The 72089-nt window shown below is 35.2% G+C and overlaps 1 protein-coding gene across 1 annotated transcript; it reads right to left on the bottom strand.

The window, feature by feature from the left end:
- Nucleotides 1–42433: 42433 nt before the first annotated feature.
- On the bottom strand, nucleotides 42434–48651 carry LOC143864021 (uncharacterized). Its single transcript, XM_077374839.1, has 2 exons — nucleotides 47710–48651; nucleotides 42434–44293 (listed from the first exon to the last, which is right to left on the bottom strand). Exons 1-2 carry the CDS (start codon nucleotides 48040–48042, stop codon nucleotides 42626–42628), a joined length of 2001 nt encoding a protein of 666 aa, XP_077230954.1. The 5' UTR covers nucleotides 48043–48651; the 3' UTR covers nucleotides 42434–42625.
- Between the last annotated feature and the right edge of the window lie 23438 nt (nucleotides 48652–72089).

The following is a 72089-nucleotide window of genomic DNA, read 5'->3' as shown; positions in this document are numbered from 1 at the left end:
ATTCCTTCGAAATGAAACTAATTTCAATGAATAACGAGTTAAATTGAGTGATTTATTGTCAATCAATCGGAGGTAGATCAGTAAATTGCTAAACCAAAGCGCGAGTCTAACTATTTCCATAATAACTCTCAAAATACTTGTAGTTTTTCATCTCCGTTTCTTTCGTTTTAAACTACACTTCGATTCCTTCGAAATGAAACTAATTTCAATGAATTAAGAGTTAAATTGAGAGAGTTATGATCAATAAATCGGAGGTAAGTCAGTAAATTGCTAAACCAAAGCGCGAGTCTAACTATTTCCATCATAACTCTCAAAATACTTGGAGTTTTTCATCTCCGTTTCTTTCGTTTTAAACTACACTTCGATTCCTTCGAAATGAAACTAATTTCAATGAATTACGAGTTAAATTTAGTGATTTATGGTCAATTAATCGGAGGGAGGTCAGTAAATTGCTAAACCAAAGCGCGAGTCTAACTATTTCCATCATAACTCTCAAAATACTTGGAGTTTTTCATCTCCGTTTCTTTCGTTTTAAACTACACTTCGATTCCTTCGAAATGAAACTAATTTCAATGAGTTAAGAGTTAAATTGAGAGAGTTATGGTCAATCAATCGGAGGTAAGTCACTAAATTGCTAAACCAAAGCGCGAGTCTAACTATTTCCATCATAACTCTCAAAATACTTGGAGTTTTTCACCTCCGTTTCTTTCGTTTTAAACTACACGTCGATTCCTTCGAAATGAAACTAATTTCAATGAATTACGAGTTAAATTGAGTGAGTTATGGTCAATCAATCGGAGGGAGGTCAGTAAATTGCTAAACCAAACCGTGAGTCTAACTATTTCCATCATAACTCTCAAAATACTTGGAGTTTTTCATCTCCGTTTCTTTCGTTTTAAACTACACTTTGATTCCTTCGAAATGAAACTAATTTAAATGAATTACGAGTTAAATTGAGAGAGTTATGGTCAATCAATCGGAGGTAGGTAAGTAAATTGCTAAACCAAAGCGCGAGTCTAACTATTTCCATCATAACTCTCAAAATACTTGGAGTTTTTCATCTCCGTTTCTTTCGTTTTAAACTACACTTTGATTCCTTCGAAATGAAACTAATTTTTAAATGACTTAAGAGTTAAATTGAGAGAGTTATGGTCAATCAATCGGAGGTAGGTCAGTAAATTGCTAAACCAAAGCGCGAGTCTAACTATTTCCATTAACTCTCAAAATACTTGGAGTTTTTCATCTCCGTTTCTTTCGTTTTAAACTACACTTCGATTCCTTCGAAATGAAACTAATTTCAATGAATTACGAGTTAAATTGAGTGATTTATGGTCAATCAATCGGAGGGAGGTCAGTAAATTGCTAAACCAAAGCGCGAGTCTAACTATTTCCATCATAACTCTCAAAATACTTGGAGTTTTTCATCTCCGTTTCTTTCGTTTTAAACTACACTTCGATTCCTTCGAAATGAAACTAATTTCAATGAGTTAAGAGTTAAATTGAGAGAGTTATGGTCAATCAATCGTATGTAGGTCAGTAAATTGCTAAACCAAAGCGCGAGTCTAACTATTTCCATCATAACTCTCAAAATACTTGGAGTTTTTCATCTCCGTTTCTTTCGTTTTAAACTACACTTCGATTCCTTCGAAATGAAACTAATTTCAAAGAGTTAAGAGTTAAATTGAGAGAGTTATGGTCAATCAAGCGGAGGTAGGTCAGTAAATTGCTAAACCAAAGCGCGAGTCTAACTATTTCCATCATAACTCTCAAAATACTTGGAGTTTTTCATCTCCGTTTCTTTCGTTTTAAACCACACTTCGATTCCTTCGAAATGAAACTAATTTCAATGAATTACGAGTTAAATTGAGTGAGTTATGGTCAATCAATCGGAGGGAGGTCAGTAAATTGCTAAACCAAAGCGTGAGTCTAACTATTTCCATCATAACTCTCAAAATACTTGGAGTTTTTCATCTCCGTTTCTTTCGTTTTAAACTACACTTTGATTCCTTCGAAATGAAACTAATTTAAATGAATTACGAGTTAAATTAAGAGAGTTATGGTCAATCAATCGGAGGTAGGTAAGTAAATTGCTAAACCAAAGCGCGAGTCTAACTATTTCCATCATAACTCTCAAAATACTTGGAGTTTTTCATCTCCGTTTCTTTCGTTTTAAACCACACTTCGATTCCTTCGAAATGAAACTAATTTCAATGAATTACGAGTTAAATTGAGTGAGTTATGGTCAATCAATCGGAGGGAGGTCAGTAAATTGCTAAACTAAAGCGCGAGTCTAACTTTTCCATCATAACTCTCAAAATACTTGGAGTTTTTCATCTCCGTTTCTTTCGTTTTAAACTACACTTCGATTCCTTCGAAATGAAACTAATTTCAATTAATTACGAGTTAAATTGCGAGAGTTATGGTCAATCAATCGGAGGTAGGTCAGTAAATTGCTAAACCAAAGCGCGAGTCTAACTATTTCCATCATAACTCTCAAAATACTTGGAGTTTTTCATCTCCGTTTCTTTCGTTTTAAACTACACTTCGATTCCTTCGAAATGAAACTAATTTCAAAGAGTTAAGAGTTAAATTGAGAGAGTTATGGTCAATCAAGCGGAGGTAGGTCAGTAAATTGCTAAACCAAAGCGCGAGTCTAACTATTTCCATCATAACTCTCAAAATACTTGGAGTTTTTCATCTCCGTTTCTTTCGTTTTAAACTACACTTCGATTCATTCGAAATGAAACTAATTTCAATGAATTACGAGTTAAATTGAGTGATTTATGGTCAATCAATCGGAGGGAGGTCAGTAAATTGCTAAACCAAAGCGCGAGTCTAACTATTTCCATCATAACTCTCAAAATACTTGGAGTTTTTCATCTCCGTTTCTTTCGTTTTAAACTACACTTCGATTCCTTCGAAATGAAACTAATTTCAATGAGTTAAGAGTTAAATTGAGAGAGTTATGGTCAATCAATCGGAGGTAGGTCAGTAAATTGCTAAACCAAAGCGCGAGTCTAACTATTTCCATCATAACTCTCAAAATACTTGGAGTTTTTCATCTCCGTTTCTTTCGTTATAAACTACACTTCGATTCCTTCGAAATAAAACTAATTTCAATGAATTAAGAGTTAAATTGAGAGAGTTATGGTCAATCAATCGGAGGTAGGTCAGTAAATTGCTAAACCAAAGCGCGAGTCTAACTATTTTCATCATAACTCTCAAAATACTTGTAGTTTTTCATCTCCGTTTCTTTCGTTTTAAACTACACTTCGATTCCTTCGAAATGAAACTAATTTCAATGAATTACGAGTTAAATTGAGTGATTTATGGTCAATCAATCGGAGGTAGATCAGTAAATTGCTAAACCAAAGCGCGAGTCTAACTATTTCCATAATAACTCTCAAAATACTTGTAGTTTTTCATCTCCGTTTCTTTCGTTTTAAACTACACTTCGATTCCTTCGAAATGAAACTAATTTCAATGAATTAAGAGTTAAATTGAGAGAGTTATGATCAATCAATCGGAGGTAGGTCAGTAAATTGCTAAACCAAAGCGCGAGTCTAACAATTTCCATCATAACTCTCAAAATACTTGGAGTTTTTCATCTCCGTTTCTTTCGTTTTAAACTACACTTCGATTCCTTCGAAATGAAACTAATTTCAATGAATTACGAGTTAAATTGAGTGATTTATGGTCAATTAATCGGAGGGAAGTCAGTAAATCGCTAAACCAAAGCGCGAGTCTAACTATTTCCATCATAACTCTCAAAATACTTAGAGTTTTTCATCTCCGTTTCTTTCGTTTTAAACTACACTTCGATTCCTTCGAAATGAAACTAATTTCAATGAGTTAAGAGTTAAATTGACAGAGTTATGGTCAATCAATCGGAGGTAGGTCAGTAAATTGCTAAACCAAAGCGCGAGTCTAACTATTTCCATCATAACTCTCAAAATACTTGGAGTTTTTCATCTCCGTTTCTTTCGTTTTAAACTACACTTCGATTCCTTCGAAATGAAACTAATTTCAATGAATTACGAGTTAAATTGAGTGATTTATGGTCAATCAATCGGAGGGAGGTCAGTAAATTGCTAAACCAAAGCGCGAGTCTAACTATTTCCATCATAACTCTCAAAATACTTGGAGTTTTTCATCTCCGTTTCTTTCGTTTTAAACTACACTTCGATTCCTTCGAAATGAAACTAATTTCAATGAGTTAAGAGTTAAATTGAGAGAGTTATGGTCAATCAATCGTATGTAGGTCAGTAAATTGCTAAACCAAAGCGCGAGTCTAACTATTTCCATCATAACTCTCAAAATACTTGGAGTTTTTCATCTCCGTTTCTTTCGTTTTAAACTACACTTCGATTCCTTCGAAATGAAACTAATTTCAAAGAGTTAAGAGTTAAATTGAGAGAGTTATGGTCAATCAAGCGGAGGTAGGTCAGTAAATTGCTAAACCAAAGCGCGAGTCTAACTATTTCCATCATAACTCTCAAAATACTTGGAGTTTTTCATCTCCGTTTCTTTCGTTTTAAACCACACTTCGATTCCTTCGAAATGAAACTAATTTCAATGAATTACGAGTTAAATTGAGTGAGTTATGGTCAATCAATCGGAGGGAGGTCAGTAAATTGCTAAACCAAAGCGTGAGTCTAACTATTTCCATCATAACTCTCAAAATACTTGGAGTTTTTCATCTCCGTTTCTTTCGTTTTAAACTACACTTTGATTCCTTCGAAATGAAACTAATTTAAATGAATTACGAGTTAAATTAAGAGAGTTATGGTCAATCAATCGGAGGTAGGTAAGTAAATTGCTAAACCAAAGCGCGAGTCTAACTATTTCCATCATAACTCTCAAAATACTTGGAGTTTTTCATCTCCGTTTCTTTCGTTTTAAACCACACTTCGATTCCTTCGAAATGAAACTAATTTCAATGAATTACGAGTTAAATTGAGTGAGTTATGGTCAATCAATCGGAGGGAGGTCAGTAAATTGCTAAACTAAAGCGCGAGTCTAACTTTTCCATCATAACTCTCAAAATACTTGGAGTTTTTCATCTCCGTTTCTTTCGTTTTAAACTACACTTCGATTCCTTCGAAATGAAACTAATTTCAATTAATTACGAGTTAAATTGCGAGAGTTATGGTCAATCAATCGGAGGTAGGTCAGTAAATTGCTAAACCAAAGCGCGAGTCTAACTATTTCCATCATAACTCTCAAAATACTTGGAGTTTTTCATCTCCGTTTCTTTCGTTTTAAACTACACTTCGATTCCTTCGAAATGAAACTAATTTCAAAGAGTTAAGAGTTAAATTGAGAGAGTTATGGTCAATCAAGCGGAGGTAGGTCAGTAAATTGCTAAACCAAAGCGCGAGTCTAACTATTTCCATCATAACTCTCAAAATACTTGGAGTTTTTCATCTCCGTTTCTTTCGTTTTAAACTACACTTCGATTCATTCGAAATGAAACTAATTTCAATGAATTACGAGTTAAATTGAGTGATTTATGGTCAATCAATCGGAGGGAGGTCAGTAAATTGCTAAACCAAAGCGCGAGTCTAACTATTTCCATCATAACTCTCAAAATACTTGGAGTTTTTCATCTCCGTTTCTTTCGTTTTAAACTACACTTCGATTCCTTCGAAATGAAACTAATTTCAATGAGTTAAGAGTTAAATTGAGAGAGTTATGGTCAATCAATCGGAGGTAGGTCAGTAAATTGCTAAACCAAAGCGCGAGTCTAACTATTTCCATCATAACTCTCAAAATACTTGGAGTTTTTCATCTCCGTTTCTTTCGTTATAAACTACACTTCGATTCCTTCGAAATAAAACTAATTTCAATGAATTAAGAGTTAAATTGAGAGAGTTATGGTCAATCAATCGGAGGTAGGTCAGTAAATTGCTAAACCAAAGCGCGAGTCTAACTATTTTCATCATAACTCTCAAAATACTTGTAGTTTTTCATCTCCGTTTCTTTCGTTTTAAACTACACTTCGATTCCTTCGAAATGAAACTAATTTCAATGAATTACGAGTTAAATTGAGTGATTTATGGTCAATCAATCGGAGGTAGATCAGTAAATTGCTAAACCAAAGCGCGAGTCTAACTATTTCCATAATAACTCTCAAAATACTTGTAGTTTTTCATCTCCGTTTCTTTCGTTTTAAACTACACTTCGATTCCTTCGAAATGAAACTAATTTCAATGAATTAAGAGTTAAATTGAGAGAGTTATGATCAATCAATCGGAGGTAGGTCAGTAAATTGCTAAACCAAAGCGCGAGTCTAACAATTTCCATCATAACTCTCAAAATACTTGGAGTTTTTCATCTCCGTTTCTTTCGTTTTAAACTACACTTCGATTCCTTCGAAATGAAACTAATTTCAATGAATTACGAGTTAAATTGAGTGATTTATGGTCAATTAATCGGAGGGAAGTCAGTAAATCGCTAAACCAAAGCGCGAGTCTAACTATTTCCATCATAACTCTCAAAATACTTAGAGTTTTTCATCTCCGTTTCTTTCGTTTTAAACTACACTTCGATTCCTTCGAAATGAAACTAATTTCAATGAGTTAAGAGTTAAATTGACAGAGTTATGGTCAATCAATCGGAGGTAGGTCAGTAAATTGCTAAACCAAAGCGCGAGTCTAACTATTTCCATCATAACTCTCAAAATACTTGGAGTTTTTCATCTCCGTTTCTTTCGTTTTAAACTACACTTCGATTCCTTCGAAATGAAACTAATTTCAATGAATTACGAGTTAAATTGAGTGAGTTATGGTCAATCAATCGGAGGGAGGTCAGTAAATTGCTAAACTAAAGCGCGAGTCTAACTATTTCCATCATAACTCTCAAAATACTTGGAGTTTTTCATCTCCGTTTCTTTCGTTTTAAACTACACTTCGATTCCTTCGAAATGAAACTAATTTAAATGAATTACGAGTTAAATTGAGAGAGTTATGGTCAATCAATCGGAGGTAGGTCAGTAAATTGCTAAACCAAAGCGCGAGTCTAACTATTTCCATCATAACTCTCAAAATACTTGGAGTTTTTCATCTCCGTTTCTTTCGTTTTAAACTACACTTCGATTCCTTCGAAATGAAACTAATTTCAAAGAGTTAAGAGTTAAATTGAGAGAGTTATGGTCAATCAAGCGGAGGTAGGTCAGTAAATTGCTAAACCAAAGCGCGAGTCTAACTTTTCAATCATAACTCTCAAAATACTTGGAGTTTTTCATCTCCGTTTCTTTCGTTTTAAACCACACTTCGATTCCTTCGAAATGAAACTAATTTCAATGAATTACGAGTTAAATTGAGTGAGTTATGGTCAATCAATCGGAGGGAGGTCAGTAAATTGCTAAACCAAAGCGTGAGTCTAACTATTTCCATCACAACTCTCAAAATACTTGGAGTTTTTCATCTCCGTTTCTTTCGTTTTAAACTACACTTTGATTCCTTCGAAATGAAACTAATTTTTAAATGACTTAAGAGTTAAATTGAGAGAGTTATGGTCAATCAATCGGAGGTAGGTCAGTAAATTGCTAAACCAAAGCGCGAGTCTAACTATTTCCATTAACTCTCAAAATACTTGGAGTTTTTCATCTCCGTTTCTTTCGTTTTAAACTACACTTCGATTCCTTCGAAATGAAACTAATTTCAATGAATTACGAGTTAAATTGAGTGATTTATGGTCAATCAATCGGAGGGAGGTCAGTAAATTGCTAAACCAAAGCGCGAGTCTAACTATTTCCATCATAACTCTCAAAATACTTGGAGTTTTTCATCTCCGTTTCTTTCGTTTTAAACTACACTTCGATTCCTTCGAAATGAAACTAATTTAAATGAATTACGAGTTAAATTGCGAGAGTTATGGTCAATCAATCGGAGGTAGGTCAGTAAATTGCTAAACCAAAGCGCGAGTCTAACTATTTCCATCATAACTCTCAAAATACTTGGAGTTTTTCATCTCCGTTTCTTTCGTTTTAAACTACACTTCGATTCCTTCGAAATGAAACTAATTTCAACGAGTTAAGAGTTAAATTGAGAGAGTTATGGTCAATCAAGCGGAGGTAGGTCAGTAAATTGCTAAACCAAAGCGCGAGTCTAACTATTTCCATCATAACTCTCAAAATACTTGGAGTTTTTCATCTCCGTTTCTTTCGTTTTAAACCACACTTCGATTCCTTCGAAATGAAACTAATTTCAATGAATTACGAGTTAAATTGAGTGATTTATGGTCAATCAATCGGAGGGAGGTCAGTAAATTGCTAAACCAAAGCGCGAGTCTAACTATTTCCATCATAACTCTCAAAATACTTGGAGTTTTTCATCTCCGTTTCTTTCGTTTTAAACTACACTTCGATTCCTTCGAAATGAAACTAATTTCAATGAGTTAAGAGTTAAATTGAGAGAGTTATGGTCAATCAATCGGAGGTAGGTCAGTAAATTGCTAAACCAAAGCGCGAGTCTAACTATTTCCATCATAACTCTCAAAATACTTGGAGTTTTTCATCTCCGTTTCTTTCGTTATAAACTACACTTCGATTCTTTCGAAATAAAACTAATTTCAATGAATTAAGAGTTAAATTGAGAGAGTTATGGTCAATCAATCGGAGGTAGGTCAGTAAATTGCTAAACCAAAGCGCGAGTCTAACTATTTTCATCATAACTCTCAAAATACTTGTAGTTTTTCATCTCCGTTTCTTTCATTTTAAACTACACTTCGATTCCTTCGAAATGAAACTAATTTCAATTAATTACGAGTTAAATTGAGTGATTTATGGTCAATCAATCGGAGGTAGATCAGTAAATTGCTAAACCAAAGCGCGAGTCTAACTATTTCCATAATAACTCTCAAAATACTTGTAGTTTTTCATCTCCGTTTCTTTCGTTTTAAACTACACTTCGATTCCTCCGAAATGAAACTAATTTCAATGAATTAAGAGTTAAATTGAGAGAGTTATGATCAATCAATCGGAGGTAGGTCAGTAAATTGCTAAACCAAAGCGCGAGTCTAACAATTTCCATCATAACTCTCAAAATACTTGGAGTTTTTCATCTCCGTTTCTTTCGTTTTAAACTACACTTCGATTCCTTCGAAATGAAACTAATTTCAATGAATTACGAGTTAAATTGAGTGATTTATGGTCAATTAATCGGAGGGAAGTCAGTAAATCGCTAAACCAAAGCGCGAGTCTAACTATTTCCATCATAACTCTCAAAATACTTAGAGTTTTTCATCTCCGTTTCTTTCGTTTTAAACTACACTTCGATTCCTTCGAAATGAAACTAATTTCAATGAATTACGAGTTAAATTGAGTGATTTATGGTCAATTAATCGGAGGGAAGTCAGTAAATCGCTAAACCAAAGCGCGAGTCTAACTATTTCCATCATAACTCTCAAAATACTTAGAGTTTTTCATCTCCGTTTCTTTCGTTTTAAACTATACTTCGATTCCTTCGAAATGAAACTAATTTCAACGAGTTAAGAGTTAAATTGAGAGAGTTATGGTCAATCAAGCGGAGGTAGGTCAGTAAATTGCTAAACCAAAGCGCGAGTCTAACTATTTCCATCATAACTCTCAAAATACTTGGAGTTTTTCATCTCCGTTTCTTTCGTTTTAAACCACACTTCGATTCCTTCGAAATGAAACTAATTTCAATGAATTACGAGTTAAATTGAGTGATTTATGGTCAATCAATCGGAGGGAGGTCAGTAAATTGCTAAACCAAAGCGCGAGTCTAACTATTTCCATCATAACTCTCAAAATACTTGGAGTTTTTCATCTCCGTTTCTTTCGTTTTAAACTACACTTCGATTCCTTCGAAATGAAACTAATTTCAATGAGTTAAGAGTTAAATTGAGAGAGTTATGGTCAATCAATCGGAGGTAGGTCAGTAAATTGCTAAACCAAAGCGCGAGTCTAACTATTTCCATCATAACTCTCAAAATACTTGGAGTTTTTCATCTCCGTTTCTTTCGTTATAAACTACACTTCGATTCTTTCGAAATAAAACTAATTTCAATGAATTAAGAGTTAAATTGAGAGAGTTATGGTCAATCAATCGGAGGTAGGTCAGTAAATTGCTAAACCAAAGCGCGAGTCTAACTATTTTCATCATAACTCTCAAAATACTTGTAGTTTTTCATCTACGTTTCTTTCGTTTTAAGCTACACTTCGATTCCTTCGAAATGAAACTAATTTCAATTAATTACGAGTTAAATTGAGTGATTTATGGTCAATCAATCGGAGGTAGATCAGTAAATTGCTAAACCAAAGCGCGAGTCTAACTATTTCCATAATAACTCTCAAAATACTTGTAGTTTTTCATCTCCGTTTCTTTCGTTTTAAACTACACTTCGATTCCTTCGAAATGAAACTAATTTCAATGAATTAAGAGTTAAATTGAGAGAGTTATGATCAATCAATCGGAGGTAGGTCAGTAAATTGCTAAACCAAAGCGCGAGTCTAACAATTTCCATCATAACTCTCAAAATACTTGGAGTTTTTCATCTCCGTTTCTTTCGTTTTAAACTACACTTCGATTCCTTCGAAATGAAACTAATTTCAATGAATTACGAGTTAAATTGAGTGATTTATGGTCAATTAATCGGAGGGAAGTCAGTAAATCGCTAAACCAAAGCGCGAGTCTAACTATTTCCATCATAACTCTCAAAATACTTAGAGTTTTTCATCTCCGTTTCTTTCGTTTTAAACTACACTTCGATTCCTTCGAAATGAAACTAATTTCAATGAGTTAAGAGTTAAATTGACAGAGTTATGGTCAATCAATCGGAGGTAGGTCAGTAAATTGCTAAACCAAAGCGCGAGTCTAACTATTTCCATCATAACTCTCAAAATACTTGGAGTTTTTCATCTCCGTTTCTTTCGTTTTAAACTACACTTCGATTCCTTCGAAATGAAACTAATTTCAATGAATTACGAGTTAAATTGAGTGAGTTATGGTCAATCAATCGGAGGGAGGTCAGTAAATTGCTAAACTAAAGCGCGAGTCTAACTATTTCCATCATAACTCTCAAAATACTTGGAGTTTTTCATCTCCGTTTCTTTCGTTTTAAACTACACTTCGATTCCTTCGAAATGAAACTAATTTAAATGAATTACGAGTTAAATTGAGAGAGTTATGGTCAATCAATCGGAGGTAGGTCAGTAAATTGCTAAACTAAAGCGCGAGTCTAACTATTTCCATCATAACTCTCAAAATACTTGGAGTTTTTCATCTCCGTTTCTTTCGTTTTAAACTACACTTCGATTCCTTCGAAATGAAACTAATTTAAATGAATTACGAGTTAAATTTAGAGAGTTATGTTCAATCAATCGGAGGTAGGTCAGTAAATTGCTAAACTAAAGCGCGAGTCTAACTATTTCCATCATAACTCTCAAAATACTTGGAGTTTTTCATCTCCGTTTCTTTCGTTTTAAACTACACTTCGATTCCTTCGAAATGAAACTAATTTCAATGAATTACGAGTTAAATTGAGTGAGTTATGGTCAATCAATCGGAGGGAGGTCAGTAAATTGCTAAACCAAAGCGTGAGTCTAACTATTTCCATCACAACTCTCAAAATACTTGGAGTTTTTCATCTCCGTTTCTTTCGTTTTAAACTACACTTTGATTCCTTCGAAATTAAACTAATTTAAATGAATTACGAGTTAAATTGAGAGAGTTATGGTCAATCAATCGGAGGTAGGTAAGTAAATTGCTAAACCAAAGCGCGAGTCTAACTATTTCCATCATAACTCTCAAAATACTTGGAGTTTTTCATCTCCGTTTCTTTCGTTTTAAACTACACTTCGATTCCTTCGAAATGAAACTAATTTTTAAATGACTTAAGAGTTAAATTGAGAGAGTTATGGTCAATCAATCGGAGGTAGGTCAGTAAATTGCTAAACCAAAGCGCGAGTCTAACTATTTCCATTAACTCTCAAAATACTTGGAGTTTTTCATCTCCGTTTCTTTCGTTTTAAACTACACTTCGATTCCTTCGAAATGAAACTAATTTAAATGAATTACGAGTTAAATTGAGAGAGTTATGGTCAATCAATCGGAGGTAGGTCAGTAAATTGCTAAACTAAAGCGCGAGTCTAACTATTTCCATCATAACTCTCAAAATACTTGGAGTTTTTCATCTCCGTTTCTTTCGTTTTAAACTACACTTCGATTCCTTCGAAATGAAACTAATTTAAATGAATTACGAGTTAAATTTAGAGAGTTATGTTCAATCAATCGGAGGTAGGTCAGTAAATTGCTAAACTAAAGCGCGAGTCTAACTATTTCCATCATAACTCTCAAAATAGTTGGAGTTTTTCATCTCCGTTTCTTTCGTTTTAAACTACACTTCGATTCCTTCGAAATGAAACTAATTTCAATGAATTACGAGTTAAATTGAGTGAGTTATGGTCAATCAATCGGAGGGAGGTCAGTAAATTGCTAAACCAAAGCGTGAGTCTAACTATTTCCATCACAACTCTCAAAATACTTGGAGTTTTTCATCTCCGTTTCTTTCGTTTTAAACTACACTTTGATTCCTTCGAAATTAAACTAATTTAAATGAATTACGAGTTAAATTGAGAGAGTTATGGTCAATCAATCGGAGGTAGGTAAGTAAATTGCTAAACCAAAGCGCGAGTCTAACTATTTCCATCATAACTCTCAAAATACTTGGAGTTTTTCATCTCCGTTTCTTTCGTTTTAAACTACACTTCGATTCCTTCGAAATGAAACTAATTTTTAAATGACTTAAGAGTTAAATTGAGAGAGTTATGGTCAATCAATCGGAGGTAGGTCAGTAAATTGCTAAACCAAAGCGCGAGTCTAACTATTTCCATTAACTCTCAAAATACTTGGAGTTTTTCATCTCCGTTTCTTTCGTTTTAAACTACACTTCGATTCCTTCGAAATGAAACTAATTTCAATGAATTACGAGTTAAATTGAGTGATTTATGGTCAATCAATCGGAGGGAGGTCAGTAAATTGCTAAACCAAAGCGCGAGTCTAACTATTTCCATCATAACTCTCAAAATACTTGGAGTTTTTCATCTCCGTTTCTTTCGTTTTAAACTACACTTCGATTCCTTCGAAATGAAACTAATTTCAGTGAGTTAAGAGTTAAATTGAGAGAGTTATGGTCAATCAATCGGAGGTAGGTCAGTAAATTGCTAAACCAAAGCGCGAGTCTAACTATTTCCATCATAACTCTCAAAATACTTGGAGTTTTTCATCTCCGTTTCTTTCGTTATAAACTACACTTCGATTCCTTCGAAATAAAACTAATTTCAATGAATTAAGAGTTAAATTGAGAGAGTTATGGTCAATCAATCGGAGGTAGGTCAGTAAATTGCTAAACCAAAGCGCGAGTCTAACTATTTTCATCATAACTCTCAAAATACTTGTAGTTTTTCATCTCCGTTTCTTTCGTTTTAAACTACACTTCGATTCCTTCGAAATGAAACTAATTTCAATTAATTACGAGTTAAATTGAGTGATTTATGGTCAATCAATCGGAGGTAGATCAGTAAATTGCTAAACCAAAGCGCGAGTCTAACTATTTCCATAATAACTCTCAAAATACTTGTAGTTTTTCATCTCCGTTTCTTTCGTTTTAAACTACACTTCGATTCCTTCGAAATGAAACTAATTTCAATGAATTAAGAGTTAAATTGAGAGAGTTATGATCAATCAATCGGAGGTAGGTCAGTAAATTGCTAAACCAAAGCGCGAGTCTAACAATTTCCATCATAACTCTCAAAATACTTGGAGTTTTTCATCTCCGTTTCTTTCGTTTTAAACTACACTTCGATTCCTTCGAAATGAAACTAATTTCAATGAATTACGAGTTAAATTGAGTGATTTATGGTCAATTAATCGGAGGGAAGTCAGTAAATCGCTAAACCAAAGCGCGAGTCTAACTATTTCCATCATAACTCTCAAAATACTTAGAGTTTTTCATCTCCGTTTCTTTCGTTTTAAACTACACTTCGATTCCTTCGAAATGAAACTAATTTCAATGAGTTAAGAGTTAAATTGACAGAGTTATGGTCAATCAATCGGAGGTAGGTCAGTAAATTGCTAAACCAAAGCGCGAGTCTAACTATTTCCATCATAACTCTCAAAATACTTGGAGTTTTTCATCTCCGTTTCTTTCGTTTTAAACTACACTTCGATTCCTTCGAAATGAAACTAATTTCAATGAATTACGAGTTAAATTGAGTGAGTTATGGTCAATCAATCGGAGGGAGGTCAGTAAATTGCTAAACTAAAGCGCGAGTCTAACTATTTCCATCATAACTCTCAAAATACTTGGACTTTTTCATCTCCGTTTCTTTCGTTTTAAACTACACTTCGATTCCTTCGAAATGAAACTAATTTAAATGAATTACGAGTTAAATTGAGAGAGTTATGGTCAATCAATCGGAGGTAGGTCAGTAAATTGCTAAACCAAAGCGCGAGTCTAACTATTTCCATCATAACTCTCAAAATACTTGGAGTTTTTCATCTCCGTTTCTTTCGTTTTAAACTACACTTCGATTCCTTCGAAATGAATCTAATTTCAAAGAGTTAAGAGTTAAATTGAGAGAGTTATGGTCAATCAAGCGGAGGTAGGTCAGTAAATTGCTAAACCAAAGCGCGAGTCTAACTTTTCCATCATAACTCTCAAAATACTTGGAGTTTTTCATCTCCGTTTCTTTCGTTTTAAACCACACTTCGATTCCTTCGAAATGAAACTAATTTCAATGAATTACGAGTTAAATTGAGTGAGTTATGGTCAATCAATCGGAGGGAGGTCAGTAAATTGCTAAACCAAAGCGTGAGTCTAATTATTTCCATCACAACTCTCAAAATACTTGGAGTTTTTCATCTCCGTTTCTTTCGTTTTAAACTACACTTTGATTCCTTCGAAATTAAACTAATTTAAATGAATTACGAGTTAAATTGAGAGAGTTATGGTCAATCAATCGGAGGTAGGTAAGTAAATTGCTAAACCAAAGCGCGAGTCTAACTATTTCCATCATAACTCTCAAAATACTTGGAGTTTTTCATCTCCGTTTCTTTCGTTTTAAACTACACTTCGATTCCTTCGAAATGAAACTAATTTTTAAATGACTTAAGAGTTAAATTGAGAGAGTTATGGTCAATCAATCGGAGGTAGGTCAGTAAATTGCTAAACCAAAGCGCGAGTCTAACTATTTCCATTAACTCTCAAAATACTTGGAGTTTTTCATCTCCGTTTCTTTCGTTTTAAACTACACTTCGATTCCTTCGAAATGAAACTAATTTCAATGAATTACGAGTTAAATTGAGTGATTTATGGTCAATCAATCGGAGGGAGGTCAGTAAATTGCTAAACCAAAGCGCGAGTCTAACTATTTTCATCATAACTCTCAAAATACTTGGAGTTTTTCATCTCCGTTTCTTTCGTTTTAAACTACACTTCGATTCCTTCGAAATGAAACTAATTTCAATGAGTTAAGAGTTAAATTTAGAGAGTTATGGTCAATCAATAGGAGGTAGGTCAGTAAATTGGTAAACCAAAGCGCGAGTCTAACTATTTTCATCATAACTCTCAAAATACTTGGAGTTTTTCATCTCCGTTTCTTTCGTTTTAAACTACACTTCGATTCCTTCGAAATGAAACTAATTTCAAAGAGTTAAGAGTTAAATTGAGAGAGTTATGGTCAATCAAGCGGAGGTAGGTCAGTAAATTGCTAAACCAAAGCGCGAGTCTAACTATTTCCATCATAACTCTCAAAATACTTAGAGTTTTTCATCTCCGTTTCTTTCGTTTTAAACCACACTTCGATTCCTTCGAAATGAAACTAATTTCAATGAATTACGAGTTAAATTGAGTGATTTATGGTCAATCAATCGGAGGGAGGTCAGTAAATTGCTAAACCAAAGCGCGAGTCTAACTATTTCCATCATAACTCTCAAAATACTTGGAGTTTTTCATCTTCGTTTCTTTCGTTTTAAACTACACTTCGATTCCTTCGAAATGAAACTAATTTCAATGAGTTAAGAGTTAAATTGAGAGAGTTATGGTCAATCAATCGGAGGTAGGTCAGTAAATTCCTAAACCAAAGCGCGAGTCTAACTATTTCCATCATAACTCTCAAAATACTTGGAGTTTTTCATCTCCGTTTCTTTCGTTTTAAACTACACTTCGATTCCTTCGAAATAAAACTAATTTCAATGAATTAAGAGTTAAATTGAGAGAGTTATGGTCAATCAATCGGAGGTAGGTCAGTAAATTACTAAACCAAAGCGCGAGTCTAACTATTTCCATCATAACTCTCAAAATACTTGGAGTTTTTCATCTCCGTTTCTTTCGTTTTAAACTACACTTCGATTCCTTCGAAATGAAACTAATTTCAATGACTTAAGAGTTAAATTGAGAGAGTTATGGTCAATTAATCGGATGTAGGTCAGTAAATTACTAAACCAAAGCGCGAGTCTAACTATTTCCATCATAACTCTCAAAATACTTGGAGTTTTTCATCTCCGTTTCTTTCGTTTTAAACTACACTTCGATTCCTTCGAAATGAAACTAATTTCAATGAATTACGAGTTAAATTTATTGAGTTATGGTCAATCAATCGGAGGGAGGTCAGTAAATTGCAAAACCAAAGCGCGAGTCTAACTATTTCCATCATAACTCTCAAAATCCTTGGAGTTTTTCATCTCCGTTTCTTTCGTTTTAAACTACACTTCGATTCCTTCGAAATGAAACTAATTTAAATGAATTACGACTTAAATTGAGAGAGTTATGGTCAATCAATCGGAGGTAGTTCAGTAAATTGCTAAACCAAAGCGCGAGTCTAACTATTTACATTATAACTCTCAAAATACTTGGAGTTTTTCATCTCCGTTTCTTTCGTTTAAAACCACACTTCGATTCCTTCGAAATGAAACTAATTTCAATGAATTACGAGTTAAATTAAGTGAGTTATGGTCAATCAATCGGAGGGAGGTCAGTAAATTGCTAAACCAAAGCGCGAGTCTAACTATTTCCATCATAACTCTCAAAATACTTGGAGTTTTTCATCTCCGTTTCTTTCGTTTTAAACTACACTTCGATTCCTTCGAAATGAAACTAATTTAAATGAATTACGAGTTAAATTGAGAGAGTTATGGTCAATCAATCGGAGGTAGGTAAGTAAATTGCTAAACCAAAGCGCGAGTCTAACTATTTCCATCATAACTCTCAAAATACTTGGAGTTTTTCATCTCCGTTTCTTTCGTTTTAAACTACACTTCGATTCATTCGAAATGAAACTAATTTCAATGACTTAAGAGTTAAATTGAGAGAGTTATGGTCAATCAATCGGAGGTAGGTCAGTAAATTGCTAAACCAAAGCGCGAGTCTAACTATTTCCATTAACTCTCAAAATACTTGGAGTTTTTCATCTCCGTTTCTTTCGTTTTAAACTACACTTCGATTCCTTCGAAATGAAACTAATTTCAATGAATTACGAGTTAAATTGAGTGAGTTATGGTCAATCAATCGGAGGGAGGTCAGTAAATTGCTAAACTAAAGCGCGAGTCTAACTATTTCCATCATAACTCTCAAAATACTTGGAGTTTTTCATCTCCGTTTCTTTCGTTTTAAACTACACTTCGATTCCTTCGAAATGAAACTAATTTAAATGAATTACGAGTTAAATTGAGAGAGTTATGGTCAATCAATCGGAGGTAGGCCAGTAAATTGCTAAACCAAAGCGCGAGTCTAACTATTTCCATCATAACTCTCAAAATACTTTGAGTTTTTCATCTCCGTTTCTTTCGTTTTAAACTACACTTCGATTCCTTCGAAATGAAACTAATTTCAAAGAGTTAAGAGTTAAATTGAGAGAGTTATGGTCAATCAAGCGGAGGTAGGTCAGTAAATTGCTAAACCAAAGCGCGAGTCTAACTTTTCCATCATAACTCTCAAAATACTTGGAGTTTTTCATCTCCGTTTCTTTCGTTTTAAACCACACTTCGATTCCTTCGAAATGAAACTAATTTCAATGAATTACGAGGTAAATTGAGTGAGTTATGGTCAATCAATCGGAGAGAGGTCAGTAAATTGCTAAACCAAAGCGTGAGTCTAACTATTTCCATCACAACTCTCAAAATACTTGGAGTTTTTCATCTCCGTTTCTTTCGTTTTAAACTACACTTCGATTCCTTCGAAATGAAACTAATTTCAATGAGTTAAGAGTTAAATTGACAGAGTTATGGTCAATCAATCGGAGGTAGGTCAGTAAATTGCTAAACCAAAGCGCGAGTCTAACTATTTCCATCATAACTCTCAAAATACTTGGAGTTTTTCATCTCTGTTTCTTTCGTTTTAAACTACACTTCGATTCCTTCGAAATGAAACTAATTTCAATGAATTAAGAGTTAAATTGAGAGAGTTATGGTCAATCAATCGGAGGTAGGTCAGTAAATTGCTAAACCAAAGCGCGAGTCTAACTATTTCCATCATAACTCTCAAAATACTTGGAGTTTTTCATCTCCGTTTCTTTCGTTTTAAACTACACTTCGATTCCTTCGAAATGAAACTAATTTCAATGAATTACGAGTTAAATTGAGTGAGTTATGGTCAATCAATCGGAGGGAGGTCAGTAAATTGCTAAACTAAAGCGCGTGTCTAACTTTTCCATCATAACTCTCAAAATACTTGGAGTTTTTCATCTCCGTTTCTTTCGTTTTAAACTACACTTCGATTCCTTCGAAATGAAACTAATTTAAATGAATTACGAGTTTAATTGCGAGAGTTATGGTCAATCAATCGGAGGTAGGTCAGTAAATTGCTAAACCAAAGCGCGAGTCTAACTATTTCCATCATAACTCTCAAAATACTTGGAGTTTTTCATCTCCGTTTCTTTCGTTTTAAACTACACTTCGATTCCTTCGAAATGAAACTAATTTCAAAGAGTTAAGAGTTAAATTGAGAGAGTTATGGTCAATCAAGCGGAGGTAGGTCAGTAAATTGCTAAACCAAAGCGCGAGTCTAACTATTTCCATCATAACTCTCAAAATACTTAGAGTTTTTCATCTCCGTTTCTTTCGTTTTAAACCACACTTCGATTCCTTCGAAATGAAACTAATTTCAATGAATTACGAGTTAAATTGAGTGATTTATGGTCAATCAATCGGAGGGAGGTCAGTAAATTGCTAAACCAAAGCGCGAGTCTAACTATTTCCATCATAACTCTCAAAATACTTGGAGTTTTTCATCTCCGTTTCTTTCGTTTTAAACTACACTTCGATTCCTTCGAAATGAAACTAATTTCAATGAGTTAAGAGTTAAATTGAGAGAGTTATGGTCAATCAATCGGAGGTAAGGCAGAAAATTCCTAAACCAAAGCGCGAGTCTAACTATTTCCATAATAACTCTCAAAATACTTGGAGTTTTTCATCTCCGTTTCTTTCGTTTTAAACTACACTTCGATTCCTTCGAAATAAAACTAATTTCAATGAATTAAGAGTTAAATTGAGAGAGTTATGGTCAATCAATCGGAGGTATGTCAGTAAATTGCTAAACCAAAGCGCGAGTCTAACTATTTTCATCATAACTCTCAAAATACTTGTAGTTTTTCATCTCCGTTTCTTTCGTTTTAAACTACACTTCGATTCCTTCGAAATGAAACTAATTTCAATGAATTACGAGTTAAATTGAGTGATTTATTGTCAATCAATCGGAGGTAGATCAGTAAATTGCTAAACCAAAGCGCGAGTCTAACTATTTCCATAATAACTCTCAAAATACTTGTAGTTTTTCATCTCCGTTTCTTTCGTTTTAAACTACACTTCGATTCCTTCGAAATGAAACTAATTTCAATGAATTAAGAGTTAAATTAAGAGAGTTATGATCAATCAATCGGAGGTAGGTCAGTAAATTGCTAAACCAAAGCGCGAGTCTAACTATTTCCATCATAACTCTCAAAATACTTGGAGTTTTTCATCTCCGTTTCTTTCGTTTTAAACTACACTTCGATTCCTTCGAAATGAAACTAATTTCAATGAATTACGAGTTAAATTGAGTGATTTATGGTCAATTAATCGGAGGGAAGTCAGTAAATTGCTAAACCAAAGCGCGAGTCTAACTATTTCCATCATAACTCTCAAAATACTTGGAGTTTTTCATCTCCGTTCTTTCGTTTTAAACTTCACTTCGATTCCTTCGAAATGAAACTAATTTAAATGAATTACGAGTTAAATTGAGAGAGTTATGGTCAATCAATCGGAGGTAGGTCAGTAAATTGCTAAACCAAAGCGCGAGTCTAACTATTTCCATCATAACTCTCAAAATACTTTGAGTTTTTCATCTCCGTTTCTTTCGTTTTAAACTACACTTCGATTCCTTCGAAATGAAACTAATTTCAAAGAGTTAAGAGTTAAATTGAGAGAGTTATGGTCAATCAAGCGGAGGTAGGTCAGTAAATTGCTAAACCAAAGCGCGAGTCTAACTTTTCCATCATAACTCTCAAAATACTTGGAGTTTTTCATCTCCGTTTCTTTCGTTTTAAACCACACTTCGATTCCTTCGAAATGAAACTAATTTCAATGAATTACGAGGTAAATTGAGTGAGTTATGGTCAATCAATCGGAGAGAGGTCAGTAAATTGCTAAACCAAAGCGTGAGTCTAACTATTTCCATCACAACTCTCAAAATACTTGGAGTTTTTCATCTCCGTTTCTTTCGTTTTAAACTACACTTCGATTCCTTCGAAATGAAACTAATTTAAATGAGTTAAGAGTTAAATTGACAGAGTTATGGTCAATCAATCGGAGGTAGGTCAGTAAATTGCTAAACCAAAGCGCGAGTCTAACTATTTCCATCATAACTCTCAAAATACTTGGAGTTTTTCATCTCTGTTTCTTTCGTTTTAAACTACACTTCGATTCCTTCGAAATGAAACTAATTTCAATGAATTAAGAGTTAAATTGAGAGAGTTATGGTCAATCAATCGGAGGTAGGTCAGTAAATTGCTAAACCAAAGCGCGAGTCTAACTATTTCCATCATAACTCTCAAAATACTTGGAGTTTTTCATCTCCGTTTCTTTCGTTTTAAACTACACTTCGATTCCTTCGAAATGAAACTAATTTCAATGAATTACGAGTTAAATTGAGTGAGTTATGGTCAATCAATCGGAGGGAGGTCAGTAAATTGCTAAACTAAAGCGCGTGTCTAACTTTTCCATCATAACTCTCAAAATACTTGGAGTTTTTCATCTCCGTTTCTTTCGTTTTAAACTACACTTCGATTCCTTCGAAATGAAACTAATTTAAATGAATTACGAGTTTAATTGCGAGAGTTATGGTCAATCAATCGGAGGTAGGTCAGTAAATTGCTAAACCAAAGCGCGAGTCTAACTATTTCCATAATAACTCTCAAAATACTTGGAGTTTTTCATCTCCGTTTCTTTCGTTTTAAACTACACTTCGATTCCTTCGAAATAAAACTAATTTCAATGAATTAAGAGTTAAATTGAGAGAGTTATGGTCAATCAATCGGAGGTATGTCAGTAAATTGCTAAACCAAAGCGCGAGTCTAACTATTTTCATCATAACTCTCAAAATACTTGGAGTTTTTCATCTCCGTTTCTTTCGTTTTAAACTACACTTCGATTCCTTCGAAATGAAACTAATTTCAAAGAGTTAAGAGTTAAATTGAGAGAGTTATGGTCAATCAAGCGGAGGTAGGTCAGTAAATTGCTAAACCAAAGCGCGAGTCTAACTATTTCCATCATAACTCTCAAAATACTTAGAGTTTTTCATCTCCGTTTCTTTCGTTTTAAACCACACTTCGATTCCTTCGAAATGAAACTAATTTCAATGAATTACGAGTTAAATTGAGTGATTTATGGTCAATCAATCGGAGGGAGGTCAGTAAATTGCTAAACCAAAGCGCGAGTCTAACTATTTCCATCATAACTCTCAAAATACTTGGAGTTTTTCATCTTCGTTTCTTTCGTTTTAAACTACACTTCGATTCCTTCGAAATGAAACTAATTTCAATGAGTTAAGAGTTAAATTGAGAGAGTTATGGTCAATCAATCGGAGGTAGGTCAGTAAATTCCTAAACCAAAGCGCGAGTCTAACTATTTCCATCATAACTCTCAAAATACTTGGAGTTTTTCATCTCCGTTTCTTTCGTTTTAAACTACACTTCGATTCCTTCGAAATAAAACTAATTTCAATGAATTAAGAGTTAAATTGAGAGAGTTATGGTCAATCAATCGGAGGTAGGTCAGTAAATTACTAAACCAAAGCGCGAGTCTAACTATTTCCATCATAACTCTCAAAATACTTGGAGTTTTTCATCTCCGTTTCTTTCGTTTTAAACTACACTTCGATTCCTTCGAAATGAAACTAATTTCAATGACTTAAGAGTTAAATTGAGAGAGTTATGGTCAATTAATCGGATGTAGGTCAGTAAATTACTAAACCAAAGCGCGAGTCTAACTATTTCCATCATAACTCTCAAAATACTTGGAGTTTTTCATCTCCGTTTCTTTCGTTTTAAACTACACTTCGATTCCTTCGAAATGAAACTAATTTCAATGAATTACGAGTTAAATTTATTGAGTTATGGTCAATCAATCGGAGGGAGGTCAGTAAATTGCAAAACCAAAGCGCGAGTCTAACTATTTCCATCATAACTCTCAAAATCCTTGGAGTTTTTCATCTCCGTTTCTTTCGTTTTAAACTACACTTCGATTCCTTCGAAATGAAACTAATTTAAATGAATTACGACTTAAATTGAGAGAGTTATGGTCAATCAATCGGAGGTAGTTCAGTAAATTGCTAAACCAAAGCGCGAGTCTAACTATTTACATTATAACTCTCAAAATACTTGGAGTTTTTCATCTCCGTTTCTTTCGTTTAAAACCACACTTCGATTCCTTCGAAATGAAACTAATTTCAATGAATTACGAGTTAAATTAAGTGAGTTATGGTCAATCAATCGGAGGGAGGTCAGTAAATTGCTAAACCAAAGCGCGAGTCTAACTATTTCCATCATAACTCTCAAAATACTTGGAGTTTTTCATCTCCGTTTCTTTCGTTTTAAACTACACTTCGATTCCTTCGAAATGAAACTAATTTAAATGAATTACGAGTTAAATTGAGAGAGTTATGGTCAATCAATCGGAGGTAGGTAAGTAAATTGCTAAACCAAAGCGCGAGTCTAACTATTTCCATCATAACTCTCAAAATACTTGGAGTTTTTCATCTCCGTTTCTTTCGTTTTAAACTACACTTCGATTCATTCGAAATGAAACTAATTTCAATGACTTAAGAGTTAAATTGAGAGAGTTATGGTCAATCAATCGGAGGTAGGTCAGTAAATTGCTAAACCAAAGCGCGAGTCTAACTATTTCCATTAACTCTCAAAATACTTGGAGTTTTTCATCTCCGTTTCTTTCGTTTTAAACTACACTTCGATTCCTTCGAAATGAAACTAATTTAAATGAATTACGAGTTAAATTGAGAGAGTTATGGTCAATCAATCGGAGGTAGGCCAGTAAATTGCTAAACCAAAGCGCGAGTCTAACTATTTCCATCATAACTCTCAAAATACTTTGAGTTTTTCATCTCCGTTTCTTTCGTTTTAAACTACACTTCGATTCCTTCGAAATGAAACTAATTTCAAAGAGTTAAGAGTTAAATTGAGAGAGTTATGGTCAATCAAGCGGAGGTAGGTCAGTAAATTGCTAAACCAAAGCGCGAGTCTAACTTTTCCATCATAACTCTCAAAATACTTGGAGTTTTTCATCTCCGTTTCTTTCGTTTTAAACCACACTTCGATTCCTTCGAAATGAAACTAATTTCAATGAATTACGAGGTAAATTGAGTGAGTTATGGTCAATCAATCGGAGAGAGGTCAGTAAATTGCTAAACCAAAGCGTGAGTCTAACTATTTCCATCACAACTCTCAAAATACTTGGAGTTTTTCATCTCCGTTTCTTTCGTTTTAAACTACACTTCGATTCCTTCGAAATGAAACTAATTTCAATGAGTTAAGAGTTAAATTGACAGAGTTATGGTCAATCAATCGGAGGTAGGTCAGTAAATTGCTAAACCAAAGCGCGAGTCTAACTATTTCCATCATAACTCTCAAAATACTTGGAGTTTTTCATCTCTGTTTCTTTCGTTTTAAACTACACTTCGATTCCTTCGAAATGAAACTAATTTCAATGAATTAAGAGTTAAATTGAGAGAGTTATGGTCAATCAATCGGAGGTAGGTCAGTAAATTGCTAAACCAAAGCGCGAGTCTAACTATTTCCATCATAACTCTCAAAATACTTGGAGTTTTTCATCTCCGTTTCTTTCGTTTTAAACTACACTTCGATTCCTTCGAAATGAAACTAATTTCAATGAATTACGAGTTAAATTGAGTGAGTTATGGTCAATCAATCGGAGGGAGGTCAGTAAATTGCTAAACTAAAGCGCGTGTCTAACTTTTCCATCATAACTCTCAAAATACTTGGAGTTTTTCATCTCCGTTTCTTTCGTTTTAAACTACACTTCGATTCCTTCGAAATGAAACTAATTTAAATGAATTACGAGTTTAATTGCGAGAGTTATGGTCAATCAATCGGAGGTAGGTCAGTAAATTGCTAAACCAAAGCGCGAGTCTAACTATTTCCATCATAACTCTCAAAATACTTGGAGTTTTTCATCTCCGTTTCTTTCGTTTTAAACTACACTTCGATTCCTTCGAAATGAAACTAATTTCAAAGAGTTAAGAGTTAAATTGAGAGAGTTATGGTCAATCAAGCGGAGGTAGGTCAGTAAATTGCTAAACCAAAGCGCGAGTCTAACTATTTCCATCATAACTCTCAAAATACTTAGAGTTTTTCATCTCCGTTTCTTTCGTTTTAAACCACACTTCGATTCCTTCGAAATGAAACTAATTTCAATGAATTACGAGTTAAATTGAGTGATTTATGGTCAATCAATCGGAGGGAGGTCAGTAAATTGCTAAACCAAAGCGCGAGTCTAACTATTTCCATCATAACTCTCAAAATACTTGGAGTTTTTCATCTCCGTTTCTTTCGTTTTAAACTACACTTCGATTCCTTCGAAATGAAACTAATTTCAATGAGTTAAGAGTTAAATTGAGAGAGTTATGGTCAATCAATCGGAGGTAAGGCAGAAAATTCCTAAACCAAAGCGCGAGTCTAACTATTTCCATAATAACTCTCAAAATACTTGGAGTTTTTCATCTCCGTTTCTTTCGTTTTAAACTACACTTCGATTCCTTCGAAATAAAACTAATTTCAATGAATTAAGAGTTAAATTGAGAGAGTTATGGTCAATCAATCGGAGGTATGTCAGTAAATTGCTAAACCAAAGCGCGAGTCTAACTATTTTCATCATAACTCTCAAAATACTTGTAGTTTTTCATCTCCGTTTCTTTCGTTTTAAACTACACTTCGATTCCTTCGAAATGAAACTAATTTCAATGAATTACGAGTTAAATTGAGTGATTTATTGTCAATCAATCGGAGGTAGATCAGTAAATTGCTAAACCAAAGCGCGAGTCTAACTATTTCCATAATAACTCTCAAAATACTTGTAGTTTTTCATCTCCGTTTCTTTCGTTTTAAACTACACTTCGATTCCTTCGAAATGAAACTAATTTCAATGAATTAAGAGTTAAATTAAGAGAGTTATGATCAATCAATCGGAGGTAGGTCAGTAAATTGCTAAACCAAAGCGCGAGTCTAACTATTTCCATCATAACTCTCAAAATACTTAGAGTTTTTCATCTCCGTTTCTTTCGTTTTAAACTACACTTCGATTCCTTCGAAATGAAACTAATTTCAATGAATTACGAGTTAAATTGAGTGATTTATGGTCAATTAATCGGAGGGAAGTCAGTAAATTGCTAAACCAAAGCGCGAGTCTAACTATTTCCATCATAACTCTCAAAATACTTGGAGTTTTTCATCTCCGTTTCTTTCGTTTTAAACTTCACTTCGATTCCTTCGAAATGAAACTAATTTAAATGAATTACGAGTTAAATTGAGAGAGTTATGGTCAATCAATCGGAGGTAGGTCAGTAAATTGCTAAACCAAAGCGCGAGTCTAACTATTTCCATCATAACTCTCAAAATACTTTGAGTTTTTCATCTCCGTTTCTTTCGTTTTAAACTACACTTCGATTCCTTCGAAATGAAACTAATTTCAAAGAGTTAAGAGTTAAATTGAGAGAGTTATGGTCAATCAAGCGGAGGTAGGTCAGTAAATTGCTAAACCAAAGCGCGAGTCTAACTTTTCCATCATAACTCTCAAAATACTTGGAGTTTTTCATCTCCGTTTCTTTCGTTTTAAACCACACTTCGATTCCTTCGAAATGAAACTAATTTCAATGAATTACGAGGTAAATTGAGTGAGTTATGGTCAATCAATCGGAGAGAGGTCAGTAAATTGCTAAACCAAAGCGTGAGTCTAACTATTTCCATCACAACTCTCAAAATACTTGGAGTTTTTCATCTCCGTTTCTTTCGTTTTAAACTACACTTCGATTCCTTCGAAATGAAACTAATTTCAATGAATTAAGAGTTAAATTGAGAGAGTTATGGTCAATCAATCGGAGGTAGGTCAGTAAATTGCTAAACCAAAGCGCGAGTCTAACTATTTCCATCATAACTCTCAAAATACTTGGAGTTTTTCATCTCCGTTTCTTTCGTTTTAAACTACACTTCGATTCCTTCGAAATGAAACTAATTTCAATGAATTACGAGTTAAATTGAGTGATTTATGGTCAATTAATCGGAGGGAAGTCAGTAAATTGCTAAACCAAAGCGCGAGTCTAACTATTTCCATCATAACTCTCAAAATACTTGGAGTTTTTCATCTCCGTTTCTTTCGTTTTAAACTTCACTTCGATTCCTTCGAAATGAAACTAATTTAAATGAATTACGAGTTAAATTGAGAGAGTTATGGTCAATCAATCGGAGGTAGGTCAGTAAATTGCTAAACCAAAGCGCGAGTCTAACTATTTCCATCATAACTCTCAAAATACTTTGAGTTTTTCATCTCCGTTTCTTTCGTTTTAAACTACACTTCGATTCCTTCGAAATGAAACTAATTTCAAAGAGTTAAGAGTTAAATTGAGAGAGTTATGGTCAATCAAGCGGAGGTAGGTCAGTAAATTGCTAAACCAAAGCGCGAGTCTAACTTTTCCATCATAACTCTCAAAATACTTGGAGTTTTTCATCTCCGTTTCTTTCGTTTTAAACCACACTTCGATTCCTTCGAAATGAAACTAATTTCAATGAATTACGAGGTAAATTGAGTGAGTTATGGTCAATCAATCGGAGAGAGGTCAGTAAATTGCTAAACCAAAGCGTGAGTCTAACTATTTCCATCACAACTCTCAAAATACTTGGAGTTTTTCATCTCCGTTTCTTTCGTTTTAAACTACACTTCGATTCCTTCGAAATGAAACTAATTTAAATGAGTTAAGAGTTAAATTGACAGAGTTATGGTCAATCAATCGGAGGTAGGTCAGTAAATTGCTAAACCAAAGCGCGAGTCTAACTATTTCCATCATAACTCTCAAAATACTTGAAGTTTTTCATCTCTGTTTCTTTCGTTTTAAACTACACTTCGATTCCTTCGAAATGAAACTAATTTCAATGAATTAAGAGTTAAATTGAGAGAGTTATGGTCAATCAATCGGAGGTAGGTCAGTAAATTGCTAAACCAAAGCGCGAGTCTAACTATTTCCATCATAACTCTCAAAATACTTGGAGTTTTTCATCTCCGTTTCTTTCGTTTTAAACTACACTTCGATTCCTTCGAAATGAAACTAATTTCAATGAATTACGAGTTAAATTGAGTGAGTTATGGTCAATCAATCGGAGGGAGGTCAGTAAATTGCTAAACTAAAGCGCGTGTCTAACTTTTCCATCATAACTCTCAAAATACTTGGAGTTTTTCATCTCCGTTTCTTTCGTTTTAAACTACACTTCGATTCCTTCGAAATGAAACTAATTTAAATGAATTACGAGTTTAATTGCGAGAGTTATGGTCAATCAATCGGAGGTAGGTCAGTAAATTGCTAAACCAAAGCGCGAGTCTAACTATTTCCATAATAACTCTCAAAATACTTGGAGTTTTTCATCTCCGTTTCTTTCGTTTTAAACTACACTTCGATTCCTTCGAAATAAAACTAATTTCAATGAATTAAGAGTTAAATTGAGAGAGTTATGGTCAATCAATCGGAGGTATGTCAGTAAATTGCTAAACCAAAGCGCGAGTCTAACTATTTTCATCATAACTCTCAAAATACTTGGAGTTTTTCATCTCCGTTTCTTTCGTTTTAAACTACACTTCGATTCCTTCGAAATGAAACTAATTTCAAAGAGTTAAGAGTTAAATTGAGAGAGTTATGGTCAATCAAGCGGAGGTAGGTCAGTAAATTGCTAAACCAAAGCGCGAGTCTAACTATTTCCATCATAACTCTCAAAATACTTAGAGTTTTTCATCTCCGTTTCTTTCGTTTTAAACCACACTTCGATTCCTTCGAAATGAAACTAATTTCAATGAATTACGAGTTAAATTGAGTGATTTATGGTCAATCAATCGGAGGGAGGTCAGTAAATTGCTAAACCAAAGCGCGAGTCTAACTATTTCCATCATAACTCTCAAAATACTTGGAGTTTTTCATCTTCGTTTCTTTCGTTTTAAACTACACTTCGATTCCTTCGAAATGAAACTAATTTCAATGAGTTAAGAGTTAAATTGAGAGAGTTATGGTCAATCAATCGGAGGTAGGTCAGTAAATTCCTAAACCAAAGCGCGAGTCTAACTATTTCCATCATAACTCTCAAAATACTTGGAGTTTTTCATCTCCGTTTCTTTCGTTTTAAACTACACTTCGATTCCTTCGAAATAAAACTAATTTCAATGAATTAAGAGTTAAATTGAGAGAGTTATGGTCAATCAATCGGAGGTAGGTCAGTAAATTACTAAACCAAAGCGCGAGTCTAACTATTTCCATCATAACTCTCAAAATACTTGGAGTTTTTCATCTCCGTTTCTTTCGTTTTAAACTACACTTCGATTCCTTCGAAATGAAACTAATTTCAATGACTTAAGAGTTAAATTGAGAGAGTTATGGTCAATTAATCGGATGTAGGTCAGTAAATTACTAAACCAAAGCGCGAGTCTAACTATTTCCATCATAACTCTCAAAATACTTGGAGTTTTTCATCTCCGTTTCTTTCGTTTTAAACTACACTTCGATTCCTTCGAAATGAAACTAATTTCAATGAATTACGAGTTAAATTTATTGAGTTATGGTCAATCAATCGGAGGGAGGTCAGTAAATTGCAAAACCAAAGCGCGAGTCTAACTATTTCCATCATAACTCTCAAAATCCTTGGAGTTTTTCATCTCCGTTTCTTTCGTTTTAAACTACACTTCGATTCCTTCGAAATGAAACTAATTTAAATGAATTACGACTTAAATTGAGAGAGTTATGGTCAATCAATCGGAGGTAGTTCAGTAAATTGCTAAACCAAAGCGCGAGTCTAACTATTTACATTATAACTCTCAAAATACTTGGAGTTTTTCATCTCCGTTTCTTTCGTTTAAAACCACACTTCGATTCCTTCGAAATGAAACTAATTTCAATGAATTACGAGTTAAATTAAGTGAGTTATGGTCAATCAATCGGAGGGAGGTCAGTAAATTGCTAAACCAAAGCGCGAGTCTAACTATTTCCATCATAACTCTCAAAATACTTGGAGTTTTTCATCTCCGTTTCTTTCGTTTTAAACTACACTTCGATTCCTTCGAAATGAAACTAATTTAAATGAATTACGAGTTAAATTGAGAGAGTTATGGTCAATCAATCGGAGGTAGGTAAGTAAATTGCTAAACCAAAGCGCGAGTCTAACTATTTCCATCATAACTCTCAAAATACTTGGAGTTTTTCATCTCCGTTTCTTTCGTTTTAAACTACACTTCGATTCATTCGAAATGAAACTAATTTCAATGACTTAAGAGTTAAATTGAGAGAGTTATGGTCAATCAATCGGAGGTAGGTCAGTAAATTGCTAAACCAAAGCGCGAGTCTAACTATTTCCATTAACTCTCAAAATACTTGGAGTTTTTCATCTCCGTTTCTTTCGTTTTAAACTACACTTCGATTCCTTCGAAATGAAACTAATTTAAATGAATTACGAGTTAAATTGAGAGAGTTATGGTCAATCAATCGGAGGTAGGCCAGTAAATTGCTAAACCAAAGCGCGAGTCTAACTATTTCCATCATAACTCTCAAAATACTTTGAGTTTTTCATCTCCGTTTCTTTCGTTTTAAACTACACTTCGATTCCTTCGAAATGAAACTAATTTCAAAGAGTTAAGAGTTAAATTGAGAGAGTTATGGTCAATCAAGCGGAGGTAGGTCAGTAAATTGCTAAACCAAAGCGCGAGTCTAACTTTTCCATCATAACTCTCAAAATACTTGGAGTTTTTCATCTCCGTTTCTTTCGTTTTAAACCACACTTCGATTCCTTCGAAATGAAACTAATTTCAATGAATTACGAGGTAAATTGAGTGAGTTATGGTCAATCAATCGGAGAGAGGTCAGTAAATTGCTAAACCAAAGCGTGAGTCTAACTATTTCCATCACAACTCTCAAAATACTTGGAGTTTTTCATCTCCGTTTCTTTCGTTTTAAACTACACTTCGATTCCTTCGAAATGAAACTAATTTCAATGAGTTAAGAGTTAAATTGACAGAGTTATGGTCAATCAATCGGAGGTAGGTCAGTAAATTGCTAAACCAAAGCGCGAGTCTAACTATTTCCATCATAACTCTCAAAATACTTGGAGTTTTTCATCTCTGTTTCTTTCGTTTTAAACTACACTTCGATTCCTTCGAAATGAAACTAATTTCAATGAATTAAGAGTTAAATTGAGAGAGTTATGGTCAATCAATCGGAGGTAGGTCAGTAAATTGCTAAACCAAAGCGCGAGTCTAACTATTTCCATCATAACTCTCAAAATACTTGGAGTTTTTCATCTCCGTTTCTTTCGTTTTAAACTACACTTCGATTCCTTCGAAATGAAACTAATTTCAATGAATTACGAGTTAAATTGAGTGAGTTATGGTCAATCAATCGGAGGGAGGTCAGTAAATTGCTAAACTAAAGCGCGTGTCTAACTTTTCCATCATAACTCTCAAAATACTTGGAGTTTTTCATCTCCGTTTCTTTCGTTTTAAACTACACTTCGATTCCTTCGAAATGAAACTAATTTAAATGAATTACGAGTTTAATTGCGAGAGTTATGGTCAATCAATCGGAGGTAGGTCAGTAAATTGCTAAACCAAAGCGCGAGTCTAACTATTTCCATCATAACTCTCAAAATACTTGGAGTTTTTCATCTCCGTTTCTTTCGTTTTAAACTACACTTCGATTCCTTCGAAATGAAACTAATTTCAAAGAGTTAAGAGTTAAATTGAGAGAGTTATGGTCAATCAAGCGGAGGTAGGTCAGTAAATTGCTAAACCAAAGCGCGAGTCTAACTATTTCCATCATAACTCTCAAAATACTTAGAGTTTTTCATCTCCGTTTCTTTCGTTTTAAACCACACTTCGATTCCTTCGAAATGAAACTAATTTCAATGAATTACGAGTTAAATTGAGTGATTTATGGTCAATCAATCGGAGGGAGGTCAGTAAATTGCTAAACCAAAGCGCGAGTCTAACTATTTCCATCATAACTCTCAAAATACTTGGAGTTTTTCATCTCCGTTTCTTTCGTTTTAAACTACACTTCGATTCCTTCGAAATGAAACTAATTTCAATGAGTTAAGAGTTAAATTGAGAGAGTTATGGTCAATCAATCGGAGGTAAGGCAGAAAATTCCTAAACCAAAGCGCGAGTCTAACTATTTCCATAATAACTCTCAAAATACTTGGAGTTTTTCATCTCCGTTTCTTTCGTTTTAAACTACACTTCGATTCCTTCGAAATAAAACTAATTTCAATGAATTAAGAGTTAAATTGAGAGAGTTATGGTCAATCAATCGGAGGTATGTCAGTAAATTGCTAAACCAAAGCGCGAGTCTAACTATTTTCATCATAACTCTCAAAATACTTGTAGTTTTTCATCTCCGTTTCTTTCGTTTTAAACTACACTTCGATTCCTTCGAAATGAAACTAATTTCAATGAATTACGAGTTAAATTGAGTGATTTATTGTCAATCAATCGGAGGTAGATCAGTAAATTGCTAAACCAAAGCGCGAGTCTAACTATTTCCATAATAACTCTCAAAATACTTGTAGTTTTTCATCTCCGTTTCTTTCGTTTTAAACTACACTTCGATTCCTTCGAAATGAAACTAATTTCAATGAATTAAGAGTTAAATTAAGAGAGTTATGATCAATCAATCGGAGGTAGGTCAGTAAATTGCTAAACCAAAGCGCGAGTCTAACTATTTCCATCATAACTCTCAAAATACTTAGAGTTTTTCATCTCCGTTTCTTTCGTTTTAAACTACACTTCGATTCCTTCGAAATGAAACTAATTTCAATGAATTACGAGTTAAATTGAGTGATTTATGGTCAATTAATCGGAGGGAAGTCAGTAAATTGCTAAACCAAAGCGCGAGTCTAACTATTTCCATCATAACTCTCAAAATACTTGGAGTTTTTCATCTCCGTTTCTTTCGTTTTAAACTTCACTTCGATTCCTTCGAAATGAAACTAATTTAAATGAATTACGAGTTAAATTGAGAGAGTTATGGTCAATCAATCGGAGGTAGGTCAGTAAATTGCTAAACCAAAGCGCGAGTCTAACTATTTCCATCATAACTCTCAAAATACTTAGAGTTTTTCATCTCCGTTTCTTTCGTTTTAAACTACACTTCGATTCCTTCGAAATGAAACTAATTTCAATGAATTACGAGTTAAATTGAGTGAGTTATGGTCAATCAATCGGAGGGAGGTCAGTAAATTGCTAAACTAAAGCGCGTGTCTAACTTTTCCATCATAACTCTCAAAATACTTGGAGTTTTTCATCTCCGTTTCTTTCGTTTTAAACTACACTTCGATTCCTTCGAAATGAAACTAATTTAAATGAATTACGAGTTTAATTGCGAGAGTTATGGTCAATCAATCGGAGGTAGGTCAGTAAATTGCTAAACCAAAGCGCGAGTCTAACTATTTCCATAATAACTCTCAAAATACTTGGAGTTTTTCATCTCCGTTTCTTTCGTTTTAAACTACACTTCGATTCCTTCGAAATGAAACTAATTTAAATGAATTACGAGTTTAATTGCGAGAGTTATGGTCAATCAATCGGAGGTAGGTCAGTAAATTGCTAAACCAAAGCGCGAGTCTAACTATTTCCATCATAACTCTCAAAATACTTGGAGTTTTTCATCTCCGTTTCTTTCGTTTTAAACTACACTTCGATTCCTTCGAAATGAAACTAATTTCAAAGAGTTAAGAGTTAAATTGAGAGAGTTATGGTCAATCAAGCGGAGGTAGGTCAGTAAATTGCTAAACCAAAGCGCGAGTCTAACTATTTCCATCATAACTCTCAAAATACTTAGAGTTTTTCATCTCCGTTTCTTTCGTTTTAAACCACACTTCGATTCCTTCGAAATGAAACTAATTTCAATGAATTACGAGTTAAATTGAGTGATTTATGGTCAATCAATCGGAGGGAGGTCAGTAAATTGCTAAACCAAAGCGCGAGTCTAACTATTTCCATCATAACTCTCAAAATACTTGGAGTTTTTCATCTCCGTTTCTTTCGTTTTAAACTACACTTCGATTCCTTCGAAATGAAACTAATTTCAATGAGTTAAGAGTTAAATTGAGAGAGTTATGGTCAATCAATCGGAGGTAAGGCAGAAAATTCCTAAACCAAAGCGCGAGTCTAACTATTTCCATAATAACTCTCAAAATACTTGGAGTTTTTCATCTCCGTTTCTTTCGTTTTAAACTACTGTGGTACCCGGATCCCGCGAGAGGGGTGGGGCGCGAGCCGCCGCGCCTCCTCTCTTGGTCTCTCGTATCCACGCGATTGGCGTGTGCATTTTAATATTGATTTGAATTCATCTTTCATGTGAACTTGGGATCACTAAGGCAATCCGAACTCCACACGAAAGAGAATGACAGAGTCGCCACCTAGATGTGGGATCTAGGACCCGAAATTAACCAGAAATCTAGACTCGCTACCTGGTTACGAGAATGGAAGGTATGGGGAGTTATCCACCACATGCACCATTCCTGCCCGATAATCGGTCTTCGATTCCAAAAGCTAACTCTTTTAAATTTATTTTAAATGGCTCATTCAACTCTATGTTAAAGTGCGAACTAAGTGACATGCATCCTAACATCTAATTTCAATGTGAATCCTAAATGTGTATCTTGATTTATTAATTTGTCTGGATTCAATCTAAGTGAAAGTTCTCCTAAAATTCTAATTTCATGGAAAGTCCTAAGTGATTTGATTAAGCATTTACAAGAAAATTAATATACAAAACACCACAATTTGTTGTGGTGCCGACTCGCGGGTGGTATGCCATCAGACATCCAAGCTGCCTACGTACCCAAGCCTCACTGGGATCAGAGTCGACGTAGTTCGGTGCACCTAAGCTAGTTACATATGCCTAACTCAACTAAGACACCGACCTAGACGGGATTGACTGTTTCAACAGTTTTAGGAGAAGTTATTTAATTCAAGTTGAGGATTTTATTATCTTAGGATTTCATCGAAGATGCTATATGATTCTTATCTAAATACAAGTTGTCCCTTAGACTAATGCAGGTTAGCCTACATCCTAGTTAACTAGGCTTGTCCTAGGGAAAGATCGGGTGACTAGTGTAACTAGACCTATGGCACGGTTGCTATACATAGCAAACGTCTGTGATGAGGCTGGACTCCTAACTCTAAGACTCCCTAAAACTTAGGACACGACACGACACCAGTGTTCCTAAAGTGGGCTCTAATGGTTCTTAAGACGGAAACCATAATCCAATGGTTCCGAGAGACACAAGACAAATCGATTTAAATTCTCGAGGTTAATGAATTTTAGATTTCAAGGATTTTCAGTTTTTGGACATTCAAGGATTACCAATGGTTCTAGGGTTCACCAGTTTCGGCCCAGAATAGCATCCAAGGAAGGGAATCGTGCGTTCTTTCCTTGCGCAATTTAATAATTAGGTTATAACATCTTATTGCCTGGCATATCTAAGGATTTTCGTGGACAGTGAACCTCGGAGCCAACAACGTGCTATAGCTTAAGTATTCAAATTGTCAAAGATCGGTTGCAATTGGGATACGATTATGGATGCATTGGCCATTTTTCCAGGGAAATCTAAAGATCCTAAGATTTCTGTTTCAATGGATTAATGATTTAATATATGACAGAGATTTAAGGTTCTTTAGAGATTTTCAGGTGATTTTCAATTAATTTCGGATTTTCAATGGATTTTATCAATTTTAAGCATATGAGTGATTTTACAAGTAAAATTATTGCAAACGAATTCGAAATGAGTTGAAACTTATACAGAAGCAAGATATGATGAGATGTAGCTTTCTGGAAGATTTTTACAGATTTTTACATTAAGCTCAAATTTAATTTTGATTTAACAATTAATTGACCAGATTGCAAAAATAACACAGAAACTACTAGAAATAGAAATCTAAATTCCATGAAATTTCTACATTAGTAAGATATAAGTAAAAGTAGCATGCTGTGAGATTTTCATGAATTTAGAAAACTATTTACTATCAGTTTCGGATTTTTCAATTGTTAGGCCAGATTATGAATTAACACTACATCCCATGTAAAACAAGATCCAAAGTAATTGAAACGTTTACAGAAGCAAGAAATATGAAATATAAGACTACTGTAAAAATTTTAAGAATTTTCTTTGTGATCTGATGTCAGTAAAAATTCCCCCAAAATCTGCTGATTTTCAAAGAAAGCATAAAATTATATACCAAACAAAATCCAAAAATTCTCACAAATTCATGGTAGAATGTATCATTATCATATTATTTTCCCACGAAATTTCATTATTTTTAGAATCTGTTTAGTATATCGTTTAGTTTTCTTTGTTAAAAATCATGCAAAAATCCGAAAATATACCAAATAATTCTAAAAAAATTCCGAAAACGGTGTACCTACCTGTGATCGAAATCCTCGCCGAATCCGAGAGCCGAAAAACTCGAAAATCCCGCCTCCGTGCGATTGCTTCCGCTTTCTTTCTCTTTTTCCTTCTTTTTTTGTTTCTTTTTCTTCTTTTCTTGTTTCTTTTTCTTCTTTTTTTTTCTTTTCAACCCCACATAGCAACTTTGTTAGAACACATGATAGAAGAGAAATGAGTTGTCTTCCCTTACTCCCCCTCATTGAACCATTTATAGCAAAGGAATGGGAGGGTGGTGGCCACCATTGTGGACTTATTCCATGGTAGGTGGCCACCATTGTGGACATTGAATTTTGACATGTGTGTGGCCCCATGCATGTTTTTTAAAGTCCTTTTGAGTAGGTAAAAGATAACCCAAGTGGGTCCCATATGTGACCAAATTCCCAATTGTGCATAAAATCATATGCCCCACTCCAAAGTATGATCGGAACCGTTCATTTGATGGGCGACATTGTGATTTAATTTGTGCTCCGCTAATCAATCCTATGGGCTGATCCAAGCCATCCAATAGATCAAAATGTGAATATGTTACCCTATTTTTAAATCACTCCCATTTGATGATCCGAACTGTCCATTTGATGGGCGACAATTGATGATCTTGACCGTTCAAATAGTGGGCTGCGATGTGATTTAATTTGTGCTCCACTAATCAATCCTATGGGCTGATCCAAACCATCCAATAGATCAAAATGTGAATATGTTACCCCATTTTTAAATCACTCCCATTTGATGATCCGAACCGTCCATTTGATGGGCGACAATTGATGATCTTGACCGTTCAAATGGTGGGTCGCAATGTAAATTGGTTGTGCCCCCTTAAATCATTCCTCTATGACGATCCAGACCATCCAATTGATGGGTCCCCTACCTAAGTAGGTTGTGTCCTCCTAAATCATTTCAATGGGCTGACCCGAGTAACTCAACCTGATGATAATTTCAAAATTGGTTGTTAAAACGACTTCTCTGAGATCTTGACCGTTCTCTTGATGATCATCTTTAGGTGTTGGATCGAAGAAGGTTTAACACTTATTTTCATTGAAACAATATGCGGGCCCCTTGATTGATCCAAATTTAAACAAATATCCGATACGGGCCCACCGACGGTCCAAGCTCCAATAAATGTCCAATGCGGGCCCACCGAATGGGTCTGAATTCTCCCCTAGCTTGGATTCTCCTGAATAACCATCCTCAACACTAGCGAAAAGAAAAATGCGGAACATTGCAGAATAGATCGGAAAGATTGAGAAAGCATAAGGGACGAACACGGGAATGGAAAACACTAGAATTCGACAACATCACACTAACTTCTTTGTTGATTAAAACGAATCAAAATGGGGTGTCTACAGATGCCCCTCTTTGGTAGAGATGATGTAGTTATTGAATACCAAAGCAAAAAATGACAAAACCATTTTGCGTAGCTTTAATCGACAAAGGACTCTCTAAACACAACGTACCTTAACATAATGCAAGACCCTAGATGAAATCCTGGAATTTGGAATGCACAAAATCCCGCTGCGGTGCCGCTCACAAACGGGCAACGAGAGAAGATGAGACCATTCACAAATGGACTCAGAAAATGAGATACCGTTCAGAAACGGGCTCAAACAGGATAGGAGGCCATTCACAAATGGATTCGGACAATGAGGTATCGTTCACAAACGGTCTCAAGGAGGATAAGAGACCATTCACAAATGGACTCGAGAAATGAGGCACCGTTCACAAACGGGCTCAAGGAGGACATGAGACCATTCCCAAATGGACTCAGAAAACGAGACACCGTTCACAAACGGGTTCAAGGAGAAGACGAGACCATTCACAAATGAACTCGAGAAATGAGGCGTCGTTTACAAACGGGCTCAAGGAGAACACGAGACCATTCACAAATGAACTCAGAAAATGAGGCACCGTTCACAAACGGGCTCAAGGAGAAGATGAGACCATTCACAAATGGACTCAGAGAATGAGACACCTGTTCACAAACGGGTTCGAAGAGAAGACGAGACCATTCACAAATGGACTCGAGAAATGAGGCACCATTCACAAACGGGCTCAAGGAGGACATGAGACCATTCACAAATGGACTCAGAAAATGAGATACCGTTCACAAACGGGTTCAAGGAGAAGACGAGACCATTCACAAATGGACTCGAGAAATGAAGCACCTTTCACAAAAGGGCTCAAAGAGGACATGAGACCATTCACAAATGGACTCAGAGAATGAGACACCGTTCACAAACGGGTTCAAGGAGAAGACGAGACCATTCACAAATGGACTCGAGAAATGAGGCACCTTTCACAAAAGGGCTGAAAGAGGATATGAGACCATTCACAAATGGACTCAAAGAATGAGACACCGTTCACAAACGGGTTCAAGGAGAAGACGAGACCATTCACAAATGGACTCGAGAAATGAGGCATCGTTCACAAACGGGCTCAAGGAGGAAGATACCATTCACAAATGGATTCGAGAAAAGAGGCACCGTTCACAAACGGGCTCAAGGAGAAGACAAGACCATTCACAAATGGACTCGAGAAATGAGGCACCGTTCACAAACGGGCTCAAGGAGGACGATACCATTCACAAATGGATTCGAGAAAAGAGGCACCATTCACAAACGGGCTCAAGGATAAGACAAGACCATTCACAAATGGACTCGAGAAATGAGGCACCATTCACAAACAGGCTCAAGGAGAAGACGAGACCATTCATAAATGGACTCGAGAAATGAGGCACCGTTCACAAACGGGCTCAAGGAGAAGACGAGACCATTCACAAATGGATTCGAGAAATGAGGCACCGTTCACAAACGGGCTCAAGGAGAAGACAAGACCATTCACAAATGGATTCGAGAAATGAGGCACCGTTCACAAACGGGCTCAAGGAGAAGACAAGACCATTCACAAATGGACTCGAGAAATGAGGCACCGTTCACAAACGGGCTCAAAGAGGACACGAGACCATTCACAAATGGACTCAGAAAATGAGGCACCGTTCACAAACGGGCTCAAGGAGAAGATGAGACCATTCACAAATGGACTCAGAGAATGAGACACCTGTTCACAAACGGGTTCGAAGAGAAGACGAGACCATTCACAAATGGACTCGAGAAATGAGGCACCGTTCACAAACGGGCTCGAAGAATTTAGGGATTTTTTTATGAACTTGAATTTGACGTAGGAATGGATTTTTATTTTTATTTTTTAATTAAGGATTTGGATTTGATAAATTTTTTTTTATTTTTGGAAAATGAGGTACCGTCCGCAAACGGGCTCAAGGAGAAGATGAGACCATTCACAAATGGCCTCGAGAAAAGAGGCACCGTTCACAAACGGGCTCAAAGAGGACATGAGACCATTCACAAATGGACTCAGAGAATGAGAAACCTGTTCACAAACGGGTTCAAGGAGAAGACGAGACCATCCCCAAATGGCCTCGAGAAAAGAGGCACCGTTCACAAACGGGCTCAAAGAGGGCATGAGATTTTTCATGAACTTGAATTTGACGTAAGATTGGATTTGTTTGAATCGGGGATTGGTTTTGATGAATTTTTTATTTTTGGGAAATGAGGTACCGTCCGCAAACGGGCTCAAGGAGAAGACGAGACCATTCACAAATGGCATCGAGAAAAAAGGCATCGTTCACAAACGGGCTCGAAGAATTTAGAGATTTTCCATGAATTTGAATTTGACGTAGGATTGGATTTTTTTTTTTTTTGAATTGGGATTTGATTTGATGAATTTTTTATTTTTTTATTTTTTTTAATTTTTGAACTTAATGAAATCGGGGACATTATAGATCGTGCCTGACAAAGATATTGGAAACTAAGATTTTGCCGAAAGATGAAACAGCAAACCTTAGGAACGAAGAATCATTACGAACAAGAATGGATCAGGAATACCTTTATGAAACTTCAACGAGATTTTTCTCAAAGAGACTGCTAGTCTTGTCTTCTGGGGATTTTGATAACTGAAACTTTGAACAAGACATTTGAGATTGGTAATTTAGAACAACGGCTCTCTTGGATATAATCATGGAAAAGTGGGATTTGCCTCTTGACAGGTGTTTAGATAAACATTTTTTGACCAGGATAGTATTTAACTAACTGGAAGGAAATCCTGAATTTTAATGGTTCATCTTTCTGAGAAATTTGCTCAACCACCATTACATCTGGGTCTCTTCTAAGCTTAAGGTGCCTTCCTGGGGTATGATCTTTTTACGGAAGTTGGGCTTTCTGATGTTTCTACTTCTGAACTCTTCTGAGTTGATCTTATTTGAAATGTAGCTGTTTGACTAGATTCTCGAACCCTTTCAGGTATAATTGCAGGGAGCTGCCTAGGCCGGGCCTCCTTCACCAAGACAGTTACATCATTTGGACATAAGAACGACGATTGACTCTTTCTAAAGAGAAAACTTAGATGAAAGGCACTACTCAAAGGATTGAGCAGCCCTGAAGGAGTGAACTTAGAATAACAAAGATTGACTGACTATACTGACAAACACAGTGATGCTTCTGACTTAGTTAATATTTTGTTTGGTAAGTCTATCCTTTCGAGGAATAGTTTTTCAATTGGTAAACACTGGACTTTTTCCTTAAAACAGTAATGCCTCAAGGATTTAATTACGCCCCCTAAGATTGCTTAGCTTCAATGCCCCCAGTTTTGAGGATATCACTTGGATTTGCTTGAATTTCAGTTGATCTTCAGTCTTGATACCGGCTGTAGCCTTCTTATACTGATTCTCTTACCGTGACCAAGTTACCTCTTCAGGGTTTTTAACTTGGCGGACCGCGCTAGCCTTAACTTTTGCCTGAACCATCTTTCTAGGTTTTTGATCCAGCAGGCTATCCCCTTAGCTTTTGCCTAAGCCGCCCTTTCGGGTTTTCAACTTAGCAGGGGAATGATCTTAAATTTTGCCTAGACCGCCCTTTCAGGTTTTCAGTCTAGCAGATCTTCAAACTCCGTTATTTTTCTTATTCATCATCATTTCATTTTTTTTATTGTATCTCCGGACCTAGCTCATTAGTTCTGAACACCAGAAGGACTTTTATAGGTAGGATAGGGCTTTTCAAAGAATGGCTTAAGGCTCAACAAAGATTTCGACCGAACCTGTGAACAGGTCGCCTACATATCCCAAGGTAGGAATCAGGTCGTGTGTAGTTCAGGGCGAATGCCCCTAGTTTGAAGATAAATTGTTTGAAGGTTAATTGATTTTTTTTCCTTTTTTCTTTTCTTTCTGGAACAATTAACTTCTCTTCTTTTGGAACTTGTCCCTCTTTTTTTTTTTTTTGAAAGGATTGAATTTCTTTTCCTTTTTGAATCGACCGAACTCGGTTCAACCGAGTTGCCTACGTACCCCAGTATAGGGATCAGGTCTCGCGTAGTTCGGGGAAATGCCCCTGCTTTGATGGGTTTTCAAGAAAATTTTATTCAGGCTCGAAGGGTTTGCAAACCGGTATTCTTTTGACATTGGGTTCTGATTTTGGGATTTAATCGGCCAAATGAGGCCTTTCGATGTTCAGATTGGGAATCGATCTGGGTTACTAGAGTCCGTCTGGTAGTGATTATTTTTTTCTTTTTTTCTTTTTCTTTTTTTGTTGTTTTTTTTTCACGGAGTTTGACGGCATTTCCAGGTAAGAGATAATGGATCTTCTTTTTCCAAGATTCTAAAGCGTGCTTTAGACTTTCATAGAGCGAAACTTGTTCTTTGACATCCTCCATCTATGGATTCGTACTCTTGATATCTGATGATCACTTTTCAATGCTTGCTCTTGAACTTCTTATCTTGAATTTGTTGGCTTTATGTTATGAATTTGAGAACCAAGGTCATTGATTGAAAATATGAAAGTTGTTTCCACTCTATGCCCCTTGTATAGCATATATCTTCTCACTTTCTTCATTTTCTTTGAGCTTTCCATCCATGTCTTGCCCCTGGTATTGGTTGTAGCTTTTCTAGACAATCTTCTTATTCTTGAAATAATTCTTCACACTCTTCAGAGGGTAATGTATTTTCAATCGGTATTCACTGAATCAAAGTTTCAGTGCCAATGTTTATCATTTCAATTTCATCTTTGAAAGGTTGGGATTGGCGCTCCTCCTCTTGTTCAAGTAATTGCTGACTCAAGTGGAGTTTCGTCAATTTTGTTCTCATTTGAGGAGGGAGTCTTACTTTAAGATCAGAAGCATACTTAAGAAACAGACACAAGTGAATTACATTAAGGATTTGGAACTGAAATTTTTATTTAAAGAAAAGCTATTACATTTGACGACCTATCCTGAACATGCTCAGGATTCACAACTCTAAAGAGAAACAGAAGATAACTTGCCTGGACTAGGCATTGACCTTGAACTGTAAGACCGGACTCAACAATTATACTGACCATGATGACTGACTCAACATAAAATAGTAAGTGACTAAAACTTTAACTGCTGCAACCGTTTGGCGTTGAAGGCTCGGCGAAGGCTGGCTCGTATCGGGATAGCAGCTACTAGAACATCTCCACTGTCTGCATCTTCCTCTTCTTCAAAAGGTTCCGACCCAGACGTTTCAAAGGTAGGTTCTAAGGCACAGATAAGAGTGAGAGGATCAAATTTTGGGTCCCCTATGGTTATAGCATTAACAGCATCAGCAGGGTTTGCATGACCAGGTAATGAGTTATCGGGTTTTGGCTCGAACACAAGATCTTTGTTGTCGAGCAACCTCTGGATCCTGAATTTTAGGGCGATGCAATTATCAGTGAGATGGCCGGAATTTCTATGGTATTCGCAGTGTTGATCTGTTCGCCAATTTGCTGGTAAAGGATTGGGAAGAGCCCTAATGTCGGGCAGGATTATGCGACCTGAGGCTAGACACTCCTTGAGTATCTCAGATGGTGGAAGAGGGAGAGGGGTAAATTTTGTTTGGGCCTGTGGTCGAGGTGCGACAGCAGGTTGGGTATAGTCCATCACCATGGGGTTCTGAGATTTGGAAGGCTGAGGATTGGAGCGGGAAAGGTTATTAATTTCAGCTGATGGAGACTTCCTGAATTCTCTGGTATTCGGGTTACTTCGGTTGAATACACCTTGAGCCATAGCCTCCTCTATTTGGGTGCCTGCCACGATAAAGTGTTTGAAGTCCGGATAATACTGCAACGACATGTGATATTGGAGTTGGGGGGAAATATTTTTCATGATTATCTGGACCTGCTCTTCCTCAGACGGGCGCTCCATCATCTGAGCTGCTACTCTCCTCCATCTTTTCACAAAAATCAGAAAGGATTCCCTCGAGTCTTGCTTTGTTCTCTCTAAATCCTTTCTGGTGATTTCTGTCCCATCATCATATTTGAACTGCCTGATGAATTGCTCGCCGATATCCTTCCATGTCCTGTAACGAGTCTTGTCCAAGACCATGAACCATCTCCTAGCAACCTTGGTTAAGGAAACTGGGAACAATTGAGCCATTTGCTCAGGAGATAAGCCTTGAGGCTGACACATAATGGTGAACATTTGCAAATGTGTGATTGGACAACCCACACCATCATATTTGTCGAAATCGGGCATTTGAAAATTGGCAGGAAGGCGGATTTCGGGAAATAGAGTAAGATCACTGGGATTGAAACCACCCTGGTCTTGAAACTGAATGTCTTGAACTTTCCTGGTAAGAGTCTCTAATTTCTCCATAACAGAATTATCAACCATGAACTGAGAAGGCCTACTGCGATTCTCGCTATATTGCTCTTTTTCCAAATCTTCTTCGGTTTTATCATGGATATTGATGAACACTGGATGGGCAGGTGCTGTTGAAGTAGCTGCTTGGTGCATAGGCCCTTTATCCTTGGACAACGATGGTCCCAACTTTTCAGAAAGCTGAGCCTTGATAACTTGGTTTTCTTCTTTGAGTTCTTGAAGCTGCTGGAGAATCAAGGTAAGAGTATCGGTAATTGCAGCAGGTGGAAGGCCATCTTGGTTATCTGCCATTGGTGAGGATGAGAAAGAAGGAGACGCTGGGGTTCTCAGAGAGGATGGTAGAGAGACAGAATTCCTCTCCAATCGTGAAGAGACCCGAACCCAAGGAGCAGTGGGGTTAGCTATTGTGTCAACTTCCTGTGATGGAAATAATGAACACGAGGTATATGAGCTTGACATTCATGGAGTGTTCATTCTCAATGACTAAAACAAAGATTACTCATTTAAGCAAGTAATTGGGACAATAGAGTGAATCCCAAAAGACCAAGATATGACAATGATAATAAAATCGTATAAGGAAATGCCCCTAGTTCATGGATCATGAGAGTGAACTCTGAAGGACTTAGCAAAATATTCTCGAAGAAGGTTGTCCTTAGAGTAAGAAAGACTAAGAGTACAAGCAAGATTGGATCATCTGGACCAGGCATGATCAGATCATGAGATTGCATAATCGAAAGATTGTGAGATTGTGCTCCTGCCAGTTAGGGGATGGCATGAAGATACGATCGAATCGTATGGCAGAAGAATGAAAGACGCACGATCAAGAGATTAGATGAGATAGCATAAGATTGCTTTCAACGGATAGATCATGAATGACTAATCCTATGAGATCTTTGGAAATGATGGGATTTATATCCTAACCCCAAAGGGAAAGTTTTTTAATCTTCACACATTTTATCAGTGTTACCTGAAGGTATCAACCCTAATCCTAATCTAGCGGAGTGGAGAGAGGATCTCAACTCATGACTTTGTTCGTGTATCTAAGGACCGATCGTAGCCATTGGAAGATGGACTACGGCCTAATCTAGACACAAATAGGTAGGATATCCTAAACTAGGCTCACACACGTGATGCACATGTGTTCGTATACTACATGCATGTGTGGGTTAATCTAGGGGTAAGGCCAAGAGTTCCCTTAGCGCGAATCCCTGTTCGATATACTGTACCAGTGTCCGGCGTATCAGTACGTGAACAAGAGATCCGTTTACGTACCATAAAGGTACTAGGCTAAGGGTGGAATGCTTCTCTAGCACAGAGGCACCAGGTGATGAAATCCCAGTCAACCATGCTAGATAACACTCCGGGTTCCTAAAATAGGACGTGTGTGCACGTGAGATGCAAGGGTTTAGATGCAAGTGATGTAAGTGTGTGCAATATGTTTGCGCAATCTATGATGCCTTCAGGTTTTGTTAGATTAAGTTCAAGTAAAAGGTGATGAGAAAATAAAACAAGACAAACTAATCTAACAAGTATAGAGTTTTTATGAGCCAGTTAAATTAAATTCAAATGAATTATCTTTTGAAATTTTAATGAAGTTAGGTGATCCCCAGCAGAGTCGCCAAACTGTGGTACCCTGATCCCGCGAGAGGGGTGGGGCGCGAGCCGCCGCTCTCTCTCTCTTGGTCTCTCGTATCCACGCGATTGGCGTGTGCATTTTATTATTGATTTGAATTAATCTTTCCTGTGAACTTGGGATCACTAAGGCAATCCGAATTCCACACGAAAGAGACTGACAGAGTCGCCACCTAGATGTGGGATCTAGGACCCGTAATTAACCAGAAATCTAGACTCGCTACCTGGTTACGAGAATGGAAGGTATGGGGAGTTATCCACCACATGCACCATTCTTGCCCGATAATCGGTCTTCGATTCCAAAAGCTAACTCTTTTAAATTTATTTTAAATGGCTCATTCAACTCTATGTTAATGTGCGAACTAAGTGACATGCATCCTATGATCTAATTTCAATGTGAATCCTAAATGTGTATCTTGATTTATTAATTTGTCTGGATTCAATCTAAGTGAAAGTTCTCCTAAAATTCTAATTTCATGGAAAGTCCTAAGTGATTTGATTAAGCATTTACAAGAAAATTAATATACAAAACACCACAATTTGTTTGTGGTGCCGACTCGCGGGTGGTATGCCATCAGACATCCAAGCTGCCTACGTACCCAAGCCTCACTGGGATCAGAGTCGACGTAGTTCGGTGCACCTAAGCTAAGTTACATATGCCTAACTCAACTAAGACACCGACCTAGACGGGATTGACTGTTTCAACAGTTTTAAGAGAAGTTATTTAATTCAAGTTGAGGATTTTATTATCTTAGGATTTCATCGAAGATGCTATATGATTCTTATCTAAATGCAAGTTGTCCCTTAGACTAATGCAGGTTAGCCTACATCCTAGTTTACTAGGCTTGTCCTATGGAAAGATCGGGTGACTAGTGTAACTAGACCTATGGCACGGTTGCTATACATAGCAAACGTCCGTGATGAGGCTTGACTCCTAACTCTAGGACTCCCTAAAACCTAAGACTCCCTAAAACTTAGGACACGACACGACACCGGTGTTCCTAAATTGGGCTCTAAGGGTCCTTACGACGGAAACCGTGATCCAACGGTTCCGAAAGACACAAGACAAATCGATTTAAATTCTCGAGGTTAATGAATTTTAGATTTCAAGGATTTTCAGTTTTTGGACATTCAAGGATTACCAATGGTTCTAGGGTTCACCAGTTTCGGCCCAGGATAGCATCCAAGGAAGGGAATCGTGCGCTCTTTCCTTGCGCAATTTAATACTTAGGTTATAACATCTTATTGCCTGGCATATCTAAGGATTTTCGTGGACAGTGAACCTCGGAGCCAACAACGTGCTATAGCTTAAGTATTCAAATTGTCAAAGATCGGTTGCAATTGGGATACGATTATGGATGCATTGGCCATTTTTCCAGGGAAATCTAAAGATCCTAAGATTTCTGTTTCAATGGATTAATGATTTAATATATGACAGAGATTTAAGGTTCTTTAGAGATTTTCAGGTGATTTTCAATTAATTTCGGATTTTCAATGGATTTTATCAATTTTAAGCATATGAGTGATTTTACAAGTAAAATTATTGCAAACGAATTCGAAATGAGTTGAAACTTATACAGAAGCAAGATATGATGAGATGTAGCTTTCTGGAAGATTTTTACAGATTTTTACATTAAGCTCAAATTTAATTTTGATTTAACAATTAATTGACCAGATTGCAAAAATAACACAGAAACTACTAGAAATAGAAATCTAAATTCCATGAAATTTCTACATTAGTAAGATATAAGTAAAAGTAGCATGCTGTGAGATTTTCATGAATTTAGAAAACTATTTACTATCAGTTTCGGATTTTTCAATTGTTAGGCCAGATTATGAATTAACACTACATCCCATGTAAAACAAGATCCAAAGTAATTGAAACGTTTACAGAAGCAAGAAATATGAAATATAAGACTACTGTAAAAATTTTAAGAATTTTCTTTGTGATCTGATGTCAGTAAAAATTCCCCCAAAATCTGCTGATTTTCAAAGAAAGCATAAAATTATATACCAAACAAAATCCAAAAATTCTCACAAATTCATGGTAGAATGTATCATTATCATATTATTTTCCCACGAAATTTCATTATTTTTAGAATCTGTTTAGTATATCGTTTAGTTTTCTTTGTTAAAAATCATGCAAAAATCCGAAAATATACCAAATAATTCTAAAAAAATTCCGAAAACGGTGTACCTACCTGTGATCGAAATCCTCGCCGAATCCGAGAGCCGAAAAACTCGAAAATCCCGCCTCCGTGCGATTGCTTCCGCTTTCTTTCTCTTTTTCCTTCTTTTTTTGTTTCTTTTTCTTCTTTTCTTGTTTCTTTTTCTTCTTTTTTTTTCTTTTCAACCCCACATAGCAACTTTGTTAGAACACATGATAGAAGAGAAATGAGTTGTCTTCCCTTACTCCCCCTCATTGAACCATTTATAGCAAAGGAATGGGAGGGTGGTGGCCACCATTGTGGACTTATTCCATGGTAGGTGGCCACCATTGTGGACATTGAATTTTGACATGTGTGTGGCCCCATGCATGTTTTTTAAAGTCCTTTTGAGTAGGTAAAAGATAACCCAAGTGGGTCCCATATGTGACCAAATTCCCAATTGTGCATAAAATCATATGCCCCACTCCAAAGTATGATCGGAACCGTTCATTTGATGGGCGACATTGTGATTTAATTTGTGCTCCGCTAATCAATCCTATGGGCTGATCCAAGCCATCCAATAGATCAAAATGTGAATATGTTACCCTATTTTTAAATCACTCCCATTTGATGATCCGAACTGTCCATTTGATGGGCGACAATTGATGATCTTGACCGTTCAAATAGTGGGCTGCGATGTGATTTAATTTGTGCTCCACTAATCAATCCTATGGGCTGATCCAAACCATCCAATAGATCAAAATGTGAATATGTTACCCCATTTTTAAATCACTCCCATTTGATGATCCGAACCGTCCATTTGATGGGCGACAATTGATGATCTTGACCGTTCAAATGGTGGGTCGCAATGTAAATTGGTTGTGCCCCCTTAAATCATTCCTCTATGACGATCCAGACCATCCAATTGATGGGTCCCCTACCTAAGTAGGTTGTGTCCTCCTAAATCATTTCAATGGGCTGACCCGAGTAACTCAACCTGATGATAATTTCAAAATTGGTTGTTAAAACGACTTCTCTGAGATCTTGACCGTTCTCTTGATGATCATCTTTAGGTGTTGGATCGAAGAAGGTTTAACACTTATTTTCATTGAAACAATATGCGGGCCCCTTGATTGATCCAAATTTAAACAAATATCCGATACGGGCCCACCGACGGTCCAAGCTCCAATAAATGTCCAATGCGGGCCCACCGAATGGGTCTGAATTCTCCCCTAGCTTGGATTCTCCTGAATAACCATCCTCAACACTAGCGAAAAGAAAAATGCGGAACATTGCAGAATAGATCGGAAAGATTGAGAAAGCATAAGGGACGAACACGGGAATGGAAAACACTAGAATTCGACAACATCACACTAACTTCTTTGTTGATTAAAACGAATCAAAATGGGGTGTCTACAACTACACTTCGATTCCTTCGAAATAAAACTAATTTCAATGAATTAAGAGTTAAATTGAGAGAGTTATGGTCAATCAATCGGAGGTATGTCAGTAAATTGCTAAACCAAAGCGCGAGTCTAACTATTTTCATCATAACTCTCAAAATACTTGTAGTTTTTCATCTCCGTTTCTTTCGTTTTAAACTACACTTCGATTCCTTCGAAATGAAACTAATTTCAATGAATTACGAGTTAAATTGAGTGATTTATTGTCAATCAATCGGAGGTAGATCAGTAAATTGCTAAACCAAAGCGCGAGTCTAACTATTTCCATAATAACTCTCAAAATACTTGTAGTTTTTCATCTCCGTTTCTTTCGTTTTAAACTACACTTCGATTCCTTCGAAATGAAACTAATTTCAATGAATTAAGAGTTAAATTAAGAGAGTTATGATCAATCAATCGGAGGTAGGTCAGTAAATTGCTAAACCAAAGCGCGAGTCTAACTATTTCCATCATAACTCTCAAAATACTTAGAGTTTTTCATCTCCGTTTCTTTCGTTTTAAACTACACTTCGATTCCTTCGAAATGAAACTAATTTCAATGAATTACGAGTTAAATTGAGTGATTTATGGTCAATTAATCGGAGGGAAGTCAGTAAATTGCTAAACCAAAGCGCGAGTCTAACTATTTCCATCATAACTCTCAAAATACTTGGAGTTTTTCATCTCCGTTTCTTTCGTTTTAAACTTCACTTCGATTCCTTCGAAATGAAACTAATTTAAATGAATTACGAGTTAAATTGAGAGAGTTATGGTCAATCAATAGGAGGTAGGTCAGTAAATTGCTAAACCAAAGCGCGAGTCTAACTATTTCCATCATAACTCTCAAAATACTTAGAGTTTTTCATCTCCGTTTCTTTCGTTTTAAACTACACTTCGATTCCTTCGAAATGAAACTAATTTCAATGAATTACGAGTTAAATTGAGTGAGTTATGGTCAATCAATCGGAGGGAGGTCAGTAAATTGCTAAACTAAAGCGCGTGTCTAACTTTTCCATCATAACTCTCAAAATACTTGGAGTTTTTCATCTCCGTTTCTTTCGTTTTAAACTACACTTCGATTCCTTCGAAATGAAACTAATTTAAATGAATTACGAGTTTAATTGCGAGAGTTATGGTCAATCAATCGGAGGTAGGTCAGTAAATTGCTAAACCAAAGCGCGAGTCTAACTATTTCCATAATAACTCTCAAAATACTTGGAGTTTTTCATCTCCGTTTCTTTCGTTTTAAACTACACTTCGATTCCTTCGAAATAAAACTAATTTCAATGAATTAAGAGTTAAATTGAGAGAGTTATGGTCAATCAATCGGAGGTATGTCAGTAAATTGCTAAACCAAAGCGCGAGTCTAACTATTTTCATCATAACTCTCAAAATACTTGGAGTTTTTCATCTCCGTTTCTTTCGTTTTAAACTACACTTCGATTCCTTCGAAATGAAACTAATTTCAAAGAGTTAAGAGTTAAATTGAGAGAGTTATGGTCAATCAAGCGGAGGTAGGTCAGTAAATTGCTAAACCAAAGCGCGAGTCTAACTATTTCCATCATAACTCTCAAAATACTTAGAGTTTTTCATCTCCGTTTCTTTCGTTTTAAACCACACTTCGATTCCTTCGAAATGAAACTAATTTCAATGAATTACGAGTTAAATTGAGTGATTTATGGTCAATCAATCGGAGGGAGGTCAGTAAATTGCTAAACCAAAGCGCGAGTCTAACTATTTCCATCATAACTCTCAAAATACTTGGAGTTTTTCATCTTCGTTTCTTTCGTTTTAAACTACACTTCGATTCCTTCGAAATGAAACTAATTTCAATGAGTTAAGAGTTAAATTGAGAGAGTTATGGTCAATCAATCGGAGGTAGGTCAGTAAATTCCTAAACCAAAGCGCGAGTCTAACTATTTCCATCATAACTCTCAAAATACTTGGAGTTTTTCATCTCCGTTTCTTTCGTTTTAAACTACACTTCGATTCCTTCGAAATAAAACTAATTTCAATGAATTAAGAGTTAAATTGAGAGAGTTATGGTCAATCAATCGGAGGTAGGTCAGTAAATTACTAAACCAAAGCGCGAGTCTAACTATTTCCATCATAACTCTCAAAATACTTGGAGTTTTTCATCTCCGTTTCTTTCGTTTTAAACTACACTTCGATTCCTTCGAAATGAAACTAATTTCAATGACTTAAGAGTTAAATTGAGAGAGTTATGGTCAATTAATCGGATGTAGGTCAGTAAATTACTAAACCAAAGCGCGAGTCTAACTATTTCCATCATAACTCTCAAAATACTTGGAGTTTTTCATCTCCGTTTCTTTCGTTTTAAACTACACTTCGATTCCTTCGAAATGAAACTAATTTCAATGAATTACGAGTTAAATTTATTGAGTTATGGTCAATCAATCGGAGGGAGGTCAGTAAATTGCAAAACCAAAGCGCGAGTCTAACTATTTCCATCATAACTCTCAAAATCCTTGGAGTTTTTCATCTCCGTTTCTTTCGTTTTAAACTACACTTCGATTCCTTCGAAATGAAACTAATTTAAATGAATTACGACTTAAATTGAGAGAGTTATGGTCAATCAATCGGAGGTAGTTCAGTAAATTGCTAAACCAAAGCGCGAGTCTAACTATTTACATTATAACTCTCAAAATACTTGGAGTTTTTCATCTCCGTTTCTTTCGTTTAAAACCACACTTCGATTCCTTCGAAATGAAACTAATTTCAATGAATTACGAGTTAAATTAAGTGAGTTATGGTCAATCAATCGGAGGGAGGTCAGTAAATTGCTAAACCAAAGCGCGAGTCTAACTATTTCCATCATAACTCTCAAAATACTTGGAGTTTTTCATCTCCGTTTCTTTCGTTTTAAACTACACTTCGATTCCTTCGAAATGAAACTAATTTAAATGAATTACGAGTTAAATTGAGAGAGTTATGGTCAATCAATCGGAGGTAGGTAAGTAAATTGCTAAACCAAAGCGCGAGTCTAACTATTTCCATCATAACTCTCAAAATACTTGGAGTTTTTCATCTCCGTTTCTTTCGTTTTAAACTACACTTCGATTCATTCGAAATGAAACTAATTTCAATGACTTAAGAGTTAAATTGAGAGAGTTATGGTCAATCAATCGGAGGTAGGTCAGTAAATTGCTAAACCAAAGCGCGAGTCTAACTATTTCCATTAACTCTCAAAATACTTGGAGTTTTTCATCTCCGTTTCTTTCGTTTTAAACTACACTTCGATTCCTTCGAAATGAAACTAATTTAAATGAATTACGAGTTAAATTGAGAGAGTTATGGTCAATCAATCGGAGGTAGGCCAGTAAATTGCTAAACCAAAGCGCGAGTCTAACTATTTCCATCATAACTCTCAAAATACTTTGAGTTTTTCATCTCCGTTTCTTTCGTTTTAAACTACACTTCGATTCCTTCGAAATGAAACTAATTTCAAAGAGTTAAGAGTTAAATTGAGAGAGTTATGGTCAATCAAGCGGAGGTAGGTCAGTAAATTGCTAAACCAAAGCGCGAGTCTAACTTTTCCATCATAACTCTCAAAATACTTGGAGTTTTTCATCTCCGTTTCTTTCGTTTTAAACCACACTTCGATTCCTTCGAAATGAAACTAATTTCAATGAATTACGAGGTAAATTGAGTGAGTTATGGTCAATCAATCGGAGAGAGGTCAGTAAATTGCTAAACCAAAGCGTGAGTCTAACTATTTCCATCACAACTCTCAAAATACTTGGAGTTTTTCATCTCCGTTTCTTTCGTTTTAAACTACACTTCGATTCCTTCGAAATGAAACTAATTTCAATGAGTTAAGAGTTAAATTGACAGAGTTATGGTCAATCAATCGGAGGTAGGTCAGTAAATTGCTAAACCAAAGCGCGAGTCTAACTATTTCCATCATAACTCTCAAAATACTTGGAGTTTTTCATCTCTGTTTCTTTCGTTTTAAACTACACTTCGATTCCTTCGAAATGAAACTAATTTCAATGAATTAAGAGTTAAATTGAGAGAGTTATGGTCAATCAATCGGAGGTAGGTCAGTAAATTGCTAAACCAAAGCGCGAGTCTAACTATTTCCATCATAACTCTCAAAATACTTGGAGTTTTTCATCTCCGTTTCTTTCGTTTTAAACTACACTTCGATTCCTTCGAAATGAAACTAATTTCAATGAATTACGAGTTAAATTGAGTGAGTTATGGTCAATCAATCGGAGGGAGGTCAGTAAATTGCTAAACTAAAGCGCGTGTCTAACTTTTCCATCATAACTCTCAAAATACTTGGAGTTTTTCATCTCCGTTTCTTTCGTTTTAAACTACACTTCGATTCCTTCGAAATGAAACTAATTTAAATGAATTACGAGTTTAATTGCGAGAGTTATGGTCAATCAATCGGAGGTAGGTCAGTAAATTGCTAAACCAAAGCGCGAGTCTAACTATTTCCATCATAACTCTCAAAATACTTGGAGTTTTTCATATCCGTTTCTTTCGTTTTAAACTACACTTCGATTCCTTCGAAATGAAACTAATTTCAAAGAGTTAAGAGTTAAATTGAGAGAGTTATGGTCAATCAAGCGGAGGTAGGTCAGTAAATTGCTAAACCAAAGCGCGAGTCTAACTATTTCCATCATAACTCTCAAAATACTTAGAGTTTTTCATCTCCGTTTCTTTCGTTTTAAACCACACTTCGATTCCTTCGAAATGAAACTAATTTCAATGAATTACGAGTTAAATTGAGTGATTTATGGTCAATCAATCGGAGGGAGGTCAGTAAATTGCTAAACCAAAGCGCGAGTCTAACTATTTCCATCATAACTCTCAAAATACTTGGAGTTTTTCATCTCCGTTTCTTTCGTTTTAAACTACACTTCGATTCCTTCGAAATGAAACTAATTTCAATGAGTTAAGAGTTAAATTGAGAGAGTTATGGTCAATCAATCGGAGGTAAGGCAGAAAATTCCTAAACCAAAGCGCGAGTCTAACTATTTCCATAATAACTCTCAAAATACTTGGAGTTTTTCATCTCCGTTTCTTTCGTTTTAAACTACACTTCGATTCCTTCGAAATAAAACTAATTTCAATGAATTAAGAGTTAAATTGAGAGAGTTATGGTCAATCAATCGGAGGTATGTCAGTAAATTGCTAAACCAAAGCGCGAGTCTAACTATTTTCATCATAACTCTCAAAATACTTGTAGTTTTTCATCTCCGTTTCTTTCGTTTTAAACTACACTTCGATTCCTTCGAAATGAAACTAATTTCAATGAATTACGAGTTAAATTGAGTGATTTATTGTCAATCAATCGGAGGTAGATCAGTAAATTGCTAAACCAAAGCGCGAGTCTAACTATTTCCATAATAACTCTCAAAATACTTGTAGTTTTTCATCTCCGTTTCTTTCGTTTTAAACTACACTTCGATTCCTTCGAAATGAAACTAATTTCAATGAATTAAGAGTTAAATTAAGAGAGTTATGATCAATCAATCGGAGGTAGGTCAGTAAATTGCTAAACCAAAGCGCGAGTCTAACTATTTCCATCATAACTCTCAAAATACTTAGAGTTTTTCATCTCCGTTTCTTTCGTTTTAAACTACACTTCGATTCCTTCGAAATGAAACTAATTTCAATGAATTACGAGTTAAATTGAGTGATTTATGGTCAATTAATCGGAGGGAAGTCAGTAAATTGCTAAACCAAAGCGCGAGTCTAACTATTTCCATCATAACTCTCAAAATACTTGGAGTTTTTCATCTCCGTTTCTTTCGTTTTAAACTTCACTTCGATTCCTTCGAAATGAAACTAATTTAAATGAATTACGAGTTAAATTGAGAGAGTTATGGTCAATCAATCGGAGGTAGGTCAGTAAATTGCTAAACCAAAGCGCGAGTCTAACTATTTCCATCATAACTCTCAAAATACTTTGAGTTTTTCATCTCCGTTTCTTTCGTTTTAAACTACACTTCGATTCCTTCGAAATGAAACTAATTTCAAAGAGTTAAGAGTTAAATTGAGAGAGTTATGGTCAATCAAGCGGAGGTAGGTCAGTAAATTGCTAAACCAAAGCGCGAGTCTAACTTTTCCATCATAACTCTCAAAATACTTGGAGTTTTTCATCTCCGTTTCTTTCGTTTTAAACCACACTTCGATTCCTTCGAAATGAAACTAATTTCAATGAATTACGAGGTAAATTGAGTGAGTTATGGTCAATCAATCGGAGAGAGGTCAGTAAATTGCTAAACCAAAGCGTGAGTCTAACTATTTCCATCACAACTCTCAAAATACTTGGAGTTTTTCATCTCCGTTTCTTTCGTTTTAAACTACACTTCGATTCCTTCGAAATGAAACTAATTTAAATGAGTTAAGAGTTAAATTGACAGAGTTATGGTCAATCAATCGGAGGTAGGTCAGTAAATTGCTAAACCAAAGCGCGAGTCTAACTATTTCCATCATAACTCTCAAAATACTTGGAGTTTTTCATCTCTGTTTCTTTCGTTTTAAACTACACTTCGATTCCTTCGAAATGAAACTAATTTCAATGAATTAAGAGTTAAATTGAGAGAGTTATGGTCAATCAATCGGAGGTAGGTCAGTAAATTGCTAAACCAAAGCGCGAGTCTAACTATTTCCATCATAACTCTCAAAATACTTGGAGTTTTTCATCTCCGTTTCTTTCGTTTTAAACTACACTTCGATTCCTTCGAAATGAAACTAATTTAAATGAGTTAAGAGTTAAATTGACAGAGTTATGGTCAATCAATCGGAGGTAGGTCAGTAAATTGCTAAACCAAAGCGCGAGTCTAACTATTTCCATCATAACTCTCAAAATACTTGGAGTTTTTCATCTCTGTTTCTTTCGTTTTAAACTACACTTCGATTCCTTCGAAATGAAACTAATTTCAATGAATTAAGAGTTAAATTGAGAGAGTTATGGTCAATCAATCGGAGGTAGGTCAGTAAATTGCTAAACCAAAGCGCGAGTCTAACTATTTCCATCATAACTCTCAAAATACTTGGAGTTTTTCATCTCCGTTTCTTTCGTTTTAAACTACACTTCGATTCCTTCGAAATGAAACTAATTTCAATGAATTACGAGTTAAATTGAGTGAGTTATGGTCAATCAATCGGAGGGAGGTCAGTAAATTGCTAAACTAAAGCGCGTGTCTAACTTTTCCATCATAACTCTCAAAATACTTGGAGTTTTTCATCTCCGTTTCTTTCGTTTTAAACTACACTTCGATTCCTTCGAAATGAAACTAATTTAAATGAATTACGAGTTTAATTGCGAGAGTTATGGTCAATCAATCGGAGGTAGGTCAGTAAATTGCTAAACCAAAGCGCGAGTCTAACTATTTCCATCATAACTCTCAAAATACTTGGAGTTTTTCATCTCCGTTTCTTTCGTTTTAAACTACACTTCGATTCCTTCGAAATGAAACTAATTTCAAAGAGTTAAGAGTTAAATTGAGAGAGTTATGGTCAATCAAGCGGAGGTAGGTCAGTAAATTGCTAAACCAAAGCGCGAGTCTAACTATTTCCATCATAACTCTCAAAATACTTGGAGTTTTTCATCTCGGTTTCTTTCGTTTTAAACCACACTTCGATTACTTCGAAATGAAACTAATTTCAATGAATTACGAGTTAAATTGAGTGATTTATGGTCAATCAATCGGAGGGAGGTCACTAAATTGCTAAACCAAAGCGCGAGTCTAACTATTTCCATCATAACTCTCAAAATACTTGGAGTTTTTCATCTCCGTTTCTTTCGTTTTAAACTACACTTCGATTCCTTCGAAATGAAACTAATTTCAATGAGTTAAGAGTTAAATTGAGAGAGTTATGGTCAATCAATCGGAGGTAAGGCAGAAAATTCCTAAACCAAAGCGCGAGTCTAACTATTTCCATAATAACTCTCAAAATACTTGGAGTTTTTCATCTCCGTTTCTTTCGTTTTAAACTACACTTCGATTCCTTCGAAATAAAACTAATTTCAATGAATTAAGAGTTAAATTGAGAGAGTTATGGTCAATCAATCGGAGGTATGTCAGTAAATTGCTAAACCAAAGCGCGAGTCTAACTATTTTCATCATAACTCTCAAAATACTTGTAGTTTTTCATCTCCGTTTCTTTCGTTTTAAACTACACTTCGATTCCTTCGAAATGAAACTAATTTCAATGAATTACGAGTTAAATTGAGTGATTTATTGTCAATCAATCGGAGGTAGATCAGTAAATTGCTAAACCAAAGCGCGAGTCTAACTATTTCCATAATAACTCTCAAAATACTTGTAGTTTTTCATCTCCGTTTCTTTCGTTTTAAACTACACTTCGATTCCTTCGAAATGAAACTAATTTCAATGAATTAAGAGTTAAATTAAGAGAGTTATGATCAATCAATCGGAGGTAGGTCAGTAAATTGCTAAACCAAAGCGCGAGTCTAACTATTTCCATCATAACTCTCAAAATACTTGGAGTTTTTCATCTCCGTTTCTTTCGTTTTAAACTACACTTCGATTCCTTCGAAATGAAACTAATTTCAATGAATTACGAGTTAAATTGAGTGATTTATGGTCAATTAATCGGAGGGAAGTCAGTAAATTGCTAAACCAAAGCGCGAGTCTAACTATTTCCATCATAACTCTCAAAATACTTGGAGTTTTTCATCTCCGTTTCTTTCGTTTTAAACCACACTTCGATTCCTTCGAAATGAAACTAATTTCAATGAATTACGAGTTAAATTGAGTGATTTATGGTCAATCAATCGGAGGGAGGTCAGTAAATTGCTAAACCAAAGCGCGAGTCTAACTATTTCGATCATAACTCTCAAAATACTTGGAGTTTTTCATCTCCGTTTCTTTCGTTTTAAACTACACTTCGATTCCTTCGAAATGAAACTAATTTCAATTAGTTAAGAGTTAAATTGAGAGAGTTATGGTCAATCAATCGGAGGTAAGGCAGAAAATTCCTAAACCAAAGCGCGAGTCTAACTATTTCCATAATAACTCTCAAAATACTTGGAGTTTTTCATCTCCGTTTCTTTCGTTTTAAACTACACTTCGATTCCTTCGAAATAAAACTAATTTCAATGAATTAAGAGTTAAATTGAGAGAGTTATGGTCAATCAATCGGAGGTATGTCAGTAAATTGCTAAACCAAAGCGCGAGTCTAACTATTTTCATCATAACTCTCAAAATACTTGTAGTTTTTCATCTCCGTTTCTTTCGTTTTAAACTACACTTCGATTCCTTCGAAATGAAACTAATTTCAATGAATTACGAGTTAAATTGAGTGATTTATTGTCAATCAATCGGAGGTAGATCAGTAAATTGCTAAACCAAAGCGCGAGTCTAACTATTTCCATAATAACTCTCAAAATACTTGTAGTTTTTCATCTCCGTTTCTTTCGTTTTAAACTACACTTCGATTCCTTCGAAATGAAACTAATTTCAATGAATTAAGAGTTAAATTAAGAGAGTTATGATCAATCAATCGGAGGTAGGTCAGTAAATTGCTAAACCAAAGCGCGAGTCTAACTATTTCCATCATAACTCTCAAAATACTTGGAGTTTTTCATCTCCGTTTCTTTCGTTTTAAACTACACTTCGATTCCTTCGAAATTAAACTAATTTCAATGAATTACGAGTTAAATTGAGTGATTTATGGTCAATTAATCGGAGGGAAGTCAGTAAATTGCTAAACCAAAGCGCGAGTCTAACTATTTCCATCATAACTCTCAAAATACTTGGAGTTTTTCATCTCCGTTTCTTTCGTTTTAAACCACACTTCGATTCCTTCGAAATGAAACTAATTTCAATGAATTACGAGTTAAATTGAGTGATTTATGGTCAATCAATCGGAGGGAGGTCAGTAAATTGCTAAACCAAAGCGCGAGTCTAACTATTTCGATCATAACTCTCAAAATACTTGGAGTTTTTCATCTCCGTTTCTTTCGTTTTAAACTACACTTCGATTCCTTCGAAATGAAACTAATTTCAATTAGTTAAGAGTTAAATTGAGAGAGTTATGGTCAATCAATCGGAGGTAGGTCAGTAAATTCCTAAACCAAAGCGCGAGTCTAACTATTTCCATCATAACTCTCAAAATACTTGGAGTTTTTCATCTCCGTTTCTTTCGTTTTAAACTACACTTCGATTCCTTCGAAATAAAACTAATTTCAATGAATTAAGAGTTAAATTGAGAGAGTTATGGTCAATCAATCGGAGGTAGGTCAGTAAATTACTAAACCAAAGCGCGAGTCTAACTATTTCCATCATAACTCTCAAAATACTTGGAGTTTTTCATCTCCGTTTCTTTCGTTTTAAACTACACTTCGATTCCTTCGAAATGAAACTAATTTCAATGACTTAAGAGTTAAATTGAGAGAGTTATGGTCAATTAATCGGATGTAGGTCAGTAAATTACTAAACCAAAGCGCGAGTCTAACTATTTCCATCATAACTCTCAAAATACTTGGAGTTTTTCATCTCCGTTTCTTTCGTTTTAAACTACACTTCGATCCCTTCGAAATGAAACTAATTTCAATGAATTACGAGTTAAATTGATTGAGTTATGGTCAATCAATCGGAGGGAGGTCAGTAAATTGCTAAACCAAAGCGCGAGTCTAACTATTTCCATCATAACTCTCAAAATACTTGGAGTTTTTCATCTCCGTTTCTTTCGTTTTAAACTACACTTCGATTCCTTCGAAATGAAACTAATTTAAATGAATTACGACTTAAATTGAGAGAGTTATGGTCAATCAATCGGAGGTAGGTCAGTAAATTGCTAAACCAAAGCGCGAGTCTAACTATTTCCATCATAACTCTCAAAATACTTGGAGTTTTTCATCTCTGTTTCTTTCGTTTTAAACTACACTTCGATTCCTTCGAAATGAAACTAATTTCAATGAATAACGAGTTAAATTGAGTGATTTATTGTCAATCAATCGGAGGTAGATCAGTAAATTGCTAAACCAAAGCGCGAGTCTAACTATTTCCATAATAACTCTCAAAATACTTGTAGTTTTTCATCTCCGTTTCTTTCGTTTTAAACTACACTTCGATTCCTTCGAAATGAAACTAATTTCAATGAATTAAGAGTTAAATTGAGAGAGTTATGATCAATAAATCGGAGGTAAGTCAGTAAATTGCTAAACCAAAGCGCGAGTCTAACTATTTCCATCATAACTCTCAAAATACTTGGAGTTTTTCATCTCCGTTTCTTTCGTTTTAAACTACACTTCGATTCCTTCGAAATGAAACTAATTTCAATGAATTACGAGTTAAATTTAGTGATTTATGGTCAATTAATCGGAGGGAGGTCAGTAAATTGCTAAACCAAAGCGCGAGTCTAACTATTTCCATCATAACTCTCAAAATACTTGGAGTTTTTCATCTCCGTTTCTTTCGTTTTAAACTTCACTTCGATTCCTTCGAAATGAAACTAATTTCAATGAGTTAAGAGTTAAATTGAGAGAGTTATGGTCAATCAATCGGAGGTAAGTCACTAAATTGCTAAACCAAAGCGCGAGTCTAACTATTTCCATCATAACTCTCAAAATACTTGGAGTTTTTCATCTCCGTTTCTTTCGTTTTAAACTACACGTCGATTCCTTCGAAATGAAACTAATTTCAATGAATTACGAGTTAAATTGAGTGAGTTATGGTCAATCAATCGGAGGGAGGTCAGTAAATTGCTAAACCAAAGCGTGAGTCTAACTATTTCCATCATAACTCTCAAAATACTTGGAGTTTTTCATCTCCGTTTCTTTCGTTTTAAACTACACTTTGATTCCTTCGAAATTAAACTAATTTAAATGAATTACGAGTTAAATTGAGAGAGTTATGGTCAATCAATCGGAGGTAGGTAAGTAAATTGCTAAACCAAAGCGCGAGTCTAACTATTTCCATCATAACTCTCAAAATACTTGGAGTTTTTCATCTCCGTTTCTTTCGTTTTAAACTACACTTTGATTCCTTTGAAATGAAACTAATTTTTAAATGACTTAAGAGTTAAATTGAGAGAGTTATGGTCAATCAATCGGAGGTAGGTCAGTAAATTGCTAAACCAAAGCGCGAGTCTAACTATTTCCATTAACTCTCAAAATACTTGGAGTTTTTCATCTCCGTTTCTTTCGTTTTAAACTACACTTCGATTCCTTCGAAATGAAACTAATTTCAATGAATTACGAGTTAAATTGAGTGATTTATGGTCAATCAATCGGAGGGAGGTCAGTAAATTGCTAAACCAAAGCGCGAGTCTAACTATTTCCATCATAACTCTCAAAATACTTGGAGTTTTTTATCTCCGTTTCTTTCGTTTTAAACTACACTTCGATTCCTTCGAAATGAAACTAATTTCAATGAGTTAAGAGTTAAATTGAGAGAGTTATGGTCAATCAATCGTAGGTAGGTCAGTAAATTGCTAAACCAAAGCGCGAGTCTAACTATTTCCATCATAACTCTCAAAATACTTAGAGTTTTTCATCTCCGTTTCTTTCGTTTTAAACTACACTTCGATTCCTTCGAAATGAAACTAATTTCAAAGAGTTAAGAGTTAAATTGAGAGAGTTATGGTCAATCAAGCGGAGGTAGGTCAGTAAATTGCTAAACCAAAGCGCGAGTCTAACTATTTCCATCATAACTCTCAAAATACTTGGAGTTTTTCATCTCCGTTTCTTTCGTTTTAAACCACACTTCGATTCCTTCGAAATGAAACTAATTTCAATGAATTACGAGTTAAATTGAGTGAGTTATGGTCAATCAATCGGAGGGAGGTCAGTAAATTGCTAAACCAAAGCGTGAGTCTAACTATTTCCATCATAACTCTCAAAATACTTGGAGTTTTTCATCTCCGTTTCTTTCGTTTTAAACTACACTTCGATTCCTTCGAAATGAAACTAATTTCAATGAATTACGAGTTAAATTGAGTGAGTTATGGTCAATCAATCGGAGGGAGGTCAGTAAATTGCTAAACTAAAGCGCGTGTCTAACTTTTCCATCATAACTCTCAAAATACTTGGAGTTTTTCATCTCCGTTTCTTTCGTTTTAAACTACACTTCGATTCCTTCGAAATGAAACTAATTTAAATGAATTACGAGTTTAATTGCGAGAGTTATGGTCAATCAATCGGAGGTAGGTCAGTAAATTGCTAAACCAAAGCGCGAGTCTAACTATTTCCATCATAACTCTCAAAATACTTGGAGTTTTTCATCTCCGTTTCTTTCGTTTTAAACTACACTTCGATTCCTTCGAAATGAAACTAATTTCAAAGAGTTAAGAGTTAAATTGAGAGAGTTATGGTCAATCAAGCGGAGGTAGGTCAGTAAATTGCTAAACCAAAGCGCGAGTCTAACTATTTCCATCATAACTCTCAAAATACTTGGAGTTTTTCATCTCGGTTTCTTTCGTTTTAAACCACACTTCGATTCCTTCGAAATGAAACTAATTTCAATGAATTACGAGTTAAATTGAGTGATTTATGGTCAATCAATCGGAGGGAGGTCAGTAAATTGCTAAACCAAAGCGCGAGTCTAACTATTTCCATCATAACTCTCAAAATACTTGGAGTTTTTCATCTCCGTTTCTTTCGTTTTAAACTACACTTCGATTCCTTCGAAATGAAACTAATTTCAATGAGTTAAGAGTTAAATTGAGAGAGTTATGGTCAATCAATCGGAGGTAAGGCAGAAAATTCCTAAACCAAAGCGCGAGTCTAACTATTTCCATAATAACTCTCAAAATACTTGGAGTTTTTCATCTCCGTTTCTTTCGTTTTAAACTACACTTCGATTCCTTCGAAATAAAACTAATTTCAATGAATTAAGAGTTAAATTGAGAGAGTTATGGTCAATCAATCGGAGGTAGGTCAGTAAATTCCTAAACCAAAGCGCGAGTCTAACTATTTCCATCATAACTCTCAAAATACTTGGAGTTTTTCATCTCCGTTTCTTTCGTTTTAAACTACACTTCGATTCCTTCGAAATAAAACTAATTTCAATGAATTAAGAGTTAAATTGAGAGAGTTATGGTCAATCAATCGGAGGTAGGTCAGTAAATTACTAAACCAAAGCGCGAGTCTAACTATTTCCATCATAACTCTCAAAATACTTGGAGTTTTTCATCTCCGTTTCTTTCGTTTTAAACTACACTTCGATTCCTTCGAAATGAAACTAATTTCAATGACTTAAGAGTTAAATTGAGAGAGTTATGGTCAATTAATCGGATGTAGGTCAGTAAATTACTAAACCAAAGCGCGAGTCTAACTATTTCCATCATAACTCTCAAAATACTTGGAGTTTTTCATCTCCGTTTCTTTCGTTTTAAACTACACTTCGATTCCTTCGAAATGAAACTAATTTCAATGAATTACGAGTTAAATTTATTGAGTTATGGTCAATCAATCGGAGGGAGGTCAGTAAATTGCAAAACCAAAGCGCGAGTCTAACTATTTCCATCATAACTCTCAAAATCCTTGGAGTTTTTCATCTCCGTTTCTTTCGTTTTAAACTACACTTCGATTCCTTCGAAATGAAACTAATTTAAATGAATTACGACTTAAATTGAGAGAGTTATGGTCAATCAATCGGAGGTAGGTCAGTAAATTGCTAAACCAAAGCGCGAGTCTAACTATTTACATTATAACTCTCAAAATACTTGGAGTTTTTCATCTCCGTTTCTTTCGTTTAAAACCACACTTCGATTCCTTCGAAATGAAACTAATTTCAATGAATTACGAGTTAAATTAAGTGAGTTATGGTCAATCAATCGGAGGGAGGCCAGTAAATTGCTAAACCAAAGCGCGAGTCTAACTATTTCCATCATAACTCTCAAAATACTTGGAGTTTTTCATCTCCGTTTCTTTCGTTTTAAACTACACTTCGATTCCTTCGAAATGAAACTAATTTAAATGAATTACGAGTTAAATTGAGAGAGTTATGGTCAATCAATCGGAGGTAGGTAAGTAAATTGCTAAACCAAAGCGCGAGTCTAACTATTTCCATCATAACTCTCAAAATACTTGGAGTTTTTCATCTCCGTTTCTTTCGTTTTAAACTACACTTCGATTCATTCGAAATGAAACTAATTTCAATGACTTAAGAGTTAAATTGAGAGAGTTATGGTCAATCAATCGGAGGTAGGTCAGTAAATTGCTAAACCAAAGCGCGAGTCTAACTATTTCCATTAACTCTCAAAATACTTGGAGTTTTTCATCTCCGTTTCTTTGGTTTTAAACTACACTTCGATTCCTTCGAAATGAAACTAATTTCAATGAATTACGAGTTAAATTGAGTGAGTTATGGTCAATCAATCGGAGGTAGGTCAGTAAATTGCTAAACTAAAGCGCGAGTCTAACTATTTCCATCATAACTCTCAAAATACTTGGAGTTTTTCATCTCCGTTTCTTTCGTTTTAAACTACACTTCGATTCCTTCGAAATGAAACTAATTTAAATGAATTACGAGTTAAATTGAGAGAGTTATGGTCAATCAATCGGAGGTAGGTCAGTAAATTGCTAAACCAAAGCGCGAGTCTAACTATTTCCATCATAACTCTCAAAATACTTTGAGTTTTTCATCTCCGTTTCTTTCGTTTTAAACTACACTTCGATTCCTTCGAAATGAAACTAATTTCAAAGAGTTAAGAGTTAAATTGAGAGAGTTATGGTCAATCAAGCGGAGGTAGGTCAGTAAATTGCTAAACCAAAGCGCGAGTCTAACTTTTCCATCATAACTCTCAAAATACTTGGAGTTTTTCATCTCCGTTTCTTTCGTTTTAAACCACACTTCGATTCCTTCGAAATGAAACTAATTTCAATGAATTACGAGGTAAATTGAGTGAGTTATGGTCAATCAATCGGAGAGAGGTCAGTAAATTGCTAAACCAAAGCGTGAGTCTAACTATTTCCATCACAACTCTCAAAATACTTGGAGTTTTTCATCTCCGTTTCTTTCGTTTTAAACTACACTTCGATTCCTTCGAAATGAAACTAATTTCAATGAGTTAAGAGTTAAATTGACAGAGTTATGGTCAATCAATCGGAGGTAGGTCAGTAAATTGCTAAACCAAAGCGCGAGTCTAACTATTTCCATCATAACTCTCAAAATACTTGGAGTTTTTCATCTCTGTTTCTTTCGTTTTAAACTACACTTCGATTCCTTCGAAATGAAACTAATTTCAATGAATTAAGAGTTAAATTGAGAGAGTTATGGTCAATCAATCGGAGGTAGGTCAGTAAATTGCTAAACCAAAGCGCGAGTCTAACTATTTCCATCATAACTCTCAAAATACTTGGAGTTTTTCATCTCCGTTTCTTTCGTTTTAAACTACACTTCGATTCCTTCGAAATGAAACTAATTTCAATGAATTACGAGTTAAATTGAGTGAGTTATGGTCAATCAATCGGAGGGAGGTCAGTAAATTGCTAAACTAAAGCGCGTGTCTAACTTTTCCATCATAACTCTCAAAATACTTGGAGTTTTTCATCTCCGTTTCTTTCGTTTTAAACTACACTTCGATTCCTTCGAAATGAAACTAATTTAAATGAATTACGAGTTTAATTGCGAGAGTTATGGTCAATCAATCGGAGGTAGGTCAGTAAATTGCTAAACCAAAGCGCGAGTCTAACTATTTCCATCATAACTCTCAAAATACTTGGAGTTTTTCATCTCCGTTTCTTTCGTTTTAAACTACACTTCGATTCCTTCGAAATGAAACTAATTTCAAAGAGTTAAGAGTTAAATTGAGAGAGTTATGGTCAATCAAGCGGAGGTAGGTCAGTAAATTGCTAAACCAAAGCGCGAGTCTAACTATTTCCATCATAACTCTCAAAATACTTAGAGTTTTTCATCTCCGTTTCTTTCGTTTTAAACCACACTTCGATTCCTTCGAAATGAAACTAATTTCAATGAATTACGAGTTAAATTGAGTGATTTATGGTCAATCAATCGGAGGGAGGTCAGTAAATTGCTAAACCAAAGCGCGAGTCTAACTATTTCCATCATAACTCTCAAAATACTTGGAGTTTTTCATCTTCGTTTCTTTCGTTTTAAACTACACTTCGATTCCTTCGAAATGAAACTAATTTCAATGAGTTAAGAGTTAAATTGAGAGAGTTATGGTCAATCAATCGGAGGTAGGTCAGTAAATTCCTAAACCAAAGCGCGAGTCTAACTATTTCCATCATAACTCTCAAAATACTTGGAGTTTTTCATCTCCGTTTCTTTCGTTTTAAACTACACTTCGATTCCTTCGAAATAAAACTAATTTCAATGAATTAAGAGTTAAATTGAGAGAGTTATGGTCAATCAATCGGAGGTAGGTCAGTAAATTACTAAACCAAAGCGCGAGTCTAACTATTTCCATCATAACTCTCAAAATACTTGGAGTTTTTCATCTCCGTTTCTTTCGTTTTAAACTACACTTCGATTCCTTCGAAATGAAACTAATTTCAATGACTTAAGAGTTAAATTGAGAGAGTTATGGTCAATTAATCGGATGTAGGTCAGTAAATTACTAAACCAAAGCGCGAGTCTAACTATTTCCATCATAACTCTCAAAATACTTGGAGTTTTTCATCTCCGTTTCTTTCGTTTTAAACTACACTTCGATTCCTTCGAAATGAAACTAATTTCAATGAATTACGAGTTAAATTTATTGAGTTATGGTCAATCAATCGGAGGGAGGTCAGTAAATTGCAAAACCAAAGCGCGAGTCTAACTATTTCCATCATAACTCTCAAAATACTTGGAGTTTTTCATCTCCGTTTCTTTCGTTTTAAACTACACTTCGATTCCTTCGAAATGAAACTAATTTAAATGAATTACGACTTAAATTGAGAGAGTTATGGTCAATCAATCGGAGGTAGGTCAGTAAATTGCTAAACCAAAGCGCGAGTCTAACTATTTACATTATAACTCTCAAAATACTTGGAGTTTTTCATCTCCGTTTCTTTCGTTTAAAACCACACTTCGATTCCTTCGAAATGAAACTAATTTCAATGAATTACGAGTTAAATTCAGTGAGTTATGGTCAATCAATCGGAGGGAGGTCAGTAAATTGCTAAACCAAAGCGCGAGTCTAACTATTTCCATCATAACTCTCAAAATACTTGGAGTTTTTCATCTCCGTTTCTTTCGTTTTAAACTACACTTCGATTCCTTCGAAATGAAACTAATTTAAATGAATTACGAGTTAAATTGAGAGAGTTATGGTCAATCAATCGGAGGTAGGTAAGTAAATTGCTAAACCAAAGCGCGAGTCTAACTATTTCCATCATAACTCTCAAAATACTTGGAGTTTTTCATCTCCGTTTCTTTCGTTTTAAACTACACTTCGATTCATTCGAAATGAAACTAATTTCAATGACTTAAGAGTTAAATTGAGAGAGTTATGGTCAATCAATCGGAGGTAGGTCAGTAAATTGCTAAACCAAAGCGCGAGTCTAACTATTTCCATTAACTCTCAAAATACTTGGAGTTTTTCATCTCCGTTTCTTTCGTTTTAAACTACACTTCGATTCCTTCGAAATGAAACTAATTTCAATGAATTACGAGTTAAATTGAGTGAGTTATGGTCAATCAATCGGAGGGAGGTCAGTAAATTGCTAAACTAAAGCGCGAGTCTAACTATTTCCATCATAACTCTCAAAATACTTGGAGTTTTTCATCTCCGTTTCTTTCGTTTTAAACTACACTTCGATTCCTTCGAAATGAAACTAATTTAAATGAATTACGAGTTAAATTGAGAGAGTTATGGTCAATCAATCGGAGGTAGGTCAGTAAATTGCTAAACCAAAGCGCGAGTCTAACTATTTCCATCATAACTCTCAAAATACTTTGAGTTTTTCATCTCCGTTTCTTTCGTTTTAAACTACACTTCGATTCCTTCGAAATGAAACTAATTTCAAAGAGTTAAGAGTTAAATTGAGAGAGTTATGGTCAATCAAGCGGAGGTAGGTCAGTAAATTGCTAAACCAAAGCGCGAGTCTAACTTTTCCATCATAACTCTCAAAATACTTGGAGTTTTTCATCTCCGTTTCTTTCGTTTTAAACCACACTTCGATTCCTTCGAAATGAAACTAATTTCAATGAATTACGAGGTAAATTGAGTGAGTTATGGTCAATCAATCGGAGAGAGGTCAGTAAATTGCTAAACCAAAGCGTGAGTCTAACTATTTCCATCACAACTCTCAAAATACTTGGAGTTTTTCATCTCCGTTTCTTTCGTTTTAAACTACACTTCGATTCCTTCGAAATGAAACTAATTTCAATGAGTTAAGAGTTAAATTGACAGAGTTATGGTCAATCAATCGGAGGTAGGTCAGTAAATTGCTAAACCAAAGCGCGAGTCTAACTATTTCCATCATAACTCTCAAAATACTTGGAGTTTTTCATCTCTGTTTCTTTCGTTTTAAACTACACTTCGATTCCTTCGAAATGAAACTAATTTCAATGAATTAAGAGTTAAATTGAGAGAGTTATGGTCAATCAATCGGAGGTAGGTCAGTAAATTGCTAAACCAAAGCGCGAGTCTAACTATTTCCATCATAACTCTCAAAATACTTGGAGTTTTTCATCTCCGTTTCTTTCGTTTTAAACTACACTTCGATTCCTTCGAAATGAAACTAATTTCAATGAATTACGAGTTAAATTGAGTGAGTTATGGTCAATCAATCGGAGGGAGGTCAGTAAATTGCTAAACTAAAGCGCGTGTCTAACTTTTCCATCATAACTCTCAAAATACTTGGGGTTTTTCATCTCCGTTTCTTTCGTTTTAAACTACACTTCGATTCCTTCGAAATGAAACTAATTTAAATGAATTACGAGTTTAATTGCGAGAGTTATGGTCAATCAATCGGAGGTAGGTCAGTAAATTGCTAAACCAAAGCGCGAGTCTAACTATTTCCATCATAACTCTCAAAATACTTGGAGTTTTTCATCTCCGTTTCTTTCGTTTTAAACTACACTTCGATTCCTTCGAAATGAAACTAATTTCAAAGAGTTAAGAGTTAAATTGAGAGAGTTATGGTCAATCAAGCGGAGGTAGGTCAGTAAATTGCTAAACCAAAGCGCGAGTCTAACTATTTCCATCATAACTCTCAAAATACTTGGAGTTTTTCATCTCGGTTTCTTTCGTTTTAAACCACACTTCGATTCCTTCGAAATGAAACTAATTTCAATGAATTACGAGTTAAATTGAGTGATTTATGGTCAATCAATCGGAGGGAGGTCAGTAAATTGCTAAACCAAAGCGCGAGTCTAACTATTTCCATCATAACTCTCAAAATACTTGGAGTTTTTCATCTCCGTTTCTTTCGTTTTAAACTACACTTCGATTCCTTCGAAATGAAACTAATTTCAATGAGTTAAGAGTTAAATTGAGAGAGTTATGGTCAATCAATCGGAGGTAAGGCAGAAAATTCCTAAACCAAAGCGCGAGTCTAACTATTTCCATAATAACTCTCAAAATACTTGGAGTTTTTCATCTCCGTTTCTTTCGTTTTAAACTACACTTCGATTCCTTCGAAATAAAACTAATTTCAATGAATTAAGAGTTAAATTGAGAGAGTTATGGTCAATCAATCGGAGGTATGTCAGTAAATTGCTAAACCAAAGCGCGAGTCTAACTATTTTCATCATAACTCTCAAAATACTTGTAGTTTTTCATCTCCGTTTCTTTCGTTTTAAACTACACTTCGATTCCTTCGAAATGAAACTAATTTCAATGAATTACGAGTTAAATTGAGTGATTTATTGTCAATCAATCGGAGGTAGATCAGTAAATTGCTAAACCAAAGCGCGAGTCTAACTATTTCCATAATAACTCTCAAAATACTTGTAGTTTTTCATCTCCGTTTCTTTCGTTTTAAACTACACTTCGATTCCTTCGAAATGAAACTAATTTCAATGAATTAAGAGTTAAATTAAGAGAGTTATGATCAATCAATCGGAGGTAGGTCAGTAAATTGCTAAACCAAAGCGCGAGTCTAACTATTTCCATCATAACTCTCAAAATACTTGGAGTTTTTCATCTCCGTTTCTTTCGTTTTAAACTACACTTCGATTCCTTCGAAATGAAACTAATTTCAATGAATTACGAGTTAAATTGAGTGATTTATGGTCAATTAATCGGAGGGAAGTCAGTAAATTGCTAAACCAAAGCGCGAGTCTAACTATTTCCATCATAACTCTCAAAATACTTGGAGTTTTTCATCTCCGTTTCTTTCGTTTTAAACCACACTTCGATTCCTTCGAAATGAAACTAATTTCAATGAATTACGAGTTAAATTGAGTGATTTATGGTCAATCAATCGGAGGGAGGTCAGTAAATTGCTAAACCAAAGCGCGAGTCTAACTATTTCGATCATAACTCTCAAAATACTTGGAGTTTTTCATCTCCGTTTCTTTCGTTTTAAACTACACTTCGATTCCTTCGAAATGAAACTAATTTCAATTAGTTAAGAGTTAAATTGAGAGAGTTATGGTCAATCAATCGGAGGTAGGTCAGTAAATTCCTAAACCAAAGCGCGAGTCTAACTATTTCCATCATAACTCTCAAAATACTTGGAGTTTTTCATCTCCGTTTCTTTCGTTTTAAACTACACTTCGATTCCTTCGAAATAAAACTAATTTCAATGAATTAAGAGTTAAATTGAGAGAGTTATGGTCAATCAATCGGAGGTAGGTCAGTAAATTACTAAACCAAAGCGCGAGTCTAACTATTTCCATCATAACTCTCAAAATACTTGGAGTTTTTCATCTCCGTTTCTTTCGTTTTAAACTACACTTCGATTCCTTCGAAATGAAACTAATTTCAATGACTTAAGAGTTAAATTGAGAGAGTTATGGTCAATTAATCGGATGTAGGTCAGTAAATTACTAAACCAAAGCGCGAGTCTAACTATTTCCATCATAACTCTCAAAATACTTGGAGTTTTTCATCTCCGTTTCTTTCGTTTTAAACTACACTTCGATCCCTTCGAAATGAAACTAATTTCAATGAATTACGAGTTAAATTGATTGAGTTATGGTCAATCAATCGGAGGGAGGTCAGTAAATTGCTAAACCAAAGCGCGAGTCTAACTATTTCCATCATAACTCTCAAAATACTTGGAGTTTTTCATCTCCGTTTCTTTCGTTTTAAACTACACTTCGATTCCTTCGAAATGAAACTAATTTAAATGAATTACGACTTAAATTGAGAGAGTTATGGTCAATCAATCGGAGGTAGGTCAGTAAATTGCTAAACCAAAGCGCGAGTCTAACTATTTCCATCATAACTCTCAAAATACTTGGAGTTTTTCATCTCTGTTTCTTTCGTTTTAAACTACACTTCGATTCCTTCGAAATGAAACTAATTTCAATGAATAACGAGTTAAATTGAGTGATTTATTGTCAATCAATCGGAGGTAGATCAGTAAATTGCTAAACCAAAGCGCGAGTCTAACTATTTCCATAATAACTCTCAAAATACTTGGAGTTTTTCATCTCCGTTTCTTTCGTTTTAAACTACACTTCGATTCCTTCGAAATGAAACTAATTTCAATGAGTTAAGAGTTAAATTGAGTGATTTATGGTCAATCAATCGGAGGGAGGTCAGTAAATTGCTAAACCAAAGCGCGAGTCTAACTATTTCGATCATAACTCTCAAAATACTTGGAGTTTTTCATCTCCGTTTCTTTCGTTTTAAACTACACTTCGATTCCTTCGAAATGAAACTAATTTCAATTAGTTAAGAGTTAAATTGAGAGAGTTATGGTCAATCAATCGGAGGTAGGTCAGTAAATTCCTAAACCAAAGCGCGAGTCTAACTATTTCCATCATAACTCTCAAAATACTTGGAGTTTTTCATCTCCGTTTCTTTCGTTTTAAACTACACTTCGATTCCTTCGAAATAAAACTAATTTCAATGAATTAAGAGTTAAATTGAGAGAGTTATGGTCAATCAATCGGAGGTAGGTCAGTAAATTAC

Source organism: Tasmannia lanceolata, unplaced genomic scaffold, assembly GCF_043159265.1.
Source record: "Tasmannia lanceolata isolate RefF3 unplaced genomic scaffold, GAP_Taslan_0.1 ptg000044l, whole genome shotgun sequence".
Lineage (NCBI taxonomy): Eukaryota > Viridiplantae > Streptophyta > Magnoliopsida > Canellales > Winteraceae > Tasmannia > Tasmannia lanceolata.
The sequence above is the reverse complement of the archived record's forward strand: the minus strand, read 5'-3'. Positions and strand labels throughout refer to the sequence as shown.

What these genes read in the sequence shown, in the direction of transcription:
- LOC143864021 (XM_077374839.1), bottom strand. Translation starts at nt 48,042, where the DNA reads ATGGGGCCACACACATGTCAAAATTCAATGTCCACAATGGTGGCCACC. An exon ending in GGCGAGGATTTCGATCACAG is followed by an intron (nt 44,294 to 47,709) that starts GTAGGTACACCG and finishes TTTCCATCACAG; the next exon opens with GAAGTTGACACAATAGCTAA.